At 39.1% G+C, this 72,089-nt stretch overlaps 1 protein-coding gene across 1 annotated transcript; it reads left to right on the forward strand.

The window, feature by feature from the left end:
• Positions 1-6,241: 6,241 nt before the first annotated feature.
• On the forward strand, positions 6,242-41,480 carry CEP135 (centrosomal protein 135; the record flags this gene model as incomplete). Its single annotated transcript, XM_082482644.1, has 25 exons — positions 6,242-6,354; positions 7,539-7,729; positions 8,232-8,399; positions 9,787-9,928; positions 11,630-11,714; positions 13,086-13,214; positions 14,858-15,073; positions 15,645-15,710; positions 16,701-16,851; positions 17,873-18,066; positions 18,533-18,676; positions 19,240-19,383; positions 20,862-20,939; positions 21,106-21,257; positions 23,291-23,406; positions 23,477-23,631; positions 24,127-24,182; positions 25,238-25,406; positions 29,180-29,290; positions 31,131-31,316; positions 32,498-32,707; positions 33,695-33,897; positions 38,578-38,682; positions 39,088-39,234; positions 41,056-41,480. The coding sequence occupies 25 exons, from the start codon at positions 6,242-6,244 to the stop codon at positions 41,075-41,077; spliced, it is 3,453 nt and encodes a 1,150-aa protein (XP_082338770.1). The 3' UTR covers positions 41,078-41,480.
• Positions 41,481-72,089: the final 30,609 nt, after the last annotated feature.

Consider the following 72,089-nt stretch of genomic DNA (forward strand, 5'->3'; position numbering starts at 1 on the left):
CAGGCATTACCCAGGGCAGTGGTGGAGTCCCCATCCCTGGAGGTATTTAAGGGTCATTGTACATATAGCGCTGAGGGACATGGTTTAGTGGTGGGCTATGTCAGTGTTAGGTTAATGATTAGATGAGATGATCTCACAGGTCTTTTCCAATCTAGGAGATTCTGTTAAAAAAAAAAAAAATCCTAATTGTCTTCTGATTACTAATAAAATAGTTGACCCAGGTTGTATATGAGCTGCTTCCAGTGTCTTCGTCCCTGACAGAAGGTAGCCAGAGCGACACCAAGGGGAGGCATGGGGTAGGCCGAGCACAAATTCCCTTTAAACTAGTACAGCCAGCCTATGCGGGAGGACTGCCTGCCACTCTTACATCATACACCACCCCCTGACGTTCCCCTCTCCCCTTTGGCTGCAACCCGAGCTAAGCTGTCGTCATGGGCGCCTCCTCTGCGCCAGCTCCTCCCTCAGCCCGCCATCACGCCGCCTGCCACTGAGCCTACCGCACCGCGGCCTCAGCGCCACCCTCCATTCGGAGCCCCGACGCTGAGAGCGAGGGGGTTTTCCCCTCTGACGCCACACGCCCGGCAGCCGAGGCGCCGTACGTCACCCTGCCCCGCCCCTCGGCGCGAGGGCCGCCGGGCAGAGGCGGGGCGGGCGGCGGTTGGCTGGGCCGGCGGGCGGGCGCGGGCGCGTGCCCCGTTGCCGAGGTGACGGGGCGGAAGCGGCCGTTGCGGCGCGCGCCATTTTCAAACCGCCGGTGCGGCCTAGGTGGTGGCGCGGGCTCTGGGGAACCGCGGGGCCCGTGTCCGGCGGGGGAAGGAGGAGGGTGCTGCCGGCGGGACCGGGGCTCCTCGCAGGCGGGCGGCGGCGCTTGGCGGCTGGCTTGGGCTCGGGCTCTCGCCGTGCCGCTCCTCTCGTTCCCTCGGGGTTCTGCAGCCACCCCACCCCACCCCCCCCACAACCCCCCGCCTCTTCCCCGCCGGAGCTGCGTCGCTGCCGAAGCCTCACTGAAACGTCTCGGCTACTCCCTAGTGGCTCGCCCTGCGAGAATTTGCTTTTAACGGTACGTCTGGTAAGACCGACCCGGAGGGAGGGTGGGAAAAGTACAATTAAACCTGTTTCGAAAGGGACTGGCTGCCCTTCTGTGGGTACAGATCGGGGTTGCTGAAAGGTCTAGAAGGCTTCCAGAGTGGTGACACAGTTGATGAGCAGGGTCATAATCGATAGGGTTTTCTGGTACTGTAACGTAAACTTACAGGTTTTGGTGACTCTTTAAGGAAGAAATCTTACTTCTAGAGCAAGAATTGTCTTTCCGTTGGCAAAGTGATGACACTTCACAGCAAACGGTGCATGAATACCTCGTCAGAAGTGAACTCCCAGCAAATCAACTTGGAAACAGACTTTGCCAAAACAAGTGCAGGCTCATTCAGTGTATCTTGAAAACGATGTTGTAGTTACGGCATTTCACAACACAGCCTTCAGTGTTCATGGACAGTATGGAGGCATATATTACAGCATTTCTATAGTCAAATGGTTGGTCCACTAGGTGCCTTTTTTACCTGGGTGAAAACAAAACTAGCTCTTCATAGCAAAATGAGCTACGTGACCAGTAATTACAGGACAGGAACAGAAGTTTTGTAAACATATTTCTCACACGCACACACACACAAAGCCTTGGGCATATCAGTTCTGAGAAATAAAAAACACATTTTGGTATTTCCCAGAACTGAGACTGGAAACTCCAGTTCATAATTGTCTTTGGTGCTAATGTTATAGACTCAATAAAGAAATTGATTTAATAGCATATAAATTTGTCTGTGCTAATTTCTTTGTTTTCTGTTGTCAGCTATGTAGTTTTATCTTCGACGTGGCTCAATGACCATATTATGTCTTCCATGGCTAACATATGTCTTTGCTCTTGATTTTTTTATCATTACATTTTCTTACTGATAACATGAGTATCGCAACTGGAACAGTTCTTAACCTGTACTTACCATGAAGTTTGCTGCATTGTTTTCAGACTGGAAGGCAAGCTTCAATATGCTAAAGCTTTTCTGTTTCATATTTCACCTGTAATGGTCAGTCTAATACCTATTAACATTGCTTCTTTCACATTATATTATGCAAATCGATTCTATACTTATAGCCTAAAGGAACAGGATCTGAAGTTCCATTATTGCCCATCTTTCATGTCAATGTTCAATTTAAGTCATTGGTGACTTAGAACAATAGGGAACAGTTCTTATGTGCTAAATATATCCGTTTCATAAATGCCTAGGTCTTCAAAAGACTGCTTACAACCAACCAGGCTTGTCACAAAATGAAGCATATTAAAGTTGTCATCTCTAGCAGCCTTTGTGAACAAAGGTGGAACAAAAAATGAGGTTATTGGCTCTGAATATCTCTTCTGTGAATAACTGAAAGATGCAGTCATTGAGACATCTTTATAAATTCTTGTCTGGAAATGCCTGCTTTACAGTACCATTTAATTTTCCTTTTTTCTTTGTTTATCTGATTTTCTGTTTTTCATCTAAAATGGAAATTATATTTTCTTCCTAGTGGCACTAAATTACATGAAATATTTAGATGATGTGAACTATTTATGCAGCTAACGTAGCCTATCTCACGGGAAATACCAAAGCTGTTAGAGTGCTTTCCAGTACTTTGCAAATTTGCAGACATATCTAGTAAGTTCTACATACCTTTTATCATAGCTCAATCACGATTCACAAGGCTATTAAGTTTCTTTAAAGAAAAGCATATTCTGAATTGAGTTGACTGGATAAGAATGATGTAGAAAATTTGGATTTCTGAAAAGCTTTTGGGAAGGTTCTTTCCCAAAGGCTTTTAAGAAAGCAGGTCTCTTTCAGCAATGAAGAAAAGGTCATTTAATAGCTCCCTCAGTGGTTAACAGAAAGGGTAGAAAGTACTACCTTATGGCGAATGTGCAGAAGGTTTTCTGCTGTTTGACACTGATCAGTGATCTGAAAGAATGGGTTAAACAGCGAGGGACAAAATTTGCTCATTGTATGGACGTGTTAAGAACAGTCCAAGGGTTGCAGAAGAGTAGCACTGGTCTGAGTTATAAAGTGGGAGTTAAGGAACAGTATTAATAAAGAAGTAATACACATTGTGGGCACTTTAGAAAGTGGCAGTTACCGCTCAGAGAGAGAGATGTTAGTGTTACTGTGAATGCATCTAGTTGATGCTTTAGAGCAATCATAAAGGCAAATAATAAGTTAGGAATCATTATGAATAGTGAAGGCTACAGCAAAGAATCTTAATGGCTGATGTGAGGCTGCTCAGAGTGATTTTAGTCTCAGAAAAAGTGTGGAAAAGGGACAAGCTGTTCAAACTACTAGAAAATTCTGGAAAATAGTTTTGCTAAAGATGCCATAATGAATGACTGAAAGCGTGAATAAGGAATGATTATTTAGTATGTCTTAAAACAAAACAAAAAAAAAGGAGGGGGGATGCACACACCCGTGAATTTATATAAACTTTTCCAGACATACAGTTAAAATCAGAAATTCATTGCTACAGGTTATTTCAATTTAAAAGTGCAAAAGATTCAAGAAAAAAATTAGACATGTCTAAGAAAGGTCTATCAGGTGCTATTATGATGATTTAAGTTCAACTTTAGGCCCATCAAGTCCCTGTACTACTTCTAGAAAGAAGGAATGTAGTAGTAAGATTTGGCTCATGTTTTTTATGTTTTTGTACTCTTGCTTTGGCAACTGTCAGAGACACGGGGTATTGGGTCAGACTGATCTTGGATTCAACTGTCACATATTCATTTTATATTTCCAGAAAGCCAAATTTTCCTGGTGGAGATGTTACTAGATGCTTTTTGATGTCACAGTAAGACTAGTGATAGACTTTTAGGGTATGAGATTTATGCTATGGTTGTCTGTAATGACAGAGGTCTGGAATTACTGACATATCATCTCTTTCCAACAGAAAGTGTACAATGATTATTGTTTTTGAAGACTTCAATATTTATGTTAAGTTCTCTGAAACAGTGACCCCTGATTTTTCCTCTTACTTTCATTCCTGGACATTTTGGACTTATACTTCAGCTACTCATTTTCTGAACTAATTTTGGGTTAGATGTGGCTCTAGGGAATATAAGATAATACCCTTTCTTGTTTGATTCTGATGGCAATAATGTCTTGAAACAAAAATTCCGAGTCTTTAGGAAGGAGAGTGATTCAACCAGAAAGCTGTTGGTACCTCTCAATATTAGAGTATGTTTAGGTAGCTACCCCTCACTTAACCGTCCACTGCAGTGATTTGGTGAGATCCTGTATCTACTTCCTAGCAACACTTACTGGAGTGCTAATGTCTGTCCATTTATTTTCTCCACAATTACTGTAGAAAAACTTTATTACCTTACAAGCTGTGACACAGTTGTTTTCTTGATGTTTCTTCTGAAAAACTTTCTCAATATGATTAATAGAAAAATCCTTTCTCTTTCCAAAATACAAGCTATTAAATCAGGTCTGATGAATGATTTTAAACTAGTTTAACCTTTTTAACTCATATGGTTCTCCTTAAGGAGAAGATGGGCTCAAGAGTTATCAGCTTACTTGTGTAGTAATATAAGATGTATTCCTGAGACTAAATCTAGACACAGTAACGCAGTCACTTTTCCTGTGTTCAGCATGGAATCCTAAACATTAATGCAGAAATACCATGGTCTCGTCACTTTTAGCGTTCATCTTTGGCTGCCAAAGGAGGATGAAGAGCATTTAGTACACATCACTACGCTGATTTCCACTTAGTACATTCACAGTTACTATTTAGTGGAAAGAACTGTGCCTCTTCCTTCAACCAACCCAGTGCAATATGTAAGGGATTGTTATCCTTGCCATTGCCTAGTTAATATCTCAACATCCTGAACCTCGTCAAACAAATATTTTGGCAGTACCTGGACAGATGCTGTGCTCATAAGACTGGTGATTTTTTTTCTCATCCGTGGAGCAGTACCTGGCAACCACAGTCCCATTGCTAGACTTATTTGTAGTGTTTTGATACTGAGATGAAATCTTGCTTTCCAGCCTCAAACATGAGAAAAACTTGCATGTTTTCTCATTATATTATTAATAAATAATTTTATTTCAAATTACCTGTGTATATTTATTTAATATCTTTTTAAAATCTGGGAGATGGTGAAACAGCATGGTTTAAGTTATATCTATACACTATCCCCTTTATATGAGATGCAAACAATGCTTCCTCAGATTGGTAGTGTGGCTGCTAAGGTCTTTGCAGCCAGTAGGTTATTACTGAAACTTCTGAAGAAATGTGAGGGAAAATGTTTTACAGAAATAACTATTTTTCAAAAATATTTCTAACTGTTGAGGAGATGTTTTCACATATTGAGGAGCATCAACTTTAGTATTCCATTTCTTTTCTCATTTTATCTCTAAATTCAGAAGGACATAACGATGTAAAAATTCTTCCTCCCTCAAATCTACATGGCAAAACCAAAATTCTCATCTGTATTCAGATACATTAGTGCTGACGCAGCCCCTTTTAGACCAGGTTAATAAAAAGATAACTAATCAGTCAAAAGAAAAAAAAAAAAAAACAACCTCTGATCCTTGAACTGTGTTTTCTAGAAAACGATGCAGAAGTATAGTACACCAGTGCAATACTTCTTTCCTGTTTTCCCTCATAGAAAAAAGATGTTCAAAGTTAATCTGTTTTTAAAATTTTACACATTTCATGCAATTTTACAAATGGTTGGCATAAGTTATGTTAAGTACTGCCTTGTAAACTTTGAAAGTATATATGAAAGAAAAAAGTATGTGAGGTTTCTGAGAATAATCTGTCAGTTTGCATTGTGGAAGATACCATAATGACCATGATTCAAAAAATCAGAATCTAGTTCTTAGTGGAAAGATCTTTTCAGAGTTCAGTTCTTACATACTGGAAAGAAAAATTTATGTTTGTACTGTAAGATGTTAGCAAAGAGAAAACTAATTGCCAAGGCAAATGTTTCTTTTTAAAGAAATATGTAAATATGTTTAAAACTTTTTAGTTGCTCTATCTTTCTTTTTTGGTTTACTTGAATTTTAAGGACATGCTTATGCACTGTATTTTCGAGACAAAAAATGTATTTGCCATTACTTTTTTCTGTATTATTCCTTCTTTAAAGGTCAAGTGCTGTAACAGACATCTTTTGCAGGTGTCCTATTTATCTTGCCTGTGACAAATCTACTTTGGAGGTGTTTTTACAATGACTACAACTGCAGAGCGAAGGTTCCTTAATCTCAGGAAGCGGCTGGATCAGCTGGGCTATCGGCAACCATTGGGAGTGGAGAGTTTACCTTTGGTGGAAAAGCTTTTTAGGTATTCAGAAGGAGATTCATTAAAAAACATAGTAATCATACAGTAGATATTGTTATATTTTTGACATACAAGGGAGAATGCTTAGTCTGAAGATTATTCTCAAGCAGTATTCCAGAGCTAACATTTAGTTCCTGTGTATGATGAAGTCAAATGGGGTTGCTTAAGTGATGAGAACATCTTAAGATCTCATTTAATTCAGTAGAATTGTTTCTAAGGATCTATGGTCTAGGAAAATTCAACTTTTTTAACCTCATAAGAGAGCCAAGAATAGTCACTATTGATAAGTGCTTAAGGGATTTGCTCTTGTAACTGCTTGTATAAAAAATAATCTCTGTTGTCTGTACTGTGACCTAAAATAAAACAGTCTCAGCTCCATTGTCTCATTTGGAGAAGTTTAAATTTGCTATCTCTGCAGTTTTTACAGCACACAGAAGAAAAACAAATTTTCAGATTAGCTGCTTAATATATCTGCCATTTCATGGCTTTGATGTGACTACAAACGTCATTATTTCCATAATAATCCGGTTATATTGGCTAAATATGCAAATACAGGTATTCTGGTTCTGTTGCTTTCTAGCATATAATATAGATGGAAGAACCATAGGTAGACAAATGTGGAGCAATCTGCTTTCAACGTGAGGTCTCATCCTGGTGTCTAACAGATAGATTTAATCTCTCAATCACTGACTTTAAACATTTTTGTGAAAATAATATCATAGCTACTTACCACTGATTTCTGTTATGGAACTTCTGGTCTCCATATAAATAGTAGTTACCTTCTGGCCTTTTTAATTCTTTACTTCAAGTTTCTTCTGTGATAAGTAGTGCTACAATTTATGTAGTGCTTAGAGGAAAAAATCGTTTTACCAATTTAGAATGTCTCACTTTGTGTAGAAAAGAGAATTTATTGAATTATCAACTGTAACCTCCTGATACGCTTTCTAAATATCTTTATTTTTTATATTTGTCCTGACCTTTCCTATTTACTTCTTTTTAATTGAATGTTTCCTGTCTTTTGTTTTTTCCTACACGAATGTTCTCTTTGCCTTTCTTTGAACCCATTTGTTCTACAGTTAATGTGGTCTCAGGAAAAGGGTTTTGTTTCTCAGGTCATAATAAATATTTGCATCTGCAGTGTAAAGGCTGATAACATTTCTAACATGTCTGATGCTCCTTTACTCTAGTGACCTAGTTCATACAACTGAGAGCTTGCGCAGTGCAAAGTTATCTGCTGGAAAAACTGAAAAAGAATGCAGCAATTATGATGCTATTTTGGAACCTTATAAAACAGAGAATGCTAAACTTACCAGGGAAAATAATGAGCTACACTTAGAAATATTAAAACTGAAAGAGCAATCTGATCGTCATGTTAAAGGTAATATAAAAATGATGATACTTTTTTTAAATCCTTCTGTGCCAAAATAAAATCGCAGTAAAATCCTTTATCCGCAGATTCATTTATCTGTACTTACTAAGTGAGTGTGAGTCGTCATTGACTTTGGTGCCTTTAAGGAATTAAGGCTTATACACAGACATTTCTTTTGTAGTTAAAAAGTTTCTGAGGTCCTGGAAATCATTATTTTAATCAAACATGAAAATGTAAGAACTTTTTAACATATACTTTCAAACCTTGAAATGCTACTTTTTAATTTAAAATTAAATACTGCCATTAAATGTGCCTTTATTTTACAAAGAGGTTTTATTTGTATAATACATATATGTTTGTGTGTGTAGCTGTATATACACATGTGAATGTGTATTTGAAAATTTCATGGTATGGAAACAGAATATAAGATTCTTTTTATGCCTGTTTTGGTGTTACTAGGAAAAATAATATTGAATAAGAAAGGCAATATTGCTTTTTCTCTCCCCTGAAGACTTGAAAGCATCCTTAAGGAGAGTTGAACATGAGACAGCTGACTTGAAGTTTCTGAATAACCAATATGTACATAAAATTAAAATGCTGGAAAAAGAGAACAAAGCCAAGACTGAAAAAATTCAGCAGCTTCAGGAGAAGAATCTGCAAGCAGTGGTGCAAACACCTGGTAAGTGTAAATAATTACAGATATTTTTAACTTTTCTCTGGGCTTTTTTTGACTCTTCAGAACATTTTTTTTTTTTTTTCTCCTCTAGGAAGAGAAGTTACTACAGTAAAAACTATCTAATGGAATAACGTTACCTTTTGAAAGTTTTGGGTCTGAATTCAGTCTTTTCTCTGTATGGAAGAAGTTTCATTAGCACGTTGTTTTGTTAGGGACAAATTTGAATACAAACTTAGATTCAGTAGAAGACTGTTAAGTTAAAATGTGACTGGAAAGCACTGTTAATCATCAGCTATTTTTATTTTTTTTAAAGCTACATCTGATTTAGTCAGAGGCAGGTTGTTTGACACTTGAATCTTTTTGACAGCTAATTGATGATGTGTAAGTTACAAATTCAGATTTTTGTAACCAAGATCTGAAAGTAGAAAGATGCAAAATAAGTCTACAAACAAATATTCCAACCCTCGGAAAGCTTACAGTATTTAAAGGGTCTTTTGGTAACTTAAAATGTTCTGGATGTTACTTTTAGGTTAGTTTTTTTTCTTCATTTTTTTTTCAAGCCAAGGGTAATAAAATTATTTTGTGAAATTTTGAAATTGCCTTTTCTTTCCAAGTCATTGAAAGACCTATATATTTTTGGCATCTGATGGAAATTAATTGGTAGTTAGGTGAAATTGAAATTCCTCTCTGTTTTTCCACACCTTTCTGCATTTCATGTCCTTCACTTCAAAGATGCCATGTTACACTTCTGTCTGTCTTTCTGCGTACTTGCTGCTTGGATTCTAGTCTTCTGGGATTTTGCTGTACTTCATAATCAAATATTGTATCTCCTTATTTAATTGTGTGATGAAGAGTAATTGTTCCCTCTGGAAATAATACTATGTTTTGCTTTGTTTCCAATATAACGTTACCATGCAAGCAACCTAGTCTGCTTGATATGCATATGATATTCATTCACTGAAATGACAATAGGACAGAAGGAAAGAAAACACTACTAAGCAATGCAGAGTTTAGTTCAGTCATAGCATAGTTCTTAAATGTGAAAACAGAATGTCTTTTGTGATGTTTTAATTCAGCTTTTTTAGTAGGTCACTAACAGATTCAACAAGTTTGAACTGTAGAATATATAGGGTTTTAAACACTAGGGAGAATTACTTACACTGAACTTGTATGTTTCCTTATTATAAAACTGACAAAGCTGATACTAACCTGCAAGAATGGTGTTATCTAGACTGTGCACATTTTATCACAGTAAGATTAAAATGGTGAAACATGCCAGTTCAGAAGCAGTGGAATAAATAGTGGAAATAGTGGAATTTCATTTTGTATTAAAGAAGATGACTCCCTTGCTTTAACTCCAAGTAATAGGCATTTGGGTTTGGGCTTTTAGGTGGCAGAAAAAGAAGCATTCCCTTCAGGCGTCAACGCATGCAGATAGACCAGCCTGTCCCTCCATCAGGTGTTAGTGCCTACCCAGTTCCTCAGCCAGAGGACCCTTATATCGCAGACCTTCTTCAGGTGGCTGATAATCGGTAATCTAAAGAACTTTTAAATTTTGAAGTAGAGGTGTTAAATATCTGCCGTGATTTTTCCAATTCCCACCCTCCTCCTGCCTTTCAAATTTGCCTCAAACAGAATGGTATTTCATGATGTTTAAGAGCACTATAGTTCTTAAATAGGATTTTGCTTAGTGATTGACAGTGCTGCCTGTAACAAAGTTGCAAAGGATACTTAATAAGCTGCTTATTTCCTTAAAGGATTTATCTTAGAATTTCTATATTGGTTTTACTGTAATACCTAATTCTAGATTGGATATTCTGGAAAAAAGTTACATGTAATGTTTTGCATAGGCGTAAACTGACCTTTCATATTTATTTTGGAAGACTAAAATAATCTTGTTTTTTTTTTAATACAATTTTTGGCATGGGAACCTGTATTATGAAAGGTTCAAGTAAATTCTTTTTTCTGTAGAGGGTTTACACAGCAAGGTGTTGGCAGTGGGGGGACTTCAGGGGTGGTCTCTCTCAGAAGAGGCCAGTGGTAGCCCTGTGCTGGACACAGCCAGTTCCGAACAGACCCACCACATGTCACAGCTGAGCCCATCAGCGAAGCTGGTAGCTCGCATGTTAAAATGTGTTTAAGAAAGGGTAAAAACCAATGCTGCACAGTAGCAGTGAGAGGTAGAAGTGAGAAATACGTGAGAGAAACAACCCTGTGGACACCAAGGTCAGTGATGGAGGGGGAGGAGGTGCCTCAGGCACTGGAGCAGAGATTCTCCTGCAGCCCATGAAGAAGACCATGGTTATGCAGGTTGTCTGTGCAGCCCATGGAGAGCACTACATCAGAGCAGATAACCACACTGCAGCCCATGGAGGACCATGTTGGGGCAGATAGCCCTGCTGTAGCCCATGGAGGATTCCATGCTGGAGCAAGTGGATATGCCCTGTAGGAAGCTGCAGCCCAAGGAGAGCCCACCCTGCATCAGGGTCCTGACACAAACTGTAGCTCGTGGAGAGGAGCCCATGCAGAAGTAGGTTTACTGGCAGGAGCTGCGGCCCAGAGGGATATATGCTGGAGCAGTCTGTTCTTGAAGGACTGTATTGGATGGAGAGGACCCAAGCTGGAGCAGTTCATGAAGGACTGTATCCTGTGGGAGGGACCTCATGCTGGAGCTGGAGAACAGTGTGAGGAATAAGGAGCGGCAAAGCCAAAGTTGCGAACTGACTGCAGTTCCCATTCCCCATCCCTGCTGTGCTTCTTGGGGTAGCGGGGAGGTGTAAGGGTTGGGAGTGAAGTAGTGAAGCTGAGCTTGGAGAAAAGTGGAGGGTGGGAGGAAGGTATTTTTAGTTTGTTTCTCACCATCCTACATTATTTTTAATTGATGATAAATTAAATTAATCTTCCCAAGTCAAGTCTGTGTTGCCCATGACAGTTATTGGTAAGTGATCTCCCTGTCTTTATCTTGACCCATGAGCTTTTTTGTCTTATTTTCTCCCCTGTCCTGCGGAGGAGGGGGGAGTGAAAGAGCAGTTTGGTGGGGGTCTGGTAGCCAACCAAGGTCAACCTGCCACAGCATCTCAAACAACAGCTTCTACATTAATATCTTGTATGAACAAAACTATTTTTTATGAAATATTTATATTCAGGACCAAAGAGAAAATACTAATATTGAATTGTTGTGTACCTATGAGTCTTCCATGAATCCACATAAATGGTATATTGCTACATTTCAGAATTCATGAACTTCAGTCAGAAGTAACAGAGCTACAGGAAAAATTGGAGATATCTGAACGTGAAATGAAAAATTATAGCAAACAGGTATGTTTATAGATTTTTTTTTTTTAATATTATTATTTGGCTGTAGTACCCATTGCAATTGCCTTGTTTATAATTTGTGTGTTAACCTCATTGCAAAAGCATTGTGAAATACAATTATTCTAACTTGCCTATGTTGAACTATTTCTCTCCTCTTTGAAGACAGCAGAAATAATAAAATACTTGCCTGCTACTTTTGCTGATATATTTTGTGTATTAAAATTACATTAAATATGTTAAACCTGATGATCGTAAGTGGAATTTTTGTCTGTATAGGGTTTGTTAGTTCAGAATCATTAACTGGTCCAAAATAATAATTTGATCTATGGATAGGTTAGGATAATTTTTTTCACTGTTTGGATTGGTTATATTTAGCAAACAAATCCTATGAAGAGCGGTTGAAGGAGCTGGGACTGTTTAGTTTGAGGAGGAGGAGGCTGAGGGGAGACCTCATCACTCTCTACAACTATTTGAAAGGACACTGTGGAGAGGTTGGTGCTGGTCTCTTCTCACAGGTAATTAATGACAGAACAAGAGGGAATGGCTTCAAGCTCCAACAGGGTAGATTTAGACTGAACGTTAGGAAAGAATTTTTCACAGAAAGGGTGGTCGGGCATTGGAATAGACTGCCCAGGGAGGTGGTTGAGTCACCATCCCTGGATGTGTTCAAGAGACATTTAGATGTGGTGTTGGGGGATATGGTGTAGGGGAGAACTTTGTAGAGTAGGGTAGATGGTTGGACTCGATGATCCCAAGGGTCTCTTCCAACCTAGACAATTCTATGATTTTTTTAATTTTTAATTTTTGAAAGTTAATTTATGGACAGCAGATTTTACAATCTTTTCATTAGAGTGGATTGGTAAGATATGTATAATCTGTGAGGGAATTGTATCAATTGTTCATATTTTTCAATATCTGGGCATTAGTGGATACCATCCTCTTTTTTGTTGTTCACATCTTGGTTTTCCTCTTCCAGTATTTCCTATTTTTCAGCTCTTTGATTTTCACACTGAAATAGTCTCCAAATTGGCTTATTTAAAAGCTTTTTCCCTAAATTTAAATGCTAGTCTCGGGCAGTTAATTTGCAACATTCATTAACTTCACTTTAAATGAAAACTGTTGGTTTCTCTTTAGGAAAATAATCTAGTAGGAATTGTTTCAGTATTTTATTGTGCAAAAATTCTGTATGAATTTTTATTTCACAGAAATCACTTTGTCCAGAAAAATCCAGAATAAAAAAAGAAAATGTTAAAGATAAAAATTGCATTATTAGATGCATATCTTTTTACTGAATGTTATATAGGTGTTTATTTGAACAAAGGTTCTATTAAATGCTATAGAGGATACCAAAGATTTTTGGTTTTTTCCTTAAAGGTTGAGCTAAGAGACAAAGAAATAGAGCGCCTTGTGTTAACATTGGATGGCGGTCGTTCTCATGAGGTTATCTCTCTGGAATCGAGAAGTAAAAGTAATGAGAAGCTTATCACCCATTTGAATTTGCAGGTAATGTATTGGTGGTTAGTCAAAACTAAAAATATTAGCAATCTAAAAAAGACACAAAACTTCTGGCTTTTCTTTAAAAAGATCACTATTAGATATAAAAGCAATTTAACTTGCTTTGCTTTTTAGGTGGCAATGTTTCTTGTCTAAGAAAGTTTCATTTCTTGTTTTAAAAGTCTATTAGAATCCTTTACCAAAACCGTTCTGAACTCACATCTGTACATAGTAATGTTAATCTAAGACTATTCAGAAAAATTCTGTATGATACACTGTTTTCATCAAGTTTGAAAAGGCTTATTTTCTTCCAATTTTTTTTTCATTTATTTTTTTCATACATGCCATTTATGTTTCAGGAACTGACACTGGTATATGTACTTAAGATAAGGAGTAGTTCTGCAGATAATCTCATCAGACAGTGGGGAGTGTCCCACATTTAATTCAAATGGTTCCCACCTTTACTCCAACATAGACTTGCAAGGAAAGGATAAGCTTGGGATAAACATGTTTGTGTTTACTGTGCCTATTAGCATGCATTCAATACTGGTCTCAGAATGAGGATTTTTAAAGAAAGATTCAAGACAGGCTGGAGTACAGATCAAGTAGAGCCCATCTCTGGATTTATACCATCAATTCTCTTTTTCCAACTGAGTTAGCGTTTTGTATAGTGATTGTCCATGATGTACAGTGGCATGAGAGCCAGTTTGCAGTTTATTAGCTTAGGTTCAGTGCTGCAAAAATACAGAATGAGCTATGACTTGGAAGCCATACAGCTGTGTTCAGTGATCCTGAATTAGTAAATCATGCTGAACACAAATTGATTGTACAGAGAGTGAGCCCAGACTGCGTAAAGCTGGTTTTGGGCCATCAAGACTATTTGCTCAGGCTCAGTGCCAATACACCACTTTTATTCTCTGACAATAAATGATATCTCTATGTAGTAGTATTCATGACTGTAAGAGGACTTTGACTTTCTTCTGTGTCTACAGTAATTCTTCTTTCTGGATTTTTGAGGAAAGTTGTGTGGAGTTGAAAGTGCAGCACCTCTGTTATCTTGACTCTTTCAAGATACTCCAGGCTCCCATTTTCTCTGGCAGTGTAACTTATTATGTATATTTTTTTATTCCTACTCTACATCCCCGTCTATCTTCCCTTTACTCACAGGGAAATGTATACGGAGGAAAAACAATGTCTGTAGAGCAGAAATTCTGAGGATGTTGTTTAAGGTGCTGAGGTATGTTGAGGGCAAGATAGGTTTGGGGAATGTTATCTGTAAAGCTTCACTTTCGTGTAGGACTAACAGTGAGACTAAGCCTAGCAAACATACTACAAAGGTGGAGAGAAGAATGTGTCCTCGTATCTTGTGAAATTTGTGGAAACTCTGAGTACACTGGGTCTACTGGACCAATGCCCAAGACAGGTTTCTATACAGATCTCTGCTTTTCAGTACTTTTTAGCATAAACCTCAGGTTTTGGAGACTAGGTAAAGAACTGTGTAGTAATGAATTCCTTCACCTTGCACCTTTGTAAAATCATATGTCCCTTTTTTACTATGGATATAGAGATACTATATTTCAGAAGATTGGGAGAAACTTTTGCTACCTAGTTTAACAATACATATTAATGTTTTAATGAAAAATATCTTCTAGATTGAATATCTTCAGCAAACAAACAAGGAACTTGAAAATCGCATTCAAGACCTCCTGGACACTAAACAAAATGTGACTAGTGAGGTAGTGCATTTAAGCAATAAAAATGAAGAACTGTGTCAAGAACTGAATGAAATAGACCACTTGGCACAGCAGTTGGAAAGACACAAGGAAATTGTGCTCGAGACTGCAGATAAGGAAATAGGAGAAGCAAAGGTAATCACTAACATGTTAGTGTGAAGGATCTGCTCAGCTCTCAGGTGGCTTTATATCTTTTAATTGCAAGACATGACCTGTCACCTTTAAAGGAAGATAAAAAAGATGTTTTTTCCAGTTTACTTAATATTATAAAGAATTTATCACTAAAAGATGATTAATCACAGCAGTTTTTTCTCTTTACTGTATTGAGCGAGATGTTTATCTCTGTCTGTAATCTGTCTTCCTTATATTAGCTTACTATGAAATAAAATTCTGAGATACTTAAAACTGTTGATAGGTAATAGGTATTTGCAACAGTGATGCTTGTGTTTGGAGGGTTTTTTTCTGTGAGAAGTCAGGCAATGATTTATTTAATTGTTATGCTCAAAAAGAGCATGGGTGTGTAGACCACAAATTTTTTGTGCTTTCAGTTCATTGGGGCTTTACTGTTTAAAATTCGGCAGATTACATGGAACTAATTATACTTTATTTGTTAAAAAATTAGTTTGTTTCCTTACTTTTTTTGTAACAAAGGAACTGTCATTTTGAATACGTAAGTTTTAACATATAGGTTAATTTTGGTTGATAGAAAGAAATTGAAAGGAAACACACTGAAATACAGGGTCTTGAAGAAACAATAACAAGGCTTAAATCAGTAAGTAAAAATACTTTCAGTTCTTGTTTGTAACATTTTTACCCTACTGTCATCCATGTGTTTCTTTCATTTATTATAAAAATTAACACTTTAACAATTAACAGAGAACTTCATAGTACCTCAAAACTCTATTGTAATAATTTAATAATTAATAAATGAAAGAGCTAAAGAAGCTACATCATATTTTTGCAAAAATAAACTGAAAGAAACCTCTGTAGACAGTGTGGTTGACTATGTCCTTGTTGTACATTTCCTTATTTCTGCTATCTGAAGTTGTAATTTCCATGACATAATCATTTTTACCACAAATGAATTATGACATCCTAGAGGATTTTCTTCATGTAGAAACTACTTTGTCTCTTAATCAGCATGTGAATAATTATGCAATGCTTGCTCACTCAGAAACAAAGCATAGCCCAGATGAAAAACGTCAGTACTATCAATTCCTTGAAGACCAAATTCTTTCCAGCATATAGCAAGTTGGGTATTAGTTGAGCACGGTGTTTTGTTTTAGTATTTCTAGTGAACTTGAAAATACAAAAATATTTCATTTTCAGGCCACCAGGTTATAGGAAAGACATGCCAAACAGCATTTGATTAGCTGCAGGGGTAGACTGAGATGCTGTGTTGTGATGTACTTCAACACCAACAGTGTTACTAAATGCCATTAAAAATTATTTCTTGGTTTAGTTATGACTTTTTTCCATGTTTGTATCCCACCATCCTGCTTTGGTTTCTTGAATTAAACGAGGGTTAATCTTGCTTGTTTTGATACTGATTGCAAACCATGTCAAAAGCAATGCTTACTTTGATGCAATAAAAAGTAGTATAAAATAGTGGTAGCCTTTAACAAATGCTAAAGCACAAACCATCCAGGTTCAACAGAAGTAAACAGTGTTGAATACTAAAAGTTTAACAAAATGTTAAATATTTTTTTCCAAATGTCTCTATTGGCACTAATAATTTTTGTAATAATACTTATTACTTCAGGAGTTATGCTCATGTCATAGGGAGAATGAAAGACTGAATGAAGAAATCTTTGCAAAAGCAGATGATAAAGAGAATCTTGAACTGTTGTTAAACCAACTTGAACAAGAGAAACAAAGGCTAAGAGAAAAAACAGACAACTTAGAAATAAAAGGTAAATCATCAATCAAGGGTTCCTGTAAAGTAAAGTATATTTCTATAATTTTTGAAATAGAGAACCTTATATATTTGAGATACAGTTAATAATACTAAAAGACTTGATATATATCAACTAAAAAAAAAGACTGTAGGTCTTCAGTCAGAATTGAAGTGAAAACTTTTGTCACAGAAACATGTTTCCATTTGGTATGTGAGAACTAGAAGTTGAACTTTTTATTGTGATCCCATGGGACATCCTAATACTAATACTATGGCAATTTCATACAAAATATTTTTTTTTGGTCCAAAACTGCTTTTACTGTCTGTCTTTATGAGTGAGTGAATTCGCTCTGTGTTTCTTGAGAGCTTTTGCAGTTGGATCTTGAAAACCTCCAGGGATGGAGATTCCGCAATCTCTCTAGGCAACCCATTCTAACGTCTGTTTATCCTCAGAGATAAAAATTGTTTTCCCTCTATTGGTTGTAACTACCTGTAGCAACTAATCCCCATTGTACCTTGTTTACCTACTGTGCACCTCTGTGAAGAAATTGTCTCCATGCTCTCTATAACCCCCTCTTGGTATTGTCCGTCTGCTCCTGGGTCCCCAGCTCTTCTCCAGGCTGAACAAGTCCAGTTCCCTCAGCAATAATTCCCACAGGGCAAGTATTCTGCTCCCTGGCCAGCTTGGAGGGCCTCCCCTGGACTCACTCAAGTTTATCAACATCATTCTTGTACCAGGGGGGACAAAACTGAACACAGTATTGTAAATGTGATCTAACGAGTGCTAAATAAAGGGGAATGATCACACCTGTCAGTCTGTGTCTCTGTTGATACAGCCCAATATGCTGCTAGGACTCTGTTGGTTCCAAAGCATTCTACTCCCTCATGTTTAGCCTACTGTCAGCCAGGACTCCTGCATCCTTTTCAGCAGATTTGCTGCCCAGATGGTTGCTGGGAGTTAGTTCATACCAAATGCAAATGTCTTTGTGGAAATTCATGAGGTTCCTATACTGTTGTTTTTATTTCTTTTTCTGCAGAACGAGAACTTGTCCTAGAAATAGAAAGAATGAGATTAGAATATGGTATAGCCCTAGGAGACAAATCTCCATCTCGTCTAGATGCATTTGTAAAGACTTTAGAAGATGACAGAGATTATTACAAACGAGAATTAGAATATCTTCAGAAAACGATAAAACGAAGGCCTAGCCCAAGCCGTAGGGCTCCAGAGAAGGTAACGTTCCTGCTGTCAAGACAAGCTGAAAAATAATGAAAATCCTGTAGAACCATTTAAGGAGCTGTCAAATATATTTTAAAATTCAATAGCAGTAAATGACTGCAGTATTTTTCTAAATTGCATTCTTAACATAAAAAATTAACTAAGAGAATCTCCGGTGAACTTGCATTTTATTTTCCTATTCACATTTTGCAGTAAGATATTGATTAATTATTGATCAGTTTGTTTGAAATAAATAGAACTAGATGATAAACAGAAAAAGATTGAAATATTCTTGTTAGCTGTTTTGGTTTTTTTCTCCTTAACTGTTAGTTCTTATTGTTTAAATTATACCACCAATGCTGGGCTTTTTCTTTCAATTAAAATTTATTATGTATGTATTTTTCATGTATTACTAATACTGAGAGTTCTTTTTTTTTTTAATTAGTATATTTTAACATAGATTTTATTAATCACTTTGCAGAGTGAAGATCTTAGATTGATCACCAGAGAAAGAGATGAACTTCGGTCCATGTTAGACAGATTTGAAAAACACATGATAGAAATTCAATCCAATGTCAAATTATTGACTACAGAAAGAGATAGATTAAATGTTCTTTATGAGCAGGTAAGAAGAGATTGTTTATAATTGGCATTGAAATAACCAATTAACACACAGGTTGCTTATTTAAAATTAAAAAACTTCTTTCTATAATAGAACTTGAGTATAGACCTACTAGAATACAACCAGGAATAATAAAATATATATCTATTATTATTACTTGTTAATAAAATTATGTATTCCAAAGTTAATATATTAACTTCAAAGCCATTATAACTTACTGTACTGGCATTTGGAAATGAGAAAGATTCGGGGAAAAAAGATCAATAGAATACATGAGAAAGCTGGGTACGGATACAGACTAGAAAGCAAGGAAGAAGTACGAGTTAACTGATAAGAAAAAAGTGAAGTTAGGCTATACTTGGAACAGTAAAAAGATGATGAGTATGTTGGAAGCGTAAGTTGTCATGCCACTGCATGATTTAGGGAATTTTTTGAGTTATCTAGAGAAAAATAAGACTATAATAGCAATTCTGTTTTAATAACAGCCTTGAAACTTTCTTTTTTGTTAGTGTGTTTACTGTAATAACTGCAGTCCACGTGTGGTAACAAACAATACTCTTTTAAAGTCTCAGGATGAATTAAGCAGGATGAAAAGAGAAGCAAAACATAGTTTAGTTTCTCAAAGTCATGTGGAAGAAGAAAGAGACATTGCACTAACTGACTTGAGAAGACTAACGGCAGAAAAAGAAAGCCTCAGAGAAAAATTAAAGGTGAGCTTTTATAGCTTCATTGCTTACAGTGAGGTGGCATATAGGGAAGACGTATACAGTAATGTAATGCTGTGTTTGTGTCTGGCTGTCTGTCAGTTCCCCTCTTCAATAAATTTTGAACTTACCTGATTTCAAACTCACTTAAGAGAGCTCGCTGAATTGTCTGAATTATCCTTGTAAACTCAGTCCCTAGGTGGGGATAGGGGGAGAGGAACATGCTTTAAGTGTCTGAGGGCAAGCATGGCATCACCTTGTGTGAAGAACCTAGATATGAAGACTCAACCACAGAATATTTTTGTGCGTATGCATTACTTCGAAGATGCTTGTATATCACATATGGTTCTTATCCCATAAACTAGGGACTTTATGGATTTTTTGATATTAACTAATTTTTAATTTTATTGTTGCATTTTGTAGCAGTGTATTTTAAATGACATATAACTGAACCATCAAACATAAATTCATAGCAGTCCAAATTTCATTATTTTTAACCTTTATAAAAATATTTGTTAATGCAGTAATTTTCCTGTTACTCTGACCTTTCGATGTCTGGAATTAATGTGAATTAATGTCTGTCTTGGTTGTAGTCCAGAGCATATGATTTCAAGGTTTCCCCGACTTCTTTATTGGGTCATTAATATAATGTATACAGGTTTTTAACATGTCCTGAAAATTCAGAGCTTTAAAATCATATTAATGAACAGATCCAAAGACACAACGTATGTCAAAAGTGACTGTATGGTGAATGTTTCCAAAGTTTGATTTACTAGCAGAAAAATAGAGAACTATAGTGTATCTGAATGCGGTGGCAATAACTGACCTCTGTGCTTAAAGCATGTGCATGCAGTGGAAGAAGTGTTCTTCTTTTCTTTTTATAAGTGACTACCAGCACTTTGTATTTGTGCCACTTTGAAATATCTGCACAAAAAGACATCTCAGGCATTTCTAGGAAGTTTGAGAGTTTGTTTAGTAATATCACTGTACTTATGCACAGAAGTCAGAGAACAGACAAATCACGTGAAAAAAATTTTCTTCATAGACTTAGAGAAAGACCAGTTAGCTTTGTAATCTGTCTTACATTTCATGTTGATGTTAATTTCATAAATTAATTTCAATGAGCTATACAGGCTTGCAACATTTCATATTGCCCTGTTGTTCAGTGATCTTTCTACGACAGCTCACAAATATTAATTTGGTTGGGACCAAATATAAATATACTTTTTCTTAAAGAAAAATAAAACAACAAACAACAAAAACCCCAAAACAAACAACCAAAAAAACAAGAACAAACTCAGTGATGTTATGTTGAACTGCAGTGGTGTATTTTCAGCTAATGCTCTGTAGTTTTTTAGAGACAAATTTGCATTTTGTTCTTTATCTAAGAATGTAGAGCAATGTTTTCTTAAATATTAAGCTTAAATTTCTATGGTTAAATCTAAAAACATGTATTTTATTACATGTAATTATTTCTGTCTCAGACTCAGCAAGAAACAGCTAACATTGAAAAATCAAAGATGGAGCGTGATATTTCAGAACTGGAGAATAATATTCAAGGAGTAAGTGTGTTTTTAGCAAGTAAGCTTTTATGACTTCTAAAATAGACTTTTCAAGCAATTAATTTTGTGAGCTGTTTTCAACTTAAATTTATTTAAAAGCCAAGTTGTGATACTTTTCTACAACAATAACATGATTGATTTTTTTTTTTTTTTTTTTAAATTGCAGTTTGAGATGGAAAGGTGTGAACTAAAGACTACAGTCTCTATCCTGAAAGACAGAATAAAATCTTTGGAAAATGAATTAAAATTGAAGTCCAGTAAACTTGCCCAGACATCTGATGATTCTTCTCAATTTAAAGCTGAGATTTGCTCACTTCAGTAAGCCCAATACAAAATGTGATGTTCTTTCACAGATGCGAGCGAATTTTGTTTGTTCTATGACCGTAGAGCATACCTGATGTCCTGGGAAAGCACATAAAATATTTTCAAAATCAGTTGGTACTCTTTTTGTCTTAAGGAAAAGTAAATATGAGTAAAGAAAGTTGCTGTAGTATCTTTTCACAGCAACCTCCTTCTGGACTTACTTAATGACCAGACATACTGATGATTTTTATGGGTAATTATGAATGAAAATTTTCTCCTCCTTCTAAAATTTTTTCCTCTAACAACCATGTTCTCTGTTTATGAATGTAGCAGAACAGACTATTTCTAAAAGGATTTCCAAATGCTGTTTGTTAAAAGGAAGACAGATGTCTTTGCAAATTGCAGCAGAAGGACCAAATTGTGCCAGTTTTACAGATTGTCAGTAATACTGAAAATTTTATGCCAAGCATTAGGCATTGATGTTCCACAATTGAGTGTTTCATGGAGAGTCATTCTGTAATGGCATTTTACTTGAGCTGTTTTTCTTGTGTCACTTATTTTCATATGCTAATACTACCACACACACACTGCAGTTTTGAGAGCTGACATCTTACAATCCATAGCCACAGTCTGTGGGGACAGAACTGAAGGATCAGGTATACACCTTTTTAAGGTCTATGTAAACTTGCAGGGTTATTGCTGCACTCTTTTAAAGTTGTTTTAAAAAAGAGCTCCCATCAGGTATCTAAATGTGATGGAAAGAGAAGAAGGCTTCGAGAAAGTGGAAATAGAGTATTGAATAAATCTGGGCAGGAATTTGGAAATCTGGTATTTGGTTTAGGTGGAGATGAGAGCCTTTGATGTAAGAGATCACTACAGGATAGGTAATGCTGTAGATGAGATCTTTCAGATGTTTTACAGGAGAAACCACCCCCCCCCAACCTGAACAGTACTATACTGCGTTGTATAACAGCACAATAATGGGGTGGATAACTATGAAGAACTGAAGCTGAGAAGCAGGCCTTGGAGTTCATCTAATGCTCCCAATTACACAAAGAAGGCTGTTAGCAAAACAATTAGTGTGTTTGTTGGAAAATTGTGGCATCATTCATAAAAGTGAAATATCTTGTTAGGTTCCTTATAATTTTAGTGGAAAGCTTTTATATTATAAAAAGGAGGAAACAAGTAGTAGGGCTACAGGCATTTCAGCATTTGGTTCTACTTTGTACATGGTGGCAATTTGTTCTAGCTGTGTTTGGGCCCCCCTCCTTTCTTTTTTCCCCTCTAAATTTTCACTCTAAACTGCGTGAGAGCAGTTTTTATCTGCAGACATGCTGTATTCCGGATTGGTGTATTTTTAAAAAATTAAAAGCTTCTCTAGCTTTTGTGACATCCCGCTTCAGAGGGATTTTTATTTCCTGACCTGTTTTGTAAATAATCCATTTAATTACTTTGGAGTTTCATTTTGCATTTTTTTTCCTAGGTCACTCTGATATTTCTTGCTAAGCAAAACAACTATGTAGGTAGATGGTTTCATATATCTTTTCAGCTCTGTTTTTCTTAAAAGTAGGATCAGAACTGTAGCTGTCAATTTTTGGTTGCTTCTTAAAATATGGTGTTGCTGATAATAATTGCTATGAGTTACAAATCCAAATCTTTATAAAGTGAAGATTCAAAAGGCACAAGTAACAAGAGTTACATGATGAAGAGTTACAGAAACCAGAAGTAGTGAATGTTTCAGATTATCATGGTGGTTCCACCAAGGTTCCATTGCTCCATTTTGGAATGGTATTGAGGTGGACTTGCTGCAGGGGTCCAGAGCAACCAACAGGTGTTGGCCTCAGCCGTCCTTAATAGTCCTCTCTCTCCCATAGAGGGAGGGAGAGGACTGGTTAGTATGACACAACCCCCTGCTGCTGGTTGGTGTGACACAACCCTATCATGAGGTTACGCTGGAACTGTTCCAGCACTTCAAGCGGCTTAAGAAACCTAGGTTGATGACCGTTAATAGGTCGCAAACTTCTTTCAACTGTATACTGATTTTCCAGGCTCTTAAATGACCAACTCCAGAGGTCTGTTGACGATCTACAGCACCGATTGTCCCTCAAAAAGGATGAACTGCAGTCAGCTCGAGAAGAAATTGCAAAGCTGGAGGAGAACATAGGTAATCACTAGTTATTTTTATGCTTATTTCCTGTTTTTAAAATAGAAAGTACTTATGCTTTTATTTTTAGATAGGTTAAACCAGAGGAGCACTTCACAGGATGAAGCAGTCAGTATGCTTAGGAGTACTATTAGTGTTTTGGATAAAGAAAAGGACAGTCTTCAAGAAACCGTAGATGAAAAAACAGAAAGAATTGCATGCTTAGATGACAACTTAGCTAACAAGGTATGTGCAGTAAAAGTACTACTTTGTGGTCCATCTGGGGACTTTTAAAGGAATTACATTTTAGGGAGACATTTTGCCGTGATGAAAAAGCCTGTGCAGAGCTCTAGGCATCACATTAATACTATGTTGGGACCTAGCCAATCCAAAGAGTCATTTGCCAACTCAATACCATTTTAATTCTGATTGTTAGTGTATTTCCTAAACACTCCAAGAAAATAAAGTACTTTTTGCGCTTTGCGCCTAGAGGTATTTGTAGAGATATAAGGTTCTAGCCTGAGGTGACAGAATCTATAGCTGACTCCCATCTTTTTTGATGACAAGACAATCCTTTCTCAGTAAAGAAAAAAAGCTTGAAAATTTGAATGTGCAAAGATGCAATTACTTGTTGGTGAAGGGTTAAAATAAAGGTTTAAATGTAAAGTTCTTTAACTTGAAGTATCCTGTTATATTGCAATATAATAATACCTAATACGGCTTTTGCTTTTATTTTCATAGGAAAAAACAATTACTCATTTACGTCTAACTATCTCTGAGCTGGAGTCCTCAACAGAGTAAGTAAAGACTCAGGTGCCTTCTTCAGTGGTTTTATTTTATCTAGTGGTTTTAAAGTGAAAGTAGATGGTTATTTTAGTTATTTTGGTGAAATTGAGCTAATGCCGTTTAAGTCAAGTAAAGGAGTGTACTGTTTTGAGAAAGATGTACACAACTTTTGAAGAGACTTCCCCTGCAATTATGTTGCAGGCTGCGAAGATACTGTTAAGACAGCCATTGTTTCTCTGTATTTCTTTTCCTAAATTGGTAACATCTTTATTCTCAGTTAAGAAGTAGCTTTTTAGTATTCTAAGAACTCCACTAGATATTATTGGATTGTCCCAGGTAAAACTCAAAGTTGAACTCTTAATTATTGTCAAGCTAATTGTTCCAGCTTAAGCTACCAGTACAGTCTTAATTAAAATATATTTAAGCAGTTTTTAGCTGGGCTTCATCTGATCTTTCCTTTCTGCCTCTTTTTAAGCATGACTTCTAAAACTAATAGCTTTTAGAAAGAAAATATTTAAACATTTGAAGACCAGAGTAACAATATTTGGTACATTGCATAAAATATCTGTGGCAAAGAACTAATGCAAAATTTTACTTAAATTCACACATATTTATATTTCTACTTTTCTGTTTAATCTCTTCCTTACTCTTTTGATTGTTGTCTTTCAAGTGTCAGCTATCTGTCTTCTTCCGTTATGGTTTATAAAATATGCAATGGCTAACCTACTGTAACCACTACCAAACACAAATAAACATAAGTATCTGTAATTGCTGTTTGCGTAAGAAGATACAACTTACCAGATACATCTTCAAAGTTGAAGATTAATTCAGTTTTATTTGTGCATATTGACATTTTGCATCTTTACCTTATGTTTATGTTTAAACTCAGTTTGTCAGCCTTCAGTGAGCAAGAATTTTACCTCTTTTTTTAACAAGGTAAAACAGCTAGTTAATTTTTAAAAAAAAATAAAAGCTTTTGCACATCGAAAATCCATGTCTGATAATTTTCAGCAGTATGTGGTATAGTATTAGAAGGGACAACTTAAATAAGATTTTCACTTTATAGCCAGATGAAGGACATGCTGAGCACCAGGGACCGTGAGATATCTAGCTTACATCGCCAGCTTGATACATCCCACGTAGAGCTTGCAGAAACAGGAAGAGTAAAGGAAATGGCACTGAAAGAAAACAGACGATTGCAAGATGACCTATCTACAATGGCCAGAGAAAACCAGGTATGTATGGCAATATGTAATACTGAAGTATTGAACTATTTATTGCTTGCTTACATATATTGGTACATCAAAACGACTGTATCCTCAATTTTGATTCGGTGTGTTTAATTATTTGTATTTGTGAACACTGGGATATTAAAAATGACTGGGCAGAAATTGTAAAAGCAGTTATTTTAGATACTTAAACATAGTTGATACAGTGGGGGAGTAATAGACAGGCTTTCAGTTTAGTCACCCTTCCCCAGATTAAAAAAGAAATCTAAAAAAAATAAATCGAAGACATATTTGTTTATGCTATAATGAAATTATGTTAATTGGTTATATCACTTCGTAGTTGGTACCTAATTGGTAAAAATTGTGTTTCATTATCTGTAAAACAGGGCTTATTGAGAGAGAGCAAGAAACCACAAAAGCAGATATCATGTTATTAGTCAGGTGAAAGTGAGAGGGAGGAGGTTGCTGGCACATCTGAATTTGTTTTGGTGCATAGTGATTCACTAGTTTCATCCATCTAGTTTCTATGGAGCGCTGGATGTATTGAGTGAAGTATGCCACGTTTTGAGATTAGAATGTTTTGGAATGTAGATTTTAAAGTTTGTGATCCGTGAGCCTGGGTAACCGTGGCGGTAAAGAGGTATTGGCAGGTTTTTAATTTCCAGTTCTGGCAAGGTTAGTTTCCATTCATGTGTGTTGCTCTGCAGGAACTTTGCTTTCACTGATGAATTGGGAAAGGTTAATGTTAGGGGAGAAAACATAAGAGGGCTTAAAAAGCTACAAGACAGGGGGATTGAAGAAAACTTATTTTCAAGGTATGATAGTCCTGAATAGTCTGAATTTGTTTCCTGATTTCAGGAATGGATAAGGATGCACAGTCGATGGGAATAGGAGGGGTTCCTTTTCCATTGTGTCAAGGTTGTCTGGGGTTTTTAGATGGTGAATTCAAAGGTTCCATCTATTTCCCTGGAGAAATGTTCTTAATGGATTGTCTTTGCATTGGTAAGGTAGGTGTCATGGTGAAGTGGTATCTTAGAGTTCAGCTGTGTATTGCAGCTTCTTTTGTGTGGGGGTTTTGGTTTTTGTGGAGATTCTGTTCATGTACTTTAGTTGATTACTTGCAGAGTTTTATGTTATATATTTTCATCTGTGTTAGTTTTATACGATTCTATCTTTCCATAGCTCTCTAGTAGTTTCGAGTCACAGTGAAATTCCTTGCTAACAGCTGGCCAGTCAGTAGCTTTAGGCCAAAAAGCAGGTGGGAAGTGGGTTGTGATTGTTTGGTGGACTCTGAGTTGGTTCATGTGTATTCATGGTGAGCTTTCCAGTTGGGAAGTATACAGTCCCTCTCAGCTGCTGATGGCTAAATACATTTCCTTGTAAAGTGCATGCTATAAAGGCGCAACTTAAACTTGCATCAGTTACAGAATCAAAGTTGAAATTAAATCTCTAATCTCTTGAGGAATTACCTATTTCCATGGGGTATCATTGAATATTTTATTGAAAGATGAGCTATCTCAAGCTGATGGTGTAGGTTAAATAAAAATTTTGCAAGACAGAAATGGCTGAGAGATCCAGTGAATTAAACTGTTTGATTATTATTCTTGTGGCATCTTCATCTTGAGATGTTCTCCAGGGGTCCACAAGTTAAACCAAACACTGGTGTGTAAGGCTCGTTCTTTCAAGAGCATAAGGGGCTTATATATATAGCATGTGTCCATTTGCACTCTTCCCAATCGTCATTGCTCCATCTCTTCTTGGAATTCTCTGGGTCTGGGATCCATGGCTTGGAGAGCCTGAAGTGCATGCGGTCCTGTTAATCCCTCAGATAGTTTGAGGAATAGTGAGTTGGTTTTGTGCACCAGCTGGTTACTGCTAACCAAAAGCCTCCGAGCTCCAAGTGCATGACATGGATGTCCCTGTACAATAGAAAGCATCTATGGACAATATATAACAAAAACATCCAGTGTTTTGTAGGGTAAGTAACATTATTTATTGGGCTAAACATTGGAAAGACTGCGTAGAGAATATGTGAATATGATTTAAAGAGCTAGCGCAGAATTCTGTTGCAACTCATTAGATTCAATTTGTATAGCAAAACCAAACACAGCAACTCATCAAGAGAGTCAAATGCCTTGTACAGTTATGATGCTGAGATACAAATGTTTGTTTGAATGCCCTGATTATTTTTAGTGCTGGCATTTACAGTGAATTGTTAGCTAAACCATTTATTTCAGTTCCCCTCAGTCAACCCAGCTGAGTCTGAAGCTGGAAAGTACAATATAGCAAGATGTTTTAAGTAAGTGATGTAGTACCCTCAATAGTTCTTGCAAAACCTGTGGTACAATACTTGGATCTGTGGGTGTATTATTGAAATTAGCGGTGCTATTGACAGGTATCTAATAAAATTAAATATTAAACATTATTATCATGGGATGACTAAAGCTTTCCCAGCATGATTGGGAAGGCTACCACAGAGACAAGCAGACTGATTTCAACATATGCTAAGTAAGGCACACAGTAAATAGGCTGTCGTTAATGAATATTAATATACCACAAAAAGAAGGGAAAGAAATAAGGCAATATCCCCTATTTCCCCCACATTTGACAGTGGTCATAGAAGAAGACACTTGCCTTTCTGGCTCTCTGATCTGGAGGACTCAGAGAAAGGTGAGAGCTGAACCTGAGAGGGACAGAGTTAGCAGTTCCAAGATCTCAAACAAATTCCATGGTGCATTTTTGATGTCTAAATATGATCTTAATAATGCATTTAGTCATTTTATCTTGCAATTCTACTTTAAAATAAATGTTCTTTTTTTATAAAGTTGACTTTCTTGTGACATAAAACTTTCCTTCACTCAGGGATAGTGAATCTTAAGGCTAGAAAAATCCCAGCTCCCAAACACCTGTATGTTGAAATTTCCAAAGATCAGTAGGGTGTGTCATCAGGGAAGCTGCAGATTTTATGAACTGGTATGGTATTCATTGTTTTCTGTGATTATTTTTGCCTGGAAAACTCTTTGGTGTATCTAAGATTTTGGTGTCATGGTTTAACCCCACAGCAGCTCACTCACTCCCCCCAGTTTGGATGGGGAAGAGAATCAGAAGAGTAAAAGTGAGGGAAAAAAACCTTATGGGCTGAGATAGAGACAGTTTAATAAGTAAAGTGAAAGCTGCTCTCACAAGCAAAGCAGAGCAAGGAATTCATTCACTGCTTCCCATGGGCAGGCAGGTGTTCAGCCATCTCCGGGATAGCAGGGCTCCACCGCACTTAATGGTTACTTGGGAGGACAAACACCATAATTCCAAACATCCCACACTTCCTTCTTTTTCTCCCAGCTTTATATGCTGAGTATGATATCATATGGTGTGGAATATTCCTTTAGTCAGTTGGGGTCAGCTGTCCTGGCTGGGTCTCCTCCCAACTTTTGTGCACTCCCAGCCTGCTCGCTGGTGGGGTGAGGAGCAGAAAAGGCCTTGAGAGCTTAGCAACAGCCAAAAATATTAGTGCGCTATCAACAGTATTCTCATCCCAAATCCAAAACACAGCACTATACCAACTGCTAGCGAGAAAGTCAACCCCATCCCAGCTGAAACCATGACATAGGGGGTATTTCTGAAACCTACAAATTCCAAAGGGCTTTGGCTAAATTACTAAAAAAGTAGAATAGGATAAAATCTAGGGCATATGCAATTGCTTTAATTTAGTCTGATACAGTAATAGATAGCATAATTAATTTACTCTAATGCACTGTTTTGCCTTTATGTAATCTCTTTAGGCTCTCAGTACTGAGCTTGAAGATGCAATACGTGAAAAAGAAGAAATGAAATCCAGGGTTCATAATTATATAACTGAAGTTTCAAGATTTGAGACCTTGATGGCTTCGAAGGTAAAAGTTTAATCTGTAGGCAGTCCTTAGTGTTTTCAATAAATCCATTGGTTTTAGAGTATAACACGTTCTCACTAGCATACAGTACACAAATTAAGAAATGTATGGTTTGCGTCCCATTCTCCCCGTCTTGCCCCATTTTCTTCTTTTATTTTTTTCCTTCTTTCCTCTGCAGTGTTTCAAGCTACTAGGGGATTCATATAAAAAACCCTATTAGAACTGAAGCACTGATAAATTCTGGCATATCACAGTTTCATTGATTATGTTTCAGTTGGCCTTAACACTAGAGAATGATGAATCATATTTGAATGTTGGTTTGCATTTTGAGTTTTGACAGGGCAACTAGTAAAATATCTGGTACTATTTCGTGATTGTAGGCAACAAGCAGTCTATAAGATGTTTTTTAATATTTGACACTTTTTAAAAAGAGAAATTTTATATGTAGTTCTGCGGGAAAGTGTAAAAATAGCACACTGGAATGTTTTCTCTGTGAATTATAAGAATTCAGAGCTTTTGCTGTACTGAAAAAACAGTGCTCTTGTTAAATGTATTTTATCCTGATACTTGGATTCAAAAGTGTGACGTGTGTGAATTAAAACTTACAGTCATTTAAAACAAATGGAATTTATGTCAAGACAACATGAACTGGCAAATTTATTATATGACTTTGAATAAGAAAGAATGAGTTCTGATCTGACTTTGATTTGTGTGTCTGGATGAATGCATGTAAATTCAACCACTTTTTACAAGTAGAAACTGAAGCATAGAAAAAAAAATAAGGGCAGTAGTATGCTAGCTTAGAACTCTGAATTTAAACACTTCAAGTTTAGTTTTTAAGAATTTTATAATATATCATATGTCCAAAGCACTTCAGCTACAGATGTGGCCACATCTTTGGCAAATGACAATCCAGTTATTCAAGTCAGATACCGAGAAGCTGTATATACAGCCAGTGACTGATCATGAAAGGCTGGTTTCAGGGATTTGTCCAGTATTACATCCGGATGTTGCTTGTAGACAAGGATTTACTTTTCTGCACAGTGTTCACTTGGTTAATCAGGAATTTCTGTTTCCTAATGTCCTGTCTTGTTCTGTCTGCACCTTCCAAGTTCTGCAGGAAACACAGAAAGAATGTCAAAAACAGTAGCCTTCCTCATTAGATAAATGGTAGATCATGGTAGCAACATGCTTATCCTACTGTGCATTACATGAACAGGGGAAGAAGGGAATGGAGGTAAATAAAGAAGAAAAAATAATCGCTGCCTTACAACATGCACTTGCAGTTGAGCCACATTAAAATTCACAGGCAACGTTTGTTCTATCACTGCATAACTTGTAAGCACTAAAGCTTGCAGTTTTGTACTTTTATGATGGAATGCTTAGGTGTATATGCCCAAATAGGTTATAAGTCTTTCAGACACTGCTGTAATATAAATATTTGTAAGAGTGCAGTAAGTAAAAGAGCTGAAAATGGACTCCTGCTGGAATTTCTTGGAAAGGGCAGCATGAGGATCAGTATATCTCAGTAATGTGACCCTTGACAATGCAGAGAGATCCAAAATAACCCCTCTCCTGGGAGCCTTGAAACTCATTAACAGCTGCTAAGTGTAAATACTTCCATGTAATAAAACTGAATGCCGTCACCGTATTTATTTACTATTTGGACTTGCAAAAGGGATGATGCCCTTTAGTAATTGCCAGATAGTGGGATTAAGAAAATAGAGAAAGATCTACTTTCTTCTGAGAAGGAAAAAAAAAAAAAAAAGATAGATACTGTAGGGAGTAGGCATGAATAAGATCAAGCAACTTGAAGGTATGTTTCATTTACTGTTTCATCTAGGAAAAAGAAAACCAAGAATTGCTAGAGAAATTCCAAATGCTTCATACGCAAGCTGAAGACTGGGAAATGAAGGCTCGTCAAGTTGAAGGAGAAAACAGCTCAATACGACTTGAACTCCTTTCTGTAGATACAGATCGGAGACATCTTCAAGAGAGAGCAGAACTTCTGGAAAAAGAGATTCAAGGGGTAATAAGTTAGGCAATGAAAATCTGTCAAGGAAAGCGGGATACATTCAAGTGTATTTTAGTAAACTCAATGTGCTATTTTTAATGCTTTAATGGAAAATAATTCCTATGCGGGAATGTTTCAAATGTGGACACTTGAGTTTTTGAAACAGTAACTGATTTTGGTTAGATGTGCTTTCCTTCTCCCTTCCCTGCTTTCCCAAAATTAGAATCACGACGTATGTTTTAATACTTTTAGATCTCTTCTGTTGGTGATCATTGCTGTTATGTAGTTGTCTCTGTAAGAACCTTTTCTTTAGTTGCTTCAAAATATTTGCCTATAGCAGATTTTGAGTATTTTGTAAGCTTCGTTCTTACATTTTCGAAGCTTTGAATGAAGTATTTGAAGCACTGGTGGCCGGAGTAAAGGTAAAAATCTGGTAGTGGTAGTCCAAATCCAGAATCAGGATTCCATAATACCAAAACCTAGACCAAAAGCATAGAAAATAACGAGGTTGGTATTTTAGAAACAGTAACTTCATGGAGATCAAGGAAGTTTAAGAGTTGTGGATTGACCATATTTTGTCTCATGCTTTTAATTGGCCTCAAGTTATGCCAGAAGAGGTTTAGGATGGATATTAGGAAAAATTTTTTCACTGAAGGGATTGTCAAGCATTGGAACAGGCTGCCCAGGGAAGTGGTGGAATCGCCACCCCTGGATGTATTTAAAAGACAGGTAGATGTGGTGCTGAGGGACATGGTTTAATGATGGACTTGGCAGTGTTAGGTTAATGGTTGGACTCAATGATCTTAAAGGTCCTTTCCAACCTAGATGATTCTATGAATTTACCAAAAAGAGTTAGAGACTTTAATATTGTAAGCTGAGTTTAAAAAAATAGATTGTATTTTGGGGGTTTTAAGCTTTTAATTCTCTTCTGAAGCTGGAATCCAGCCTCATTCCACTCTTGTATAGTACTTGTATAATTCTTCAGGATGGTGATTAATAATTGCAGACATAGCCTATTAGTTGTTCTTAGCTGCGATTTAGGGAGTGGACAGGAAAGGAATGTAATATAAATATATAATTTTATAGGGAAAGTTAATTTTGAAGGGAAAAGAAAGTATTAAAAATAGCTCCTGCTATCCAACAGGGAACTTCTAACATTTAACACTGAAGGGATATCCATATTTGTCTTTGTTTAGCATCTTGTTGCACATCAAGCATACGAATCTCAGATCTCCTCCTTTACAAAAATTATGTCCAAATTGGAAGAGGATAATAAACGTGCAAATCAGGATAAGTCTTCTGCATTGGCGGACCTGGCTTCTGTGAAGGAACTCTGTGTGAAACTTGAGTCTAACAAAGAACTTTTATCTCGACAGCTGACATCCAAAAGCATGGATTATGAAAGGGTAAGCCTCAAAGGCAAATTTAATTTGCTATAATAAAATATCTTCCCTTACTTTTAATGTTTTTTGGAGAAAAAAATAAATTACTTCTGAGAGCAAGGTAAGTTAGTTTACATCGCTAGTTTTGTGTTTATATATAAATTACAAATTTTGAAGTATATAGATCCATATCTGTGGTTTTTGTACAAAAAGAGGGAGTTTCATTCGTTATCACTACAAAATGTGGCAGCATTAGCTTTTGCTATACCACAGAGACAAATTATTTTTATTTTTATGTACTGTTTTTAAATTTACTCAGATTTTCAACTTTTATAAAAAGCAAATAGTGCGCTTCTTATTTAGATATTAAAGACTTTTTCCTAATGTATTTTTTCAATTAAATTAAAATTTAGGTTCAACTGAAGTTCATTAAATATTTTGAAATAGTTTAAACAGTTCTAAATATCCATAATGTCTGAACTTTTTTCTTTACAGCTGATTGTTGTGTCTTTACTTAGTGACTTGGTCAGGCTTTCTGTTACTGTAATATTCAAGACCTTGAGAACAGTAGTTCTCATCCCCACAGAATTTGTTTATATTCATATAACTGATGAGGAAAACAAGCATTCCTACATCCTCAGCAAAAGCCAAGAAACTAATTGTGAGCTAACCTAGTCGAATAGAATGAAGTATAGTAAAAACTGGGTTTGTATTTGTACAAAAGTTTACTGCTGTTAAAAGCCAATTAGTGTTCCAAGCACTTGTCTAAGAATTTCCAGCTCTCAGTAATCCAGCTCCCGGCAAAACATTTGGCAGATGTACAGCATGAATATTTTTTAACTAAGTATAGTTTTAAATAATTGTAGGCTTTAATTTGTTTTGTGAGCTTGGTTTCCTGTTAATTTTTATGAAACTTCCAATCATTTCAGTTTTTATAAGAACTCTTCATGAAAGAGAACTCTGTGTGTTTGTAAACCGGTGTATTAATAATGTATAAAATTTGTGCCCTAGGTTCTAGGTGAATTAGAAGATATAAAATCAGAAGCAGAGTTGCTGAAAAAGCAGTTATCCAGTGAGAGACTTACAGTTCAGAATCTTGAAACATTGCTGGCTACTAGTAGAGACAAAGAATTTCAGAACCATATAACATCCCATGAGAAAGATTCCGAAATTCAGTTATTGAAAGACAAGCTAACACTCGCTGAAAGCAAACTGTAAGTTTTAACAAGTCTATGTATGTGTTATGTGGTTGTCACACAGAAAAAGTTTCTTTGTAAACACTTATTCGCAAAGTCAAATTCTCGATGTTCAGTATGGCTGAGCAGATTTTTGCAGCAATGTCTTTTGGCCTTTTATGGCACCGTTTACTTAAAATTTCTTTACGTATCTTTCATATCGCATTCATTAACCAGCACTCTGGTGGACATCAGTTTAGTACAAGCAGTAAACTTAAACAGGAGTTCCAAAGGAAACCTGCTGTGAAAGGAACACCCTGCTGAGGTTTCACAGTCTTGAGAATAAGCACTCAGCTTCTCTCTGAATTTGTGCCCAGTCTGACTCTGGAAAGTTTACTTCACTTTCTCTGCTGGTTGTGACCCTTTCTCACATCAGTCAGGCACAGGAGGAGATACCTTTCCTCAAGTTCACGTCTGATATAATTCTGCCATCTTTTTGGTGCAGTCACTAAAATCTTTTCCTTCTGAGCCTCTTAGTGGACGTAATTACTTAATAGCGAGGTAGCTGATCTAATGCAGACATTATTTCCACTACAGAACCAGCCAACCCATGAAAACTTAAACATTTTTTTTAGCTGTTGAGTACATCTACAAATATATAGTATGATTTGGTTGTTTAACTTTTGCATCACAGTGTATCAATTCTCTGAATATATAACCACCTCTCTTACAGGTTCTGATTTTCTTGTTAGCTTCAGGAAGCAATCTAATTCAACTCTGCTTTTTAAGCAAAATGTCATGTTTTTATTTGGCTTTGAAGAGTTTAACTATGAGTTTAATTAAGAAAATTTGTGTTCTCTTAATAGTCTTGAACTATGTTTTATGTTCTTATGTTGGAGAGTATTCTAAAGTCCTAACTCCTTTAGAACAATGTGGATTCATCAAGCGTCTGAAAGCAAATTGAAGGCAAAATTTTAACACGTGTATTACTCACAAAAAAAAATACCAAGTAGATTAAATCCATGGTAGATATTAATTGCTTACCTACTGAAGATGCCTGTTGCCCTTACTTTGATTAAAGTAAGAATCACTTACATAATAAATAGTGAAGTCATAGTGCTTTAAAAAAGCAAAAGTACTTTGCTGCTATTAACTGTTTAGGAAAAAGTCCAGTATCATTTATTGTTCCTTTGAAATATAAACGAACTGAACCTGACACCTACACTAGGTGTGGCCAACACTTCCCTTATAGCTAACTGCAACTTCTTATGCTGTGCATCTGCCTAGAGTAGAAGTAACTTTTTAACACTCTTACAGAAGAAAGACTAATATGTTTGGAACAATGAAGATGAGGGCGGGGGGTGGGGAACTTTGTGCGTATGAAACTCGTGTACAAGAGAAGTGGGGGATCTAAAAATTTTTCTTCATGGTATGGAGCAAGGAATTTGAGATTTCTATGGTATCTGTCATCATTCTGTCATTCTATTGTATCTGTTATCATGACGTGATAATTCTCCCAGGGATATGTTAACCAGTGACCGTAGTGATATCTGCATTAAATTACAAGACAGGAGTAGCAGCTGAATGTAGATGGTGGTGAAGAGTAAAGTTAAAGCAGAATTTCAAATAAGAAAAGCAGTTACACCCACTTAGTAAACACGGAGGTAGGGAGAGAGAAAGGAAACGTATGGGAGGTAAAAGGGCAGATAATGCTTCCCTGTGAGATATAGAATACAGTATACCTAAACAGTTAAAAGCTACATGTAACTTGGTGATGCAAATGTGCAAGAAAATTGCTTTTGGTTGATGTATGTAAAGGCTACAGCTTACCACCTCAGGTGGTAAGTCCACCTCAAGTAGCACCGATCTCAATGAATCTGTAGATTACAACACTATTAATCACCGATCAAGTATTAAATAAACAGAGAATACTGAATAGTTAAACTACTTGTTGAGAGCTATCTGTATCTACTGTGAAAGAGCCAGATGTCCTGTGAAAAAATAGCATTTCATCATGTAATCTTAGTATAACATGATTACTATGCATAGGGGTCCCAAATTAAAATATTTCATCATTTTTGAGTGATTTACTTCATGATCTTAATTTTGTTTAAATGTCATTGACATGGAATAACCTCAGAACTCACAAAACTGTTTGCTTTCTTTCTTTATTTTACAATAACGATGTTGGGCCGTGAATTCTTACCTCCATCCTGAAAGCATATGCCTGTCTCTGAAGGACTTAGAATAAGATATCATCGAAAGCCGGTCCTCTTGTCGTCTGCGTCTGTTCTCAACATACTGGATCAACATACCATTCTAGGAATTTTACTGATGAATAGGGAACACAGGAAAAAAATATTCTGCGCTTCTTTTTGGATCAAATCTTGAGTAGTTGGCATCTTCCTGGAGTCAGAGACCAGTGGGTGCCAGACAGGATGTCTGTGACTGAGCTAGGAGTGGAACTCACTTTTCAGAATTCAAGTCCAGTGCTTAAGCATTAAACTAGTACATCTTTGCTTCTCCAGAAGTGACTTTTGAGCACTTTGCCTCATATTGGCTTTGAAGACTGTGGAATAACATAGCTGTCTAGATTCTGGTTTAGTCAACTTATTTTACACTCAATGATTTTTATTTTTTTTTACTTGCTTTATTATGTAATTAATGGTGTTTTGCAACCAAGCATTGAGTTGTCCAAGCTGATGATTTGCTAAGAAGTATATTTAGTTATGTTATTCAAAATTTTCAAGGCTGCTTTTTATTTTGACTCTTGCAGTTTGAAACAGTCTGGCCCAAACACCAAGTATGCAGTTGACAAGCATGGTGGGATGAACCTGGCTGGATGCTGCAAAAATAAAAACTAGATCTTAAAACACCTTTCCCCCACCCCTCCCTTCTTCCCAGGCTTAACTTCACTCACAATTCCTCTGGCTCTGCCCTGAGTGTTGCAGGGGGACGGGGAATGGGCATTGCAGTCAATTCATCACATGTTGTCTCTGCCACTCCTTCCTTCTCAGAGGGAGGACTCCTCACTCTCTTCCTCTGCTGCAGCGTGGAGTCCCTCCCACAGGGGACAGTCCTCCACGAACTTCTCCAACGTGTGTCCTTCCCATGCGCTGCAGTTCTTCATGAACTGCTCCAGTGTGGGTGGGTCCCTTCCACGAGGTGCAGTCCTTCAGGAACAGGCTGCTCCAGCATGGTTCCCCCATGGGGTCACAAGTTCTGCCAGCAAATCTGCTCCAGCATGGGCTTCTCTCTTCATGGGTCCACAAGTGCTGCCAAGAGCCTGTTCCAGTGTGGGCTCTCCACAGGGTCACAGCCTCCTTCAGGCATCCACCTGCATGGGGTCCTCCCTGGGCTGCTCCACTGTGGACCAACATGGACTGCAGGGGGACAGCTGCCTCACCATGGTCTTCACCACTGGCTGCAGGGGAATCTCTGCTCCAGCGCCTGGAGCATCTCCTCCCATCCTTCTTCACTGATCTGGGTGTCTGCAGAGTTGTTCCTCTCACACGTTCTCACTCCTCTCTTCTGGCTGCTGCTGTACAGTCTTTTTTTCGGCCCTTCTTAACTATGTTATCCCAGAGGTGCTTCCCCCATTGCTGATGGGCTAGGCCTTGGCCAGCAACGGGTCCGTCTTGGAGCTGACTGACAATGGCCTTATCGGTAATAGGGGAAACTTCTGGCAGCTTCTCACAAAGGCCACCCCTGTTGCCCCCCTCACTACCAAAACTTTCCCATACAAACCCCATACAACAAGCTTTCAGACTGGGTTTTGCTGGTCTGAGCCTGCATGAATACAGCTTTTACTTAGATTTGATTCAGTTGTGTTAATTTCTAGCCAGATAGTTCCAGCCTACTTCATATAATTTTTACTGAAGCCATATATGTTACGTTTGTATTTTTTGTGGATATTTCTTTACAGCTTTTTTTCATGCTAGAAATCATGGAGTTTCAGAGTTGGAAGGGACCTCTAGAGACCATCTAGCCCAACTCCCCTGCCAAAGCAGGATTGCCCAGAGCCACATTACTCAGGACTGCATCCAGGCGGGGCTTGAAAACCTCCAGAGAAGGGGACTCCACAGCCTCCCTGGGCAGCCTGTGCCAGTGCTCCGGCACCTGAACCGTAAAGAAGTGTTTCTGTGTATTTGAACGGAACTTCCTATGTTCTAACTTGTGCCCATTGCCCCTCGTCCTGTCACTGGGAACCATTGAAAAGAGCCTGGCTCCATCCTCCTTCAACCCACCCTTTAGCTACTTGTAAGCATTAATAAGGTCTCCCCTCAGCCTTCTCTTCCCCAGACTAAAGAGTCCCAGCTCTCTCAGCCTTTCCTCATAAGGGAGATTTACTGCTTTTTTCTTCTTAAGTGTGCACATAAAGACCATCTCGCGTTGCAACACAGGCTAGTAAATCAATAAATGAATTATTTATTTTGTCTGTTTTTAAAAAACATGTGTTTACCTTTGTCTGAAAAAGAACATGATGTATGGTAGAAAGAAAGAAGCCTGCCAGCTTCTTACTCCTTTCCTACCTTAGGTTCTTCCAGAAACATTCTGTTGCATTCACTTGGTTCTCGCTGCTTCTAATTTGTCTTTGATTTGGTCTGTGTGAAACAGCATGTTCAGTATCTATTTTTGTTTTATCTTGCTGTAATTCACCTAAGCTCCTAGCTGACAGTGTTCAAAGAAAACTTTGTTGCTTCTCATGATTTTTTTTAGAAGCAGTTATAATAGAGAGATTCCCATACTTCGAAGTAAAGTTGCACAGCTGCAGACTGACTGTGATGTTTTAAAAAGGCAACTGACAACTGAACGATTTGAACGGTAAGATGCTGGTTTTTTCAGTGAGGTGACTCTTCTCATTTCTTCTTTCCCACTTTTAAAACTGTTGCTTTTTTCAATACCGAGGAACTTTTATGGAAAATTCTGTTCCTATTATCATGCAAAATCTAATATTCTCATCTTGAAAACTGCTTAATTAAAAAAGAAAAAAAAACTTGTACAGTTTCTGAATTCCCTCAGAATTTTGTGAGTTTATACTTGCATCTAAAAAAAAAACCCTTCTCATGACAACAAGAAGTTGAGTGATATTACAAGAAATCAAAGCGCTCTGTGAAGTATTGTGAAAATCACAAAGTATAAATATGGGGGAAAAAAAGTTATGTTTTCTTCCTTTAACATCCTGCAGTACCGAAGTGTCATGTAACTGAACTTACTGTCTGTTGGTAGAGAGCGTGCAATTCAGGAAATGCGTCGACATGGACTCTCTACATCATCGTTACGTGCTTCACCTCCTCTCAGCTCAACATTGAGGTCTCCCTCACATTCTCCAGAACATGCCGTTGTAAGGGCAACTGATCAAGCAGCAGCTGAAAAGTAAGCAATATGATTTTAGCAGATTGTTTCTGTTTAAGAGTTAGGTTTAAACTGCTTCTAAATAACACTTTTTAAATTATTTTTATTTATATATCTTACACGCTTTAGGTGATGCTAAGTTTTTCTTTTGTTGACTCTCCTACTATAAAATATTGATTGGAAATGATACATGCAGAGTGCTCTCCGAAGACCATATAATGTAGTGGATTCCCATTCCTGGTTTTGTTAATGGTCGTGCACCAGCTGACAGCTTCCAAATATGTATCACCTGCTTATTATTGCCATTAATTATATCCAAATATATATTGCCAATTTATTATTGTTAATAGTTATATCTAAATAACAAATGATTCATATGAAGAGAAATGCCGTGAAATTCTCTTAAGTACAGCAATGAAGGAAAGACGCTCCATAGCAGAGAGTCCAACTAAAATGCATTTGAACCCTACACACTTGATGAAACTGTCTCCAAAAGAAGCGCATAAAAATAATTAATGCATTTTTCATTGTTAGTGCTTGAATGCTATGAATGTCTAAGATCGTGGTGACGAGAGTTTGTAAAAAAGAAATCAAAATCAACCTCTCACCTGTTCATTTTCACTGACATTTTTATTCTTTCAGAGATCATTGTTGCTTTAGATGATGTCTGTTGCTACAGGCCTGATTACTGATTTTGTGTCCTGTCTGTCCTGTACTGCTTAATAAATTGCAGTGAAGAGCAGAAGGACAGGGAGAGAGAAACAGTGATTGTTTTACGAAATATGTATGCTATAACAGTTTCATAGTATACTATAACAGCTTATGAGTCTAACTATCAACTGATTAATTCCGAGAAACAGAATTCCAAACTGATAAGATTTTAAACTTTATTTTTGTTGGTAAATACATATGGCTTGTTCTTAAGCTTACTTTTGTTAACAAAAACACAGGTTTCCTGGGAACTGAGGTTGATGTGGCATGATCCGCACTGTCAGCAAATTTTCCTCTGCGAGTTTTTAGACAAAGCAAAATAAGGAAACTGTAGCAAATGAGATTGATAGTGGGGATGAAACAGCGGTTATGACTTTTGCTTTACTGGTGAGCCATTGGGCAAATGCAATTGCAAATTGCAAATCAACACTTTGCTTCAGATAATGATAGATAATGTATTTCTGAGAATTAGTGTCATCAGTAGAGAATTGTCTTTAGCCTTCCTTGCTTTACAATGAGTCCCAAGAGCAATAAAAACAGTCCAGTTGCTATACTTGAAGAATACCACGTAGTGAACTATTTTTATCCTACTATTTGCGTACTTGGTTTTAACAGTGACAGGTCTGTACCATATCTTATCAGAAAATACGCCATTTTCATGAAGTATGTATTTTTAAAGAAAGTGGTTTTTAACATCTGAATTCATATGCATTTTAATTTTTTACTATCTTGCCTTTTGAACCTATCAGTGGATTATTACATTAGAATAATCTCAGTAGTACTATTGCCATCTTTCACCCTACTTACTTATTCCTTGCTGGGAGCTTACCGTGGTAAAGCGTACTCTGCAATTACAGTTCTGTAGTGTTACAACTGTCTTTTTCTCTAATCTGATTTAATCTTCTCAAGACATTTTCTCTTCCCCCTTGTCTCGCATTTACTTTGTTAAGCATTTCAGCAATGAGTCAATGAACTGAATGCAGAGTTTTAGATAATATGCTAATAGTTGATATTCAGTAATAACAGAAGAGAATATGAGGAGGCTACATCTAATTATTACTTTTTCTCCCAGTTTTCATTAGTAATATAAAATAGATAGCATTATTTTGATTTTTTTTCTTTCTCCAACAGAAATGTGAGCTTCAAGGAATAACCAGTACTTGAGCAACTGAAGCATTACCTTGTTACAGGGACTTTTTTTGAAAATTATGAAGGCTGACATGTATTCTACCTCTGTTTTCTTCAAATCGGTGATTACCTTTGAAATTTCTGATAACCTGTGAAGTAATCAATTTTGCAAAATTCTACTTTCCCAACTGACCGGAGTGACCACGGTTTTGCTGGCTGTTTGATGGGTTTTGTATCAAGGCTGGCCAAGTTTCTTTACTATTTTGCGAACGTAATAATTATAAGAAGGAAACAAGTACTTGATATGACAATCTCTTGTTTTCATTTTACTATTTTATTTCTGTTTGCTTATCTCATATGGTTACAGAAGTTTGTTCATCTTAGTGTGAGCTAACATAGGAGAATAACATACATGATTGTCTTAAAAATGCTGAGCCAGTGTATATTTTATACTCGTGATGATTCCCTGTGTTTGGGCTTTTAACAAGTGTTTTCTGTTTACATGTTATTCTTCATGGTATTTAAAAGTATTGATTATCTATTTGTGAGTGCATTTTGTTTACTGTACATTTTCTTAATAAAAATAATATAACAATTATTCTTTATTAATGTTTTTGTCATGTAACAACTACTCATCTCCTTTTGTTTAATCTTTGTGTGAAATCGCATTTTGAATACTATCCCAACATTAAATAAACAGTGAAGAGAAAACCAATATTTTTAAAGATGTATTGAAATCCTTATAATATTATAAAATTAATTCTAAAGTATTTTATATTCAAATTTTTGAATCATATCTGGAGATATTTTTCAAATTCTGGTTTTAAAAGATCAGAACTGTACCTGGAATCCTTCACACAGCTGAGCTCAAGCTATTGGAGAGGTGACACAGGCCTTTATGCTGTGGCGCACATATTAGGTAAATGCAATGGGAACTAACCTTTAAAATATCTGGTGTATTTTGCAGAGCAGCATTTCAAATGTAGGTTATGAAATAAGGTGCAATTAGCAATCGGAGTCTTACCATATGTTCTTAAAGTCCATCTATGCAGATAATTGTATGTCACATCATTCTACTCAAGAACATACAGTTTTCTAATAATTACATGCTATTCAGGTTGATGTGATGTGTATCCGTAGGTATCGTGCAGAGGACCATAAGTGGGAGGATGTATTGTTGTACACCCTTGCACTGGCCAACAGGTATTGTTCTGCTTGCCTAATTTTGAATAAAAAACCTGTGATTACCAGCTAACTTTACAAGCATCTCTAGAGGTGTAAACAACATATTGAATGACATGGGAAATTTTTTTTCTTTTTTTTGCTTTTGGATTTTGTCTATTTTGCACAAAGATTGTTACAGTTAGAGATTGTAAAGAATATTGTGTTAACTTGAAATATTCTCATGTATTCATAGATAAATAATTGCTGCTGCAAGCTATATAGATATATTTTATTTTTCATATATTGTATTTCTTTCAGTTTTGTTATTTAATATGTGTCTATATGTATCAAATTTTACTAATTAAAAACAACTTGGAACATCCATTCAGAAGTACCTGAAAATACTTGTTACCACATTGGGCTTCTGAGCCACTGGAAGGAATTGTTTATTTAACTAGGTCGTTCTCATATTTTTTACTTTTTAGTTCTCTCATTTGCCAGTTACAGGAATGAGGACATCATCATCTCTAAATGTTACTTAGGTATTAATACTGTTTGTAATTAAGTCAGAAGTTTCCATTGATGCTAATTGACATTAATGATTCAGGATGAAGCAGTTCAGGAAGAATGAGAAAAGAACTCATTTTCTGCTCTTGATGTCTTCAGTGGTGACTTTTAAATGTCTTATTTTTTATATAAGCTCATTCAAATTGGAATCTTAATTTAAAAAAAGAGCAACTATTCTGTTTTATTGAAAATACTGTATGTCATCTTACCAAAAAATGTGTATTTTGACATTACAATTAAAACTATGACAGTTCAATTAATAGTAATTCTTAGATGAATATCAATTACGAAGAATTAGTGGATCGTTGAGCACAGGTGGTATAATAAAACTAGTGTCATTTCGGTGACCAAAGCCAAACTCTCTAAAACTAAACCATTCCTAATATTCAGACTGTAGTAGAGCTGTCATTTACGTTCTCTTACTGTTATTTTATGTACATTTTTGTAAGCAAGTACAATAAAGAAAAGTAATATTTTATACAATTTTGCTTTAAAATCAAGTATTTAGTTTCATGAGGTACAAAGCAAGCACAAATTTGTGGAAGATTTAAATCTGTGGACTCCCATATGTGTCATGTATGAAACTGGCCTCATGTGAGTCAGGATATTAATTGGAGTCTCCTGGACTCCGCTCCGAGAAGTTTCTGTGCTGCTCTCACCTTCTGGAAGATCAAAAAAGACCATGGAAGCCTCATGACCTGTTTTAGTCCTCAGCTGGGGTGAGCTGAAAGCAGAGGGACAGACATTAAATCATGGAAAAAGTCCGAAAACTCAAGTTGTCTGTCTTCTGTTGCTATCCGCAATTGGGGATGGGGGAAAATAATAAAGGTGAAGCAATAATTGTTGAGGCTGTTTCTCTACAAAACAAGAAGGTGTATTGTCAGAAGCAGAGGAGTCTGGAGAGAATAAAACTACAGCCTTTATCAATTTATTAAAACCTAAATTGCTCAATTAAAGTTATCAGAATGTGTTTTTAAGATATTCTTAGAATTAGTTTTCTTTTCAATCTTACAGTGAGTCCCTAAAATTTAGATAACTAACCTAAAGTTGAATAAGCAATTCTAGGGTTCAGTTGGAAAACCCAACTTGTTTTTTTTTGTCACCCTAAATCTGAGAAACACTGGGATTCCTATGTGATGCTAATTAAAAAAGGTTAGGATCAGTGCCTCAGTCTTTCAATTTAAAAGCCTGACTTATTCACATGCTGTTATTACTAAATGAAACCATATGACCACAGACTGGGTTTTTTTTAAACCATTCTTTGGGACAGAATTTTATAGTTCCTCTTTTTCTCTTCTAACAGTGTGAGAAACCACTTGTGTGCCGTTTTGGTACCCTGGTCCTTTATTATTACGTATACAGGCATTCTGGTTTTATTTCATCCTCTGACCCTTCTTGGGCAATGCAAAGATCGTAACAGCTGCAGCAGTATTAATTCCTGGAGCTGAAGCCTTTATCGTTCATCCTCCTGCATAATTATCTTGTCAGCCAAACGGGGGAAGAGAGAAAGCCTTGATGCTCTGCAAGCACTGTTCAGCAGTAGCTGAAACACTGGTGTGTTACCAGCACTGGTTTTGGCCACAAAGGCAGAAAAACCCCTATCTCTTCTGGGAGGCTGCAATGTCCTCTGTCCCAGGCTGGCACGGGCCACTCCAGCAGGTTCTCTGCACAGCAGCTGCCCATGCCCGCCTACGGGCTGCTCAAGGGCAGTAGAGAGGCACAGCTCGCCCAAGGTAACTAACTCCCCAGACGTCTTCTGCAAGGCTCTCGATACAACATGGACGTTCTTGGCAAGTCCAGCAAAGGGCACCCGAGGTGACGAAGGGGTTGGAGCATCTCTCGCACGAGGAGAGGCTGAGCAAGCTGGGGGTGTTCAGCCTTGAGAAGAGAAGGCTCAGGGGGGATCATTTCAACGTACATAAATACCTGGTGGGTGGGAGTAAAAAGATCGAGACAGTGTCTTCTCACTGGTCTCTAGGGAAGGTACAAAACAACAATGGGCACAAATTGAAAAACAGGGAATTCCATTTAAACATACAAAATGTGTTTGGTTGTTTTGTTTTTTTTTTTCATGAGGGCGGTCAGTGGAACAGACTACCCAGAGAGGTGTTGGAGTTCCCCGTCCATGTTGGTATTCAAAACCCAATGGGATACGGTCCTGCTGTAGCTGACCCTGCTTTGAGCAGCGGGGTGGACTAGGTGGTCTGCAGAGGGGCCACAATTCTGTGACTCTGGGAAATTTTCCAAACAGCAGCCTGACTAGGTAAGCGCCCATCCGGCTGTAGTAACATTGTCCCTTATTACCCATATTAGGATCATCGACTTTTTTTTTTTTTTTAAGTTATGAGTATAAAAGCAATTGCATTGCCGTTGTTTTGCCTCAATATTAGATTTGTCTACTTTAGAGCTCAGGTAGATGTTGAGTTTTGGAATTTATCCCATGATGGCTGCCTATCCCACCCGTGTGTGCTGCTAGCTCAGCACCATCCCAGCAGAGCTGCTCCACCAGGTTTGTCACCGGTGTGTCCTTTACCATTTCAAGGTGATGGTGCACAAATTAGACTGTTTGCTTAAACTAACTAGAATGTCATGATGACAAATGGAACAGAGTGGGGAAAATGAGAATGTCAGTGGCTTATTCTCCTCGATTTTGATACCACTGAGCAGGGAGAGATGTATTTTCTGGAATGCAAACACAGAAATGCGTTGTGGCGTGGTTAGTCAGCCGTGAGCAAGCCAGGGTCTGCAGGAGCAGATACTGCTCTTCAGGGAGATTTTCATTGAGCCTCTGAGTCCAAAGGAGCACGTTGACATCTCAGTTTGGTTTTTGGTTTTTTTTTTTTGAGAGAGACACGTGGGTTACTGGACTATAGCCGCGTGTGCAATGTTTATCTGTACACATCCACTTTGCATAAATGCATAGATAAAGCATGTTGAATAGAAGGTAGACACCACTCACCACCAGCCCGGCTTGCTCCTTGCTTTTAAATGGTGTATTTGTGCCACCTAGTGGACCCATCTCTTTTCTAGCAGTCACGGCACATACATGGCATATGCACAGACCCAGTTCTACTTAAGAACAGCAGAAGGACCACTTCTGACTTGGCCAAAAAGTTCAGGAGCAGGCAGGGTCCAAAGCTGTACGGCCTTTTTGCCCAGGGAGCATCTGAATCTGGAGACCTGGCTGGCAGACCATGTCTTTTGTCGCAGCAGTGGAAGATCATGAATCATATAATCAATTTTGGCTCAAGAAGTGGCAGAGTTGCGGTGGAGCTAGGTGCAGCATCTGATTTTACTGCCTTCCCCTTGGGAAACTGGGGAAACCAGTGTCCAGCACTGGTAACACCTTGACGTAGGTAGCTGAAGGGTGGGAAGAGTGAGGCCCTTAGAAGAGCTGATACAAATACCAGATTTAAGGGTGTGGGAAAGAAGGGAGGCTGTTCTCTGCGCTGCTGCATTGGGGAACAGCCGATTTTTGTTTTGTTTCTTGTAGTTCCTCCCATTTTATTTTTTTTTTTTGTAAACCAAGGGGATAAAAATTGGTCCGGCTATAACGCTAGCCAGGCGCTGGGTTCAGGCTTTGATCTTGCTGTGAGATGAGAACAAACCGGGGTTCAGAGCCGGGGCGCAGTCGGAGACGCGGATCTCCGTGCGATGGGCGGGCTCGGGGGGGGCTAAACGGCGCAAACATCAGCGGGATCCCGCTGAATCCGGCTAAATCCAGCCTCACCCCTTCCTTCGCCACTCGGAGGGCGAAGGCAGGGATTCGGGAGAGGCTCGGGCTGGGAGCTGGAGCGCTGCGGGGCGCCCGTGAGCGGCGGCGGCCGCTCTTCCACGGGGCGGGGGCGGCATCCGACGGGCTGGGCGGCATCCGACGGATGCGGGAGCCGCCGGCTCTTCCCTTCTGGGTACCACGGAGAGAGAGAACAGGTAGGAAGGACATCCTTTCCCCTTCCCCCCGGCACCGCAAACGGCGTTGCGGTGCTCGCAGCCCGCAGCCCGGCATCCCCCCACGGCGCTCGGCATCCCCAGCGCATCGCCTTGGCTGCTCGGCGCCGGGAGCTTTCGCCCCGCGGGGGCCGCCCGCTGTGGCCCCGAAGGCTTTGGGGGGGTGGGGGGTGCATGGGTGCGGGTGGGTGGCCGTGTCGGCCCACTCCAGGCGGTGTTGGGCAGATGTGGCATCCTCCATCCTTCGTGCCCGCCGGCAGCGGCGGCGGCGGTGGGTGAGGCGGGTGCCGCGGGGAGGGCGGCCAAAAAAACCCCAGAAATGCCACATGTAAGTAGCCACCTAGCCACGTTCGGCTGCCTTTGTTCCGTGGGAGGTGTAAAGAGGCGTGCGGGCGATTTTCGGAAGGTGGTACTTCATCCAGCGGCTGGGCTGCTTCTTTCAAATTCCTTCTATTTTTCCTTTGTTAGCCTTTATTTTTTATTTTTCCCCCGAGAGTCCTGTATTCTTTCAGCTTCGCTGAAAAGCAGGAGCTGTCAGAAAGATGACTTTGTTTCACACGATGCTTCTCCAGAGCAGCATCGCTTTGTTTAAGCTCCCGTAAGCCATTTATCATAGAACTGCCGTCACGTTTTAATGAGCTATGAAATCTGCTGCTTTTCACGGCAGAAAAGCAACGCTACAGCTGTTTCTTATCCTCTCCTTAGCATCTGGGGCAGGTAAGCTAGAGGTGGTGTTCTTTTGTACGGGAAATTGTTGTTTTACACAACCTCTTCAGTAAGAAAATGTCTATTTTAGAGATGGAAATATGAGTTACACAAATCTCTTTCTACATCATTAAGCGATTTTTAATGAATGAGGGTTTGGGTTGTGGCGTTTGGGGCTTTTTTTTTTTTTTTTTTTTTGCGGGTATTAACGTGAGTCAATTACAAATCTGCTCCTTTGTAGTTGTAGTGGGCAAAACGTTATGGTGTTTCGGCTCTGTCATTTTAAGTGTAAAAATGATCAGTTAAAAACACAGTTCAAGGGGGTAAATAGAGACCTGGAAACCACAACTGTGCATCCTGAAAATTTAATATGCCTGACAATGATGGCAGTGAAAGTGATCTGCTCTTGGGTGCATGGGGGAGGGGGACAGGGAGAAAGGGAAGAGTAATTTACAACCACAGGCCTAATAATAGATATTCTGTCAGTGACACGTAGATAATATCATTCATTATATTCCCAAACAGATTTCTGTACGTACCCTAACTGGTGCATAGCAATTGTATGAGAAGAGCTTTTGCTTAGAATCCCAGCTATTTAAGGCACCCAACAGCAGGAATATGTATCAGGTCCTATATTTTAACAGATTAAAGATGATAAACTGAAGTCAGAACTGACCTTTATTCGGCATTTAGAAATGCACACTCAAGAAATTCCCGTCACCAAAATAATTCTAATTGCACCTTGCGTAGACAATTAAGTCTTTTAACTACATCGAAACATTAATCAGTGGGTATAAATGTTATTGTGAGTTTCTTCAATGAAGCCATTGATATTTCTTAATAGAGGCAGTAATTAGCAGCTCTGCATATAACTTACTTTATGTGGTTTGAATCCAGGTGAGGAATTCATCAAATTAACAAATCCAACTCTTCCTTGGCTGCAATCAATTTATCAGATTAGAGGTTGTGTTTGGGTTTGAATATTTAATTTCAACAACGAGCTTGAATTTAACACTGTGAGGTGTATTGGAACTTTATATGAAAGCGATTTGTATATTTATTTATGTCTCAGTTGGATGATAATTAGAAGAATTACCCTGAAATCTTTATTAATAAGTATGGCACATAGCAATGAGATTGCTGCTGGTTGTTACTAGTTTGTTTTTTTTTTCTCCAATAGGAAAATGTATCTCTGAGCATCCTGTTCTAAAATTAAGGACTCTTTTCAAACATCCATTTGGGCAATCCTGCATTTTAGACACACTTGCTTCACACTTAGCAATGATTATTTTTTTCCTATATGTTGTATAATAGGATTTTTAAAAGTACACTGGTAGCAAACAGAGTTGGTGTAAAGGATGAATGTCTTGCTGTGTTCTGTGCTAAGACATTGGCATTTTTCTTTCTTTTTTTTTTTTCCTAAGTTTGTTCTTTATAGGTCTTATTTTGGTCTGTTGTCTTGTGAGGGTATGCAGGTAGTAGCAGTGGTGAGTTGGTAATGCATTAGGCAAAATCTTTTTTTTTTAACATCCAGTTCCTGAAAACTTAAATATATTTACTTTTAAAAGGGACTGTTAGTTTCCAATAATATTTCATTTTAATTGCATATACTAAAAAGCAGCCCTTTTAGTTCCACGCTTCTCGTTACAGCAATAAGAATAACTTTTGTGGTTTCTTCTGCTTTCCCTCTTAGTCCCTCTGCATCCTGTTGTGCCAGGTATCTCGGTCACTGGAAATTGGTCTATCTGTGCGAGTAAGGTAGCTTAGGGTTATTTCAATATATTCCTACTGCAGATGTGTCAGGTGAGCTCTTTTTAAATAAGAAATACATGGCATAATAAGTGTTGACTGAAACATGATGATGAGTTTATGAATATGAATATATTTGGTTGTTGTTTTACAATGAAGTCTGACATAAACAGAATTTTTATATAGGCAGCGCAAGCTTGAATGACTGTGTTTTGTCTTTTTTTCCTCACAAGCCAAGAGAAAAGATTTTTTTTTTTTTCATATTCTGAATTATCTGTATTTGAAAATTGCTGACTGTGATTGTTAAGAGGGATTTTTTTTTTTTCTTGCACAGAATCAATGCACAGCCTTTATTCCACAAAAACCCCAATAAGAGAGTTATAGCAAATATGGCTAAGCCTGCTACTGGCATGTTAGAAAAGTACAGTCGATTTCTTTAGAGTCAAGAGACTCAGGGCAATGTAGTTGCAGAATAGCTTCCATCAGCATGATGTAAATATTGGGATGCTCTAAACACCTATATGTTGCCATTGAACCCATGTATTTGAATAAGATTTCATAAAGTTGTGTGAAGTGCAAATTAGAATAAAATTCATTGGCTTTGAACAATGTGGTAGAAGGCAACCTGAACTTATGATGTCAACTGTAATTACATTAGTGCTTCCACTGGAGGGGCCGAATTCTACTTTTTTTGTCTATTATTTAAATCAACTAGTGATGGATAACGAGCGTGTTTGTTTCCACAGAGACTCTGTGAGTTCTGTCTTTAGGAAACAATGAGTTGTTGTGTAGACCTTACGCTTATTGTTTCCCATCACTTCCTGAAGGGACTTTCATTCCTTTTGATTCTCTGCATCGCATATCACACCATTTCTTTGTTTAAGAACTGAAATATATTTTGTCAGAAGGGCACAACATTTACCCATACTTTATAGTCAATGTTTACACTTGTATTGACGAAGTCATACGAGGAAATAAAATTGACTTGTAACAAATAATTTTTAACTAATGCTCTTCAAGAGCCAGCGTGTCACATGGGCTGAATCACAGTGATTTGTTAATTAAGTTCGGTGGGAAGGAAAATGTAAAGATCCTGCAGCATATTAGCCTGGGTAAATGGTTGTGCTGCAGTTCCGCAACACATTAAGGGGAGATGATTCAGATGCGACTATAAATGTATGAAGCGCATCAATACGTTTTTAAACATAGTTCCGTTTCTGCTTTATAGATGCATGCTGTATGCCAAATTACAGAAATACACGTTTCATGCCTCTAACAAGGCCATTTAAGAAAATACTGTCATATTCAGCTTATCTTAATTCATGGGAGAGAGGGATATAGCTAAGTAGGGTAGTTATGACTTTTCTGTTGACTACCTTCGTTTGTGATAACCAACACATATCGTAAAATCAGTTAAGTCAAATACTTCACATCCCAAAGATGCTTTGAAATGGTTAAGCTTATCATTCAAATGATAACACGTACGCAGGCTTTATTTTCTCCACATTTATTGCCCCAAGAGAAACGATATGAAAATGATGCAGATAATTAAAAGCTTTCCACGCCCTTTAGTGTTCGCACGTGCGACATGCTGAGCACGCCGCTGACCCGCTTGAGCATCTTTTTCATTACTCAGCATGTTTTGAAAGTCAGCAGTCAGACTTGGGCAGCTTCGTAGAGCCGCTCAATCTAGTGATCTGCGGTGAGGCGTCCGCAGGAGGACGCTGCGCGTAAGAGATAATGTTTATTGGTAAGTTGAAATGTGGAAGGAGTGTGAATGAAAAGTATTAATGTGAACTGAACCGTGCAAGATACTGACTTCCATGTTGCTCTTCAAAGAAAGTTGGTTTTCTTCACAGTAACACACTGGCTTTCTCTGTGACCTTTAATGAAGCCACGTTTGAAAATCTTTAGCACTGGGGAAAAAAAAAAAAAAAAAAAAGGAAAAAGGTACAGTTACAGTGATCTGTGGAACTGTTGAGCCCAGAAGAGAAAAATAGTGGTAGAAAACCACGTGAATCCGTAGTATCTGTGGATATCTGTTGGCGCACACGTGATATAGTTGAGTTGAGCGGCACCGTGTGCCAACAAAATTGAACTGACTTTGACTTGCCCATTGTAAAACCTCCTTCCTATTGCTTATAACTTTGCCAAGTTTTAACCATGTGGGTTGTAGTTCATCACATGTCTTTATGACTCAGGCTAATTTTTGTTTCAATTCAGCCAAATGATTAATTGAGAATTAGACTAATTGTTTTGCCTTGTTAAAAAGAAAATAAAATTAATAATCAGAAGACCTTTTGGAAAAATGGTATTGTCGTTCCGGTTTGCTTCTGGGCTCCAGATCCTGCTAAGGCAGTGTCCTGTAGTCAAAGATCTGCATTTTTTACCATCTTCATGAAAGCCTGCCTAAATTTTCTGTCTTGTGTCTTCAGATTATTGCAGCTTTTACACACTCACCTGTAAAAACTTGAGCAAATAAAATGAGAGGTTCCACCTTTATTCAACACCCAGCACTACAGAATATTTTCAACAGCGGTGGTCCTGGGTGTGTGAGCAAAATAAAAGATGCAAAAGAAGCATTTTTCAATTATTTTTTTTATTTTTTTGACAAAGGGGATTGCCAAGTTTTCAAGTGACAGAAGTGCCAGAACTAAAGTTCCCTTGTAAGGATTTAGTCTCTTTGCATGTATTTATTTTAATTCAATCTTTAATGATATTACTGAATATTCTTTTGCTCACATAAGCCAAGCTTTACTGAGCGCGCAGAGTGGATCTGCCCTCAGTGTGAATCATGGCTGTGTACTGAAGGATGCTGTGGTCTCTGGCATCTGCGGCATTTGTTGCGGAAGCAGGAAGCTATCTGGAGAAATTGAGGCAGAAGGTGGCTTAATTAGAACATTTTTTCACGCACTCAAATGAAAAGCTTAGCTAAAGGCACCAAAAACTATTTAAAGCTTGTTATTGCAATTCTGGCTTTTTTTTTTTTTTTTTGCTTCAGTGGGTAATAATGATGTACATAAAAGATCAGGTCCTAATTCCCATCTCACCCAGTGAGGCCTTCCAGTACCTAAAGGGGGCCTACAGGAGAGCCGGGGAAGGACTTTTTACTCGGGCATGTAGCAACAGGACGAGGGGGAATGGCTTTAAACTGGAAGAGGGCAGGTTCAGATTGAACATTGGGAAGAAGTTTTTCACTGTGAGGGTGGTGAGGCACTGGCACAGGTTGTCCGGAGAGGTTGTTGAGGCCCCATCCCTGGAGGTGTTCAAGGCCAGGCTGGAGGTGGCCTTGGGCAACCTGGGCTGGTGGGAGGTGTCCCTGCCTATGGCAGGGGGGTTGGAACTCAATGATCTTCAAGGTCCCTTCCAACCTAAACCATTCTGTGATTCTATGATTAGTACCTCCCCAACCCTGCAAATGACATGAAAAGGACCTGCCTCTTATGGCACAAAGATTGAAAGATAAGAGCTTTTTCTTTCAATTTCTGCTTCTAGTGGCAAACAAGGCACTTTTTAATAATAAGGCACCTTTTCATATCTTTCTTGAGGACAAATCTTGTACTTGGACTTCACAGAGCTGTCAGAGCACCGTAAGTTGCTAAGAAAAAAAACGGGGCTGATTTTTCCTGTTTTTTCGGGATCCTGTTCCAAGCTCGGTAGCTATTTTGCCGTAGCCTACACTGGCCCATCTGGGGGCTGTAATGCCGAACGGTGCCATACTGCTCTCAGCCCAGGAGCTTTGGCAGTCATTGCTTCACCCGCTGCTCGTGTTTGGAGGAAGGACGGGCACCCTCAGCTCCTACACGTGGGTTTTGATGTTCTTCCCAACCACCCTGTTCCAACACCCCCTGCTGACAGCACAAGGGTGGGTTGTACCAAACAACCCTGCTGTGTTTTTTTTTCCTGGCAAGTAGATTAATCGTTCAAGCGCCCACACAGCCTGCTGAACGCTGTCACGAGTTGCTGGGGTCTGGTATCCTGATACCAACACCTGATATTTGACAAACCGCGTGCTTTGGGTGATTGTGTTTCCTCAGATAAGACGGAGGGGAAAAATAAAGTAGGTGAGCTTTGGAGCATGCAAACGTGTCTTCAGATGCGAAGCCAAGGCTTCTTTTGGCCTGGGATTACACCTCCTCGGACACCTGCCTGCTGGAACACCCTTTCCAGCAGTTAAAGGATGGATTCCTGCTGCCATAAAGCTCACCTTTCCTGGCAGGCTTCAGGAGCCCTTCCAACCAGCGGCTGCATCGATAAGAGGCAGCTGTGCTGTGAGCCAGAAGGGTCACCAAAGTAACTTTTTCTTATCCCAAGTGTTTTCCTGAACCTATTCTGTATTATCTTCTCTTTCGCTCTGACAAAGACCCATTTGTGACTGTCGGACACTTTTGTTTGTCAAACAGAAGGGTGATGGTGGCATTAGCTGCTGGACCCCCGTTTTGCATTCTTCTACCCGCAGCCTGCTTATTTACAACTTGCAGCTTGACTGGTTTGAGAAATCGCCTTCAATTTGCAGTAGTCCGAATCCAAAACAAGTAGAGGGAAATGCCATTTCAGCTCTAGGTGGCTCTCAGGTTCTCTTCCAGGGTCCTTGTGACAATGGTCATCCATTTTCAGGTGCGTGGGATGGTTTGTCATCCTTATAGCAGTGACCGATTAGAGAAGGGCAGTTCTTCAGGGGAGGAATAGAGCTTCTGCAGCTCACTCTCTGTAGCTTCGGTTCTTTGGCTGTCGCACTGAGCGTTAAGAAACATCTCATCTCGTGGTGCACTGCAAGCCGGGCTTTGCGAGTATTGTCCTAGATTTGATGATTTGCAGCTGACCTGCAGATAGTTCCACTGAGCACTGGAGGACATTCTCTGCTTACTCTGCTTTGCCCTACGCTTGGCGTTTTGTCAGCACTGGGCAAGACAGGAGTCTGCTTGGGTGAACGTGGCCACATACTTAGGGGAACCCTGAAATACATATGAATTTGCAAGTGTTACACTTGACTTTGTACTGTCATGACTTGGTGTCATGATTTCAGCTGGGATGGAGTTGACTTTCTTCCTCGCCGCTGGTGTAGTGCTGTGTTTTGGGTTTGGGATGGGAATAGTGTTGGTAGTGCACTGAAGGTTTTGGTTGTTGCTAAGCTCTCAAGGTCTTTTCTGCTCCTCACACCGCCCCGCCAGCGAGCAGGCTGGGAGGGCACGAGAAGTTGGGAGGGGACACAGCTGGGACAGCTGACGCCAACTGACCACAGGGATATGCCATACCATATCATGTCATGCTCAGTGTATAAAGCCGGGGGAAGAAGGAAGGGGGGAATGTTCAGACTTACGGCCTTTGTCTTCCCCAGTAACCGTTATGTGTGATGGAGCCCTGCTGCCCTGGAGATGGCTGAGCACCTGCCTGCCCATGGGAAGCAGGGAATGAATTCCTTGTTTTGCTTTGCTTGCGTGCATGGCTTTTGCTTAACTTATTAAACTGTCTTTATCTCAAACCACAAGGGTTTTTTTTCTCCTTTCTTTCTCCTCCTTTTCTCCTTCTTCTCCCTACCCTTCTTAGGAGGAAGGGGGAGAACTGTTTGAGCGGCTGTGTGGTCCTAGTTGCTGCGTGGGGTTAAACCATGACACTCAGAAGGATTCCTGGTGGCAGGTTGTGCTTTTTGTGGTCAGATTTGAACTCTTTTTTGATTATGAGAAGTCTCGTCCAATATTTTGGTGGGAATGCCTCTTTAATCCTCACCCTCACCTCTTCTTTTGTCAAGAAATGGTTGAGACTTGGTATCCATTCATCCAGTACCGGATGGTCAAACAGTAGCTTTTGTCTCACAGGCCCTGTGTAGTCCAGCAAATGATCTGAACCCCTTCAAGCCAGTGGACCATGTGTAGCACAGCGTTTTTAGGATCAATTTTTGGAACTGAGATTTTAAAGTCAGTCTTATTTTTGATGGAGACACAGAGGATAAGGAATGTGCTGCCCATGGGCAATGCTGGAGTAAAAGGTGGTTTGTTTTTTTTTTTTTTTTTTTTACTCAAGTGTTTGTTTACATATGTACACTGAATATATGAATGTGCATATAATACTCTATATATTGAAAAAACTTCTATTGCCGGTAAGTGACTTTCCTTCCCACTTCCATGGATTTTCAGTGTACAGCACTTAAACCTGTTTGCACAGGGTCCTACATTCTATGTTCTTCAATTTGTAGGTGCCTCAGTTAGGACTTGTAACTAATTTTAAGTACGTCCAGTTGTAGAATTGCTTAACATTATAACCTTGACTGCAGTCAACAGTTGGGTTTCAGATAAGTAAATAAACACATAGTGTTAAGTAGTCTCAAAAAAACAGGCATAGATGTTTTAAATTGGACACCCCAAATTACTGACTATATTTTTACCATAATTTCATGTGTGTCTCTACTGCCAAATAGGACAAAAACATGCTCCTTGCTTCCAGGGTGCTCTGCAGTGTTTACTCTTCCCAACAAGATTTGTTTGTCCCAGTGACCGCTGTGTCCCACTGGCCACTTCTGATCTTTGGGATCCTTTGGCTTTCTTAGATTTACACTCTTTGGTATTGCTATTTGCTCGTGGCAGAGGGCACAACTGACCACAGGTGTCTAATCCCACTTCTCCCGGGGACCCGACTCGCTCAGTTTTGCCCAGCCACGCAACCGAGTTGCATATTGAATTTGTCATGCGCATTTCTTTTTGCAGAACTTCATTGCGTGTTGCAAGCGTGACAGTATCCTATAACACACAACGGACTCCAAGTGTCCAGCAGTAAACCCACAAAAGACCAAGCAGTGACTCTCCATGACATGTATGCAATCAGTTCTTTATGGGCTGTATCATGGACTCTGCTGTTGATTATGATCTTTTATTGTGTAGCGTTTACAAATGTCAATTCATTACTTTGGCCCCATGCAAACTACTAATGCGCGTTCCCCACGGTAGTCGCACCGCTAAGACTTTTCATGTCATGTAGCTATTAGAAGGTGTCATTCTTACCCCTACTTCAGTTGCACAGCTATTATAATTAATGCAATTTTATATATTTTCTATATAAAGATATGTTCTATAAACTATAGATATTTATATACTGCAGACCTGCGTCTAGATCTGCACAGGTAGAGCCTCCATGAAGCATTCTGGTGATACAATACCGACCGCGCTGGAAAGGTTTGTGAGGAAATGAATCACTTGGTCTTCAGAGCATAGGGTGGCTTCTGTGTGGCAAATCAAGCCTTCAATTCTGAATAAAAAAGAAAAATGTTGCCCAACTGCCCATTAAGTCAGCTCCGGTTTTTCTATTCTCTAACCTGTTAGCACTTATCTCCTGAATAATAATAATTTTAAGTAATGTTTTGGGCACAATATCATGTGTGTTTGTGTATCATTGGATAAATTTGTGCAGTGTTTTGCTTTTTTTGGTCAATCTGAGGCTGTCAAATAGCTGTCTCCTGTTCTTTGTAGCTGCTGTCTATAATTCACTTTACTCTTCATCTTATACGTTTTCTTTATTTGGGCCATTAAAGCCTCAAACCTCAGAATGAGTTAGCCAGTATATGAACGTTTTTATTTTGAGAGACAGCTAATGTTCTAAATAGCTAAACTGACACGTCTAGGATTTTCAGGAAAACTTCCTTTTTAAATTATTTTTTTTATTATTTTAGATAACCCTAACTGGATTTGAAGGAAAATGGACTAGATTCCAGAATAAAAAGTATTTCTTAAAATAAAACCCAAATCCCAACCTTGTTTGTCAGTAGGCAAATAAAAAAAAATCGTAGAAAACTATTGAAAAGGGTTTTTTTTGGTGTTCATTCCAGCTTGGCAGGGCTGTGTGATTTAGGATACAATACTGAGTTCATAATTCAAAGCTTTAGAACGTTGTAAACTCAGCACTTCCAGACTATGAAGTTGTTTCGTCCACGATGAAACAGAAGGAAAATGGGGATAATGGGGAGAACACCCTAGGAAACTCTTTGGCTTGGCTTTAACTTCTGTCATTTAGTAAAATCCGTTTAATCCCCTCCCTTCCTCTCTTCCAAATGAACAAACACCCCCCCCCTCCCCCTTTCCCAAAGAACCCTGCCTTTTTTTGTTGTTCTTTTTATTTACAACAAATATATAAATACGGAAAGGATTCTAGCACTAACGGTCTTTTTCCAAATGTAGAGTCTACGTCTGTGGTTCTAATCATTAGGACCTATTAAATTATATAATAATGTATTTACTAACATATTATCATAGAACCACAGAATGGTTTAGGTTGGAAGGGATCTTGAAGATCATTGAGTTCCAACCCCCCTGCCATAGGCAGGGACACCTCCCACTAGACCAGGTTGCCCAAGGCCACCTCCAGCCTGGCCTTGAACACCTCCAGGGATGAGGCCTCAACAACCTCTCTGGGCAACCTGTGCCAGTGCCTCACCACCCTCACAGTGAAAAATTTCTTCCTAATGTTCAATCTGAACCTGCCCTCTTCCAGTTTAAAGCCATTCCCCCTTGTCCTGTTGCTACATGCCCGAGTAAAAAGTCCTTCCCCGGCTCTCCTGTAGGCCCCCTGTAGGGACTGGAAGGCCGCAATAAGATCTCCCCTGAGCCTTCTCTTCTCCAGGCTGAACAGCCCCAACTCTCTCAGCCTCTCCTCATAGGAGAGGTGTTCTAGCCCTCGGATCATCCTCGTGGCTCTCCTCTGGACACGCTCCAGCAGGTCCATGTCCTTCTTATGTTGGGGACTCCCGAGCTGGATGCAGTACTCCAGGTGGGATCTCACGAGAGTGGAGTGGAGGGGCAGAATCACCTCCTCTGACCTGCTGGCCAAATGACACATTAACTGTGTGCGTGTGTATATAAATACATAAGTGTGTATATATAAACACACAAATGTATTGTTAAATATAATGTAGTAGGTAATATATAATGACTATCCTAAATAACATGTTAGGAAAATCCCTTGATGGACCCACACTAGCCTGCCTAATTTTAAGTTTTGCAGTCCCTGTGCGTACATCAACCTTACGGCACCTGCTTATAAGGCCATCCCACTACCCACCCATCCCAAACTGCTGGTGCTGGGAAAGGGCATTTCGGCAGGGAGAGATGAACGCCGGTGTGGGAGCAGAGGCAGTTTCATAACGTGGTCGCTGGTGCTTGCGGGAACTGTGCTGGGTTTGCTTGAGGAAAGAGGTAAAAGGAGATGTGTTTCTGCTACGTACTTCAAAAGTGAGGACTGCTGAGAGGTGAGGGGGTTCAATTCAGCACCTGGGGAACCACGTGTTGCTCTTCTATGTACGTTTTCATCGCTGTTTCTTGAAGAGCACCAGCGGTCTCACAGCTGGGAGGTTTCGTCCAGCGGGGAAGGTTGCTGGGGCCAGAATTTAAAGAAATTAATAGCTCTACCATCACAAGTAAACTCGTAAATGGTGGCAAGAGAAGCGTGCTTTGGGAAGGTCTCCAGCAGTGTTTAATCATTCAAATTGTTATCTGGTGACCTTCACGTGTGCCACTTTGTAGGTGTTTGCTTTTGCTCTCAGTGCTCCACGGATGGAGCTCGGGCTGAATTCTGCCTCGGCTCCTGGCGCCCTCGGGGCCTGCGGTGCCAGCTTTGCCCTTCTCAGTAATTAATTGCAATTACCCATTGTTCTCTTATCACTTATAACTTTCAAGTCTCTCCTGTGATTTTAAGCCCAGAAGTTTTTGTTAACCTGTCAGTCTGCAAACAAAGAGGCCGATTGGATTTCTGGTTTATGCCCTTTCCTGACTGTAAGAGTGATTTATTTTTTTTTTTTAAGCCCCGTTAATTACATTTGTAGGACGGCACATTGTTGCTCTCAGTCAGCAGAAAAGAGGCAGCTTGGGCTTTTTTTCCAAACCACCTTCTAAAGATGCAGAAAAAAAAATCCTTATTATAATGAGTTCTTGAATTTCAGTAATTAAGCTACCAAATGTCAATAATTAAGTGACCAAATTTCAATAATTTATAATTATTAATAATAACAAGTATTTAGTGGTGTTGTGTGGCAAGTGATTAGTATTATGTAGTGGTTAATGTGAGATGGGTAAGCAAATAACTGACTTTTCCTGGGGAGGTAAGAAGCTGAAGACATTAATTTCTTTGAGAAACTTATATCAATATATACTGAGAGGTTAAAAAACAAAATATGATAGAATCATAGAATGGCTTAAGTTGGAAGGGACCTTGAAGATCATCTAGTTCCAACCCCCCTGCCATGGGCAGGGACACCTCCCACCAGACCAGGTTGCTCAGAGCCCCATGGGCTTTGGGGCTATGGGAAAGGGAAGCAGTCTTCTGTTTCCATAAAAACCTGAGGATGAAAAAGCTCAATGGCGGTTTTCAGGCTTTTCATTGACTGATTTAAATCGGAAAAATACAGACTGATTATACCATGTGCTGGCACCTTGTAATCTTCTGGAGCTGGTAACTGAAGAAAATGAGCTCTCTCCTTCTTTTGCTGTTCAAAGGTTGCCCTCCAAAAACATTCCAGCGATGTTTACCTTTGATATTTCTGTTAAACACTATCAGAGATCCCCTGTGAAGTGGGAAGCAGATGCAGATGGCTGCAAACAACTGCAGGTATCTAACAGTCTGCTCTTGACCTCTGACAAATTATAGGGTTTTTTTTAGAGCGGGGATGGAGTCACACCGACACGTTGCAACAGCTACGTGGTGAACCCAGGGGTTAACCGGCTGCATTTTATGGCTTTGAGTTTTTGGATTTTAGGAGAGGAATTAATGTCTTATGGTATCTTTGAGCTTCAGGAAAGCAAAACGCTACAGTCGCACACCGTCAATGACACTGCCAGGACAGATGTTTGAGTCAAACAGAGTCAAATTGTCCTCAAACCAGGACAATTTTGCAGAATACTGCTAAACTTAAGAATATAAGAAAACTCAGACATTGCCAGTGCCTTACTTCTTTTAACGTCACGTTCCAGCTTCCATTTTGACCCTTTCATCTTTTTCTAAAGAAGTGTAAATACCTCATAAGCTGTGCAATGATTTTATTTTTCCCCCTGTAATTACTTCTGCTAATGTTCTATTATTTCTTAGTTGCTTTTGCGTAAATCGCCGATCAGAGCTCATACTGGTGTCAAGCACGACAGCGTGCCTGTACGGATCCTAGACACGGGTGATGGTGGCAGCAACCATGACCTTTAGATTAGCTCCTCATCCTCAGGTGCTTCATCAACCTGCTTCGAGGGGCATTTTGCATATGGGTAGAGGTCTGGCTCCTAGGTGGGTTTTGTCGTGGTTTTGTTTTTTTTTTTTTTTAATCCTTCACCAAGATCTGGAAGTCTGCTTGGTCAGTTATGTTAAAATAACACTAAAAGTAAATAAATGAACTTGCAGCTGGTTTAAAAAACAGGGAGGACAACCTCACTGTACACGGAGATGTACGGAAAAGAGGCTGTAAATTTGGGGTGTTCTGTCTGCTCCTTCATCCTTCCCACGGAAGGAGAAGTGTGTGGGCTTCTCGTGCAGTCGACAGCTGTGTGAATTTGGTCCACGTGGGCAAGTTGGGGAGAAAGCAGCCCGCAGGCACAGCAACTGGCTTTTAAAATAGCACTTTGCCACTTGAGGTGATGCTCAAGGTAACGTCTCGGACTGCAGTGCTGAACCTGGACACCCCACCCCCCCACACCCAAAAAACGTGCCTTTATTTTACGTATGGGCAAAGGGCATGCAGGTAGCAATAAATGACTTGGCAGCTTCCTTACTTAAATGGCAAAAAATTCTGAGATAAACATGAAGTATGGGCTACGTTTCTGTCCTTGCGTAGATGCCCCGGCACAGGCAGCCGCTGGCCCCGTTGCCCGACACGCCGCCTGATAAAAAGGCGGTAAAGCCCTGCGGAGCGCGAGGGAATGCCGCTGCTGGGATGGCTCCACCGGTCAGCGGGTTTTATCCTCTCTGTAAAATGCTCTGTTAAGTTTATAAAAGATTAAACGGCGAAGCAGCGCTGTGCAGCAGATATATTCACTTTCTTGTCAGCCGCGTACGTTGTCTGCACCTGACTGACCGTGGTACTTTCATGCTTCCTCGGAGTTGCTGCTATTCTTGTAAATTGTGCCTTCTTTCTTTTTTTTTTTTTTTAAATCTTTTTCTGATGAGGGAATGCCTAAGATTTTGCTAACGTGCAATACACACTGCCTCATTCTTTCAGTTTTCGTACAATCTAATATTCACGGAGCTTTCTTGAAAAAATAATTGGCATTCGTGTTTTCATTTTGTCTTCTCCAAGCCACACTAATATTTTGCATCTTCCCTGGGACTCCGTTGTCATGATGTTCAACATTATTAATATTTTTTTTTTCTTTAGCAACAGACAAATAACAGTCCCTCCTTTGCCTTGCAAAATATTCCTTATTTCTGAAATATTTAAAGAACTAATGTTCATCAATAGCCATTAATTCTGCCATGCAAACTTGTTCATTAGTATTTCGTATTGTGGATGTGTACATCTGTTCAATGCCTCGGGAGACGATGGGCTGATTTAAACCAAATAATTTTTCTAATGGAAGAAACACTGGGACCGACTCTGTGAAACTCAGGTCCCTTCCAGTGCTTTGGAGTGTAAATAAGCACTGCGCCTCACAGCAGACTGCACAGTAAGGATCAAGGCCGATAAAAATACACATCTGTCTACAAAGTGGCTACTTTCTCTTTCTTTCTGTATAAAACACACCTAAAGGGGGAACGCAAAACACGTTCATGGTATGAAATGCAATGTTTTCACTATTTAGGTTATTTGTTCTTTTCCTTCATGTGAAAACACATCGTAAGACTGTGTAATAAAGTATATTTAGTGCCTAAGGCAAAGCCAAGTCTCATGGATTATCTGTCTAGTGCCTGTATTTTTGCTCGACTATTACTTAACGCATTGATATCGTACTTAATACATGGGTACCATGGCTTTTTAATATTATAACAAAAAATAGTTTGTAGGTTAATACATGCTACAGTGATTTGATGCTTCAGACTGTAGCATATTATGTCAGATGACAGTTTAGTAGAGAAGAATATTTTGCTTTAGGAAGAATTATTTTTCTCTACAAATCCTAATGCCTGCTAGGGAGATGTTAGAATAGAGAAAATTATATGTATGGAATATATAGAGAAAATAATATAGAATATAGAGAATAATATTTTTTGTCCATAAATTCTAATGTCTGTTAAGGAGATATTAACTACACTTTAATACTTCACATACTGTGACAGATTTCCTATTCATAAAGCCCTTTACAATGAGTCCTTGACATGTTGCTGTCATATCTGAAGGACATGAAGGGCATTCTCCGGTCAACATAGGCAATTTAAGACACAGGCCCGGCTTTAGTAGTCTCAGATAATTGTCAGGATAACGTATAATAAACCTGTCCACCAAAGGAACTAGTCAGCATTGCTTTCTGTTTCCTGATCACCTAAACTACTTCTGTGTCTTCTAAAATAAATAAATGTATACATATTTACATCTGTTTAGGTGTGTCTGTTTCTCAAAGCTTTTTTCTTTTGTAATGTATGAAAGCCTTTTCTGCCAAGGTTCATAAACTTCATTGAAAAATCAAGTAGGCTGTAGCTATTCAGATTCTCCCCTCTTTTCCCCAAAAGTAACAGATGGGTTTTTTGCTCTGTGCTTATTCTCACTACATCTATGTCTGGTTTTAACTATGAACAGTTGAATATAGCATTAGTGTCATGCCGGTTATTGTGATCATGCAAAATAAGAAACAATACAGGAGCATTTTCCCCGGCAACTACGCAAAGGGGAGATGATAATTAAACCTTTTGGATTATTTGCAGTTTCCTGTAGGTAAATGTGAACTCAAGCTGGTCTCCAAGTTGGCAGAACACCGAAGGGGGAAAAAACCCAAAACTGCTATGGTCCAAAAATTGCCCAACTGCTTTGGAGTCACCCTGAGGGTCCGCGCTTACGGGTACGGGCTGTGGGCGCTGTGCTGAGGGGGACAGGCAGTGTTTGGCTCAGGGCTGGCAATGTGCCATCCCCCGTTACGAGTCACTGATCGTAAGGGCTACGTCCATGTTTTTGGGGTAGCACTCTGCTGATTGTCTGAAGTGTTGGGTCCATTTAGAAACTGCGTCTGGAGGTGGAGGAGTTTGGACCTGCGTCAGTCACGCTGTCCGATTAAAACACTTTTGGTCAAAGGCCTTTGTTCTGCGGAGCAAATCCAGCAAATGCAACGGGCTGTCCTCATCTATCTGAAAAAAAAAACAAAACAAAACAAAAAACCCCTTTCTTTGTTTATTGGATGGCTGGGCATGTTGGCTGAGGTGGTGTGAGGGGTGCCATGGGCCCCACAGCCCGGCTCTCCAGCCTCCTGGTCACATCTCTCACCCATTTGCACGTCCTCTCTGAGACGCTGGAGGTGTCTTTGATGTTTATATGCAGGCTGATACCCACTGCCAAACGGCAGGCTCTCCTCTTGCGTGGAAATTTTACCCCGGGAACAGCCATTTACTTTTAGGAGCATAAGCACGTATGCACTTTTCATAACTAACCTCCCCCGGACTGGAAGCAGTGGCCATGTCGTTGGCATAGGAGACCTAGTGACTGTGCCTGGACTCCAGCGCACATCCTTACTGAAAAGCATCCACCGCTGCTTCTTCGGGTTGTGTGTTTGTAGGGCAGCACTCTGCTCTCCCTGAACTGGCAGATCTCCCGCTGGCAAGAGCTGCTGAAGCAGGGACTGGAGTAAGGAAGAGTAATCATGAAGGTTGTTGGCATCTGGAGTCAAGGAGAGAGTTTTCCAGTGCATTAGAAAATATAAAATATTATAGAATTCTGTTGTGTACTATTAACAGAAGGGCTGGAGTCCTCCTGTGCTCGTATGTGTGTGCATAAAGAGCTGTTTTCTAAACTTTATCCTTTTTCTTTCTAATTGTTAACATAACCAGGAAGAATATTGAATTTTTCAATAGTTAGATGTACATCTGTTGGCAGCTGTGGGCTTCTTGAGAAAACTAAATTCTCATTAAGAATGGGAAAAGCGCAACGGTTATCACATGAAATAGGTCTGCCGTCTCAGGCAGGAGTTGTATTTTTTCCTGCAACTACTAATTGCTGAAGCACCCTGAAGAATAGAGCTCACCCAGATCTATCTTCTACTTTAGAAAAAGGCTTTCAGAAATGTTGGTGACAGTTTGATCTGAGAAGATATTTTAAAGCTGGTCTAAGGTATCATGAATATTTTTTATTTCTGTTTTAGCTCAACTTATTGAAGGTATTTTGTAACTCATCTAGGCTACACCAAAATTAAAGTCCATACACTGTTTATTATTTTTTTCCTTTTTATGCACACAAAGCTTATCTATGTGTAGCCTCAAGAAAAGCAATGCAAGTGACTTAATGCCCGGTGGGGGATGACAAATGACTCGGGACGTTACATTGACAAATGAGGAATACCATGTTGGCCGTGACCAGAGACTGACAAATGCAGAACTGTCGGTTAGAGTAAAAATCCCTTTCTTGTAGTTTTGGCTTTCACGCACTTGTGTAACTTTAGGCTAAACACTTAACCACTGAGTTCTGCTTGATTATCTGGGAAAATATGTACAGCGACATCTGTACTGCTTCATCTGGTAACTCAACAGTCTGATTACATCGTTTAATGCGGTTGTGCTTCTAGACCAAACAAAGCGATATGTTGGTGGTGTCTCACTGGATTCCACGGGAATAAATTTCTCCTGAAGACAAACATAAAAGCAGAGAGGATCCTGAAGATGTTCTTGTGTCTTGGGTTATACGTTTGTACATGCCTGTGTATGCATGCGTTCATATGCACGACAAATTTGTTCTAGTAGTGTCCAAAAATACCAGCGCTGCCACTAATGGCAATGACGTTGAAACCGCACTGTCTTAGGCCAGGAAAACACAAGTATCTCTTGTCAGTATGGAAGATAATGAGGCTTGACTGAGATAAGAATTCTTGGCTTGCAGATGAAAAGGGATCTGATCCTTGCTAGGACTTGTGAGAAGTGATGTCGTAGTTATGACAGTCCAAAACAGCTGTTAACTTTGCTGTCTAAAATAAATAAAAGTTCACAGTGATATGCCTGGGAGCAAGAAGTCGGTTTTAGTTATGCTGACCTCAAGCTGACTTTGTCTCTACGAAGAGGAAACAGAAAAAGAGTCAACTCTGGAGAAACTGTCCTCTTGACTTGCTGAAGGATTCACTGGTTGTGTAAACAGATCTAGATTAAGACAGAAATCTTTGGGCACCTGCTTTGGGCCTGTAACTCAGAAGAGCATCAGAATTTGTGGAAACTAATCCCTAGCTCACTTATTAATTAACTTCCATGTGGGAACAAGGATCCCCTCTTCTTATCTTCATAACAAGCCTGATATATTTCCGTGCTTACACAATATTCTGTCATAATTTAGGGATTGGTGAGTCTTTGCCTTGGACTCTTAACAGTAATAACAGTGGTTTATTTATTTTTTGCTCAAGAATTTCCAGTCCCTGGAAGATTAATTCAAACATCTGTGCTTTAAGTTAATCTCTGGAGACCCCTTTCTGCTCTGAAACGGATTGCAATGCTCTCCAGGACTTCAGTGGAGCAATGCTGGTGTCTAGTATAAAGTGAATCTTTTCGCGGGTATGATGCATCTAGCATTGTTGGACTAGTGATACTCTCCTTCTGCTTTTTAATGCATCGAATGCATGTAATGAATAACATAAGGGCATGAAAAGAAACCGGTGCAAGATGATGAACAGGCAGGGTCCCACAAGCTCAGCTGCCCGCTGCAAATGAAGAGCTTTCGTAAACGGTGGGGAGAATCAGCAGACTTTGTAACTTGTAAGCCATAACAGGTTTTATATGACATTTTTTGTGCTTCAGTGATTTGCTGCGCACATTACAAATGAGATGTGACGAACTACAGAATTTGGCAATGAATGCGTGACCTGGCTCTCCAAGGTAGGCTCGCTGTCAAGCAGCTCCAGTTTGCTGTGAGAGCTTTCCATCCACAGCGATCGTTTCACGTTGGCTGTTGGCAACTGGACTTGACAGTATATAATGTCAGAAACCAGTTTCGGTGTTGAAAGCGGCCATTGTGCTACGCTAGACAACAAAGTAAGTTAAGTCACTGTGGGGCACAAGACTCTGTGCTGTATGACAAGCTGGAATCTAAATAAATGTGTTCTGTCAGCCCAAGAAAAAAATCATTATGGCATTTATACGGAGTGTGGACTCAGGTAGGATATCAGTACTGGCATCAAACGTGTACGATATAAAAATAGTTGTTTTGCTCTTGGTGGGAAATTAGGTTGTTCAAACCTTGTGTTTGCCTAAGTTTTTAAAAGGTGATCAGACTCACTCAACAATTTGCCAATACCATCTTTTCTATCCAGAGAAATATGAGATAATTTTCATCAATTCTCCTTAAAATATTATGTTCAGGTGCAGATCAATAGGCTGAAATGGCTCTTTTTCGACAAAACAACTTTTTTTAAAGGAATAATGATATCTATTTTGCAGTGGATACGTTATCTCAGAGTTCAGTTGAAAATACTGCTTTTGTGATCGAGAAAAGAAAATGTCCTCATGTTAGAGTTGATACCTGCGTAATTTTCACCATGTATGCAACTGAAGTCATGCATTACGCATCAGATACTTTAAAGATAAATGTAACTGGGCTTTTTGCAACATTGACTGCAGTACAGTTAGTTTCGGTACTGGTAGTCACATTTAAAAAAACAGGATGAAGGTGAGAGTAGGAAAAGGAAAATGTTTCATGTCTTTGACTGCCAAGCTACTGAATTTCAGTGGGGACACGGTAAGGCAATACCTATATTGCACATCAAATATCTGTCAGGCATTATTCTAACAGTAACGTGCTTCAGCATATGTGGAAGTTCCTAGCTTTTAAAAAGTTGTTTGGTAGAGCCACATAGTGTTATAGCAGTATTTTAGGGCTGAAATTGTAGTCCGCCTCTTGAATTCCTTCTTTCATCGTACCTGCATAAAAACAGAGTATTGCATGTGTGATGGAATGGACTAGACCTCTGACTTGTTGCTGTTAATCATAGAACCATAGAATGGTTTAGGTTGGAGAGGACCTGGAAGATCATGTAGTTCCAACCCCATTAGCATGGGCAGGGACACCTCCCACCAGCCCAGGTTGCTCAAAGCCCCATCCAGCCTGGCCTTGAACACCTCCAGGGATGGGGCAGCCACAGCTTCTCTGGGCAACCTGGGCCAGTGCCTCACCACCCTCACAGTGAAAAATTTCTTCCTGATATCTAATCTAAATCTCCCCTCTAACAGTTTGAAGCTGTTTCCCCTCATCCTATCACTACACTCCCTGATAAAAAGTCCCTCCCCACCTTCCCGGTAGCCCCCTTTAGGGTACCCTTAGGTACTGGAAGGCCCCTATAAGGTTTGCCCAGAACCTTAGTCAAATTTTAAGACTAATTTCTAATCTAAACTCTTAAAGCCAAAGCATCGATGTTGCACCTCTTACACGCAGTGAGACAGATATAAAAATGCAAGCAAATAATGAATGTTTGTGAAAACAACTTTTCTCAGGGAAAACCCTTCTAATAAGTCTTCCTATCTACTTACATAAGGAGCAAGACAGAAATCTTCCATAGGTGCCCAGAAACAAAGATTTAATTAGGTTATTTTGTGCATTTCAGATTTTGTACCGATTCTTAAGCTCAGGAAGCAGAAGAATTAAACCCAGCCTGGGAATCCACTTTTAGTTAATTCAGGAGCTTGTTAACCGATAGTTATTTATAACTTAAGTTCTAAACTTTAATTATAAAAATGAGGTTTTTCATTTCCTGGGTACTATGAAGTAAAACCTAATTATATAACTTATATTATACATGTGAAAAGATTTGTAGTAACTGCTAAGAAAAATACATGTGGAAGTAAAGAAGGGAATGTAGAGTTACTGGAGAAGACAACAGAGAGGAAGACTTTGTGTGTGAATTTTTATTGTCATATCCATTTCAGCTCGGTTCATATACGTGACTCTTCTTGAAAATGTCACCTTAACATGACACCGCTTTCTTTTAAATATGCATTTTAATCCTGTCTCAGCTGTCATTAGTCAGCCCTGATAAAGTTGTTAGTACTTTATAGACCAGAATCTTTTATCGGCAACTACCTTAGCCTTGAGTCTTGTGCAGCACTCTCACTCAGGAGTGGAAGCTTGCAGACGCAGATGCAGCTCCAAGAGCTGCACAGGAAAAAAGGACCTTTCGCTCTGCTGTTTGACCGTGGGAAACACAGGGGTTCATTCTGCTCTGGGCAGGGAAGGGGTGCTGGAGCAGACAAGGCTCGGAGCTACTCTCCTAAACCGCTAAAACTTGGATAAACCAATCTGTGCATGGCAGTGGTGATCTGTTGGTTTGCCCCATGCAGGTTTCCAGCTGATGGGAATACAGGGTTGCAGGATATTTTCACTGTTACACTAACAGGGATGTTCCCTCTTCGTTTAAGTGATGGGGTGAACCTCCTTCTGCTGCCCGGGTGGGGAACGTGGCGGGGCTGCTAACCCTGTACTCTCGGAGGCAACCTGAGCCATACCAGCCCGTTGTCAGGGACTGGACAGTGCCAGAAGTTTTGGACGGCCAATTCTGCTGCCAGGAGCATAGAGGGCACAGCCATGGGCAGGAGCAATGCTTTCTGTGGCAAAGATGCAGCTGAGATTGCTCGGTAATAGAGTAAGGTTCCACTTTGCACAGGGTGCAGGATAGCCCTTCTAGTGGGAAGTACTTGGAAAAGTTTGTTTTCTTTGGAGATTGGGCAAATCTGATATTTTTGCCATTGCTGCCTAGCCTAGCTGAACACCACGACTGAAAACGCTGTGCCAATCCATGCTGGTGCTACAACTGATGCTCCTGTTGCCGGGCCAGCAACTGTGGATGCTTTTAGGGAAAAAACTCGATCATAGAAGGGTATACAGAACAGATTTCTTAAAATTTTATCTACTAAAGCTTTAAATTTTGTGGATTCTTATACCAGGCTGCTTATACGTTTCCCCGTTTATATTACGAATTGCTTCGTGTTTGTTGTTTCAGGCAATGTGTGTAAACAAGAAGTGCTCAGAGCACTGAAGCAGCTAATGTAAAAAAAAGAGGTTGTAAAACAAGTAAAGCTGGATAAAGGAAAAAAAAAAATCAATGAGGGTGGGGGCGGGGGGGTCCCTTTTGCTGCTAATATATACAGGCTTGTATAATAGAGTTCTCTTCAAGATGAAGCACTATTCATATTATGAATAGCCCTTTCAAGTAAATATGGCTCACTGGCATGAACGCAGAGAATGGCTATGGCTGTCAGCATCTGTTCTTTTATGCTCAGAACAATTTTTCCATCAAACATTAGAGGCCAAAAGGATTTTTAACGATGGCGTAGCACTACGTTGTAATTTTCCTACTACAGTCAGTCTGGCAATGAAACTTTTTTTCAATAAGAAAGTAAAGCAAGTAAGGTTGGTTGGATGAATCCGACTTGACAAAGCTCTTCCTCCACAATACTGTTAGCATAGAAAGCATTCATTTGGTAGAATGACACACAGATTTTATGTAAATAAGGGACAGTTCCTTCAGAACAGATGTTTAATACTTAGTGAAACTATTTTATCACCCTGAAAAATGATATTTTACTCTAAATAATTGCCTTTTAAAATGCAGAATTCTATGAGCAATGTTCAAAAGAAAAAAGCCCTCTTTGTATGTGCTTTTTAAACAAGCGCATACGCTGTTTGCGCTTTATTTCTGGCGCAGCCTCTGCCGGCATCTGCATAAGCTTCACCAAGGAACCACCACTGCGTTGTTGGGAAGCCAATTCTGGCCACCTCTGCTCATCTATAAAGACTGGTGGCATCTGGTCCCAACAGCCCACGCAGGAGGCAGATTTTGTAGTTGGAGCGAGCACAGTCCTGAGCAGTTAAAATGCAATATCTATTTTTATTTCTTCGGTACATTGACCCCCAGTGAGGAGAGGAATTCCCTACAGGGCAGACCCAGTGCTCCTCACACTTGGCCAGGGTGGGTGCCCAAAATAAGAGAGGTGTTTTTCCTCCCTCCCCAGTGGTGGGAGGGTGAGATCTGTTCTTTGCGTCCATCCAGGGAGGCAGGTAAGATGCAAAGAGGCTGAGATGGCAGCAGGCGGATTTGCTCTATCCCGGGTAGCGCTTGCGCGGCCGCAAGGGACGTGTGCTGGTGCAGGGGTTGGTGGCACCAGCATCAACCCGCCTTTTGGGCTGGTGTGGATTGCACTCGCCTCCAGCTTTGTCTCCAAATCATAGATCTTTCTAGTGTCTGTCGCCAAGGCATCCTAGCAACCGCGACAAAAAATAAAGGTGGGTGAGTGCAAAGCTTTTGCTAGAAAGCGGAAGAATTCAGGGAGGTTATAAAGCGTTGGTCGTGGTAAGGTGCTCTGTCAGCTGAAATTCCCAAAGTTCCAGCAAGGCACAGGCTCAGAGCTGCCGGCTGCCCCGGCAGAGAGAAATAACCACCTACAACATGAGGGGAGAAGTCAATTTATAATGTTTTATTAACCAAACCCCATTTCCGCAGCAGAACACTTAGTGGCATTAGTGGCAGATCGGAAAAAAAGCAGCTTAAATGTTTCAATGATTTATTATTGTCACCGTTATTGTTATTATTTAAACATTTATTTTAGCAGAGCAAGTAGATTGTCAGTCTTTCATGGCGGTTGCCTTATGCACTTTCCTTTAGTCTCAGCTTACTCAGGGCTGACCGTGTTAAAGCGATTTATAATGGCACTTTAGCCAGAAGAAGAAGGGTTTGATGAGTCCACCAGTCCGCCTCTAACTGCTCTTGTACTGCATATACTTTCTGTTTTGGAGCATGTTAATCCTTTATATTACAAAATCCTCTTTAAAAAAAATTAATCCTGGTGTTACGTAAGTGATAAGTAATGAATCCTTAGTATATTACCGTGGGTGGGAATATTTCGTGGCGAATACTTTTATCCACATATCCATCAGTAAAAATGCGAGGGAACAGCACAAAAATAAGATGTGCCCAATGTCATTAGGCAGTCAGTGGCACCGTCAGGACGCGAGAGTCATTTTCCAGACCACAGGCTTCATCTCCTTTCAGATCATCTCGCTGAATATCGCCGCGTGTTGCTGTGCCTCCCGTTCCGTAAGCAGTGAGTTGTTTTCACCAGCGTTCACGTGTCTGCTGGGGGGGGGTGGGGGGTGTTTCAATAAGGTGATCAGTAAGTTTAGTAATTAAGAAACAAAGCTTGCACTTAGATTATGCCTAGCTCCAAAACCAGAACTGGTCTTGAAACAACATCTTGCTTTTGTTATGCTTGAGGGATGGTGGGAGGTACTAACTCCAGGTAACACCACCTGTGCCTACAGAAACCTTTTTGAAAATGCATGATAAAACAACAGCAACAAATCCTTAAAGGAGTATTTTATTTCTTTATTTTGTTAATTGAAGTGTCAGAAGGATGCTCTTCCAGCATGATAAACTAGTGAAAATTTATGAAAGCTTTGAAACCTGCTTAAAGTATACAAACATGCAGTATGTAGTTTACGTCTTGTTCTACGCTGATCATTCTTCCTGCCTCTTCTTTGCCTTTGATTATTGCGATACAACTTTGCACGCACAAACAGTCCAAGTAGGAAATCCTTTATTTAAACAAGTGCTGTGTTGTGGTTTTGCCTTTTGGATTAGGAAAAGCAGATTATTTTCTATTCGCTAGGGAAGTTTGTCTTTGGAAGATTTATGAAGTCTTTATCATCTTGTCCAAAGTCATATCTGATTTTGTCCCCAAATGTGAAATGTGTTTATTAGAGTGATGGGTCCTCACCAAGATAATAAATACGTACAGGATGTCATGCTACCTGGTGCTATCATGCTGTTAGTTTCAATTACGTT

The sequence above is a fragment of the Vanellus vanellus genome (assembly GCF_965231255.1).
Source record: "Vanellus vanellus genome assembly, chromosome: 4".
NCBI lineage: Eukaryota > Metazoa > Chordata > Aves > Charadriiformes > Charadriidae > Vanellus > Vanellus vanellus.